We start from the raw sequence: 72089 nt of genomic DNA, 5'->3' as shown, positions 1-72089 counted from the left end.
AGTGGTGAGCTATGAAAAGACACTGTAGTGGCTCTGGTGACTCTTCATATCAGACATACCTCTTGGGAGGTGCATCCACGACCAAAGAAGGGTTATTATGAGTGATTATTGAGTGATTGTAGTGAGGATATGATGTACTATTGATGGAGAGAGAGAGAGAGCCACAAATAGTCAATTCTATCAAAACAGTGTAACTGTATATGAGAGATTGAAAGAGAGAACTATGAAGACATTGAAGATGAATATTATGTGATGTATTTTCCATTCAAAGATGGTGCATTCCTTTGTTTTCTTTGTTCTATTGAAGAATTCTATGAAGATGTTGAAGAATATGGTTAATTCTATCAAATCCGTGGGAGATATCTACTATGATGCTGCGTGAAGAATTGTCGTTTTCTTTGTTTTGATGATCAAAAGAATGAAATAAAAGCTTGTTGATGTTACAAGATAGATTTTCTTGCAAGAGAATTCCCTTTTCCTTGGTGTTACTTTTGGGGCTCCACTTCCATGCACTTATCTTTTCATGATCATGCAATTAAGGTATGAAAGAAACCCATGATAAATACTAGTCACAAGCAATAGTTTTGTACGACACATGCGAAGGTCCTTTCAATGCATGCGACTTAACATGTTGCTTGTTTATGCGAGAATCTTTCCCATGCATGTAGAAGTTTTCCTTGCATGTATCTAATATGACTATGATACTTTATGCATTTCACTATCAATCTCAAGAGAAGACATTAGGATATGCCATTTCCAATTCAATACATGATGGAGCATAATTAATATATTTAGGACATGAAAGTAATACTGAGTCGTTCCATTCGTGCAGCTGACTTCCATGAAATCACCCCGTGTTTGCAAATATTCATGCAAATCATGCGCTAGACTTTTTTATTAAATTCAAGAGAACCTTCTTAAACAATGCAATGAAACAATTTTTATGAGAGTGTCTAATGCAAAAATTCCCTATGAATTTATTCGATACGTATTTCATGAACTTTGTATATACGAGGTTACGTAATCATTTAACATATTGAGTTCATCGACAAGGAGTGTGGGATCATGGACCTGATTCTTGACAATTGAAACCCCGTTAGCAGCCACTTCTCCGCCTTGGGTAGAAACACTTGCAGAGTTGCTAGTTGCATGCCTCTTGGATGCCATCTTTCACGGGAATCTAGTGGCCTTTGTGTGCGGGGATATCTATTAGATGCGCAAGAATTTCCTCCAAAATGTCCAGCAGGTTCCCACCAATCCTCACGACCTTTGCACTTGAATCGATGTGATCACAGATTAAGGAAAAATTAAGCCCGGTCTTGCGGGTGAAACACCTTCTAAAGGAGATGCTTTGGAAGCTTCCAAACTCCTTTCTCTTCTTTTCCTCTTCTCCTTCTCTCTCTCTCCCTCTTCTTCACTCTCTCTCTCTCTCTCTCTCTCTCTCTCCCCCTTCTTCTCTTCTTCTCCTTCTCTCTCTCTCCCTCTTCTTCTTCTCCTTCTCTCTCTTCCTCTTCTTCTTGTTCTTCTTGTTCTTCTTCTTCTTCTTCTTCTTCTTCTTCTTCTCCTTCTCCTCTCTCTCTCTCCCTCTTCTTCTTCTTCTCTTCTTCTCCTTCTCTCTCTCCCTTCTTCTTATTATTATTATTATTATTATTATTATTATTATTATTCTTCTTCTTCTCTTCTTCTCCTTCTCTCTCTCCCTTCTTCTTCTTCTTCTTCTTCTCTTCTTCCCCTTCTCTCTCTCCCTCTTCTTGGGGGGGGGGGTTCTGACGATAGCCACAGGGGGCATTGCTGCTGCCACAGACGAAGGGGGGGCATAACGAGGCAGGTGATGGGGGAGGGGGCTACCTTCCGTCGAGACCCACCAGGGGGGGAGTTGCTGCCTTTTAAGGTGGGGGGAGGTGGTAAGGGGGAGGGGAGACGGCTATTCACAACCGTCACCCTCCACTTGGGGGGGCTGCATGCCCCCCCTTCTCTACCTCTTACTCACATACACTCTCTCTCTCCCCGCCATGCAGTCGGCAGGGGGAGAGAGAGTGAGAGAAAAAAAAATTGTGTAAATGTTAAAAATTTTAAGGGGGGGTTTTAGCACCGGGGGGGAGGGCAGGGGGGGGATATTACAGTATTTAAGTCATATAAGCTCATATATTATCTCTTTTGTGTGATCATTCATTATACCTTGTGAATGGCTGAGATTTGTCTGCTTCTTTTACCATGACAAGGAGTGATTCCATGTAGAGAGTTTTTTGCTTCTTGATGCCTTGCATGAGATTGAAGATGCCGTTCTAAAGAAGAAGAGCTTCATGTCATGAATAAATATTCTTTTTCATATCAACTTTGCCATCCAAACAAACTGACCATATTTCTCTTCCTGTTTGATGTATGAACACCTAGTTTGGTATGTATTTCTTGTAACTCTCCTAGTTGAGCTTTGGATTTGTAATTCTACTTGGATTTGTACTTGGAACTCCCATCTCGCTTAGCACCTCTGTGATGAGTGACTTTCATGAATCCCATGCAACACTATGTGGCCAAGGAAGCACTAGGCTCCCTTGTAGTTGGTTGGTGGAGGTAAATCAACAATCACTTTAGCTTTGGAAAAGTTAGTAGCAATGTAATTTTTTGAGACCACATGTCCTAGGATACATTCATGCTTTATCCAGAACTAGTATATTAAGGGGTTTAGTAAGAGACCATATTGCCTACACCGTTCAAAGACTATGTTGAGTTTGCCTTAGGTGCTCCTCCCAACACTAGAATAAACACATAGATCATCAATGAATAGTTCCAGCAACTTTCTAAGCATATCCTTGAAAATAGCACACATAAGATCTTGAAAGGTAGGAGATGCATTAGTTAGCCCCAAATGGCTTGTAAATACACCCCATTCTCTTGCAAATGCCATTTTGTGCTTGTCATCTGGGTGCACTTGCACTTGGTTATAGTTGGAGAAGCCATCTAGAAAACTATCAGCTTCCTTCCTTGCCTGCCACTCTCTCAAGCATGTGCTTAGTGTGTGATATTGGACAATTGTCTCTCTTTGTTGCTACATTGATCTTTTTGTAATTCTCACACACTCCAACCTTTCCATTCTTCTTCAGGACAATTACTATGGGTGATACCTAGTCCATGTGCTCAATCTCATAAATGAATCCCGCATTCAACAACTTGTCTATTTCCTCCTTCATTACATGAGCATGCTTTGGATTCATTGTGTGCGGTCTTTGTTTGACTAGTGTGACATTGGAGGTCATAGGAATATTATGAGTCATAATACTTAGGTCAATTCCTTTAAGCTCTTCCAAGGACCAAGCGAATATATCTACATACTCTTGTGAGAGATTAATGAGATTGTGCTCCTCTTGCTCAGTTAAGTCATCGGCTATCTACACATGTCAAGGCTTGCCCCCTTCCCTTGCCAAGTTGACTTCTTTAACATTAGTGGGTTCTTCAATGGGTTTATCAGCCTGTCTTGCTTGTTTGGCACCAACCAACACCACAATGAAGTCACCCTTTTTATACTTAGTGAAGCATTTGGATATGTCATGTGGTTTTCTTCTTTCTTCTTTGATCCCACAACTCAATGCATTGTGCCTCAAGTTGCTACCAACACAACTACTTTATCTAACCTAAAGGTTAGATCTACAATGGTCACTTTTTTGTCATCCGATCACATAGACCTTATCTAACATACAAGTGAGGACCCACCCAATGTTTGTGCTCACATATGGCTTCTCCTCATAGTGGGGGTCTTACAACTTTGACTACCATGGAATATTGGTGGCACCTTATGAAGGTGGAACATTGAGTATATCTAACATAAAATTGATTCCCACTACTTATTGAATCTATGAATCCTTCTATGGCTCATCATAATCAACTTGAATTAGTATTTTGAGCCTAAATCCATTAATTGAAAGTTTAACTATATCTTCTTGCATCATATCTAGAATGAAAGTATCTTCAACTACTGATAGATAATCAGTCATAGTTCTATAGTACAACCATTTTAATGCAATATGCCAAGGCTGAGAATGCATCATATACAATGACATCCATAATATATAATAGAAAATGAAGATATAGAACCACGACAAAATAAGTAGATTCCTACTCCAACTATAAAGAATAACTGCATTGACTCGAAAATATATCAATGATGCTCTAGTATTTTTATCATAGTAAATATATTGCAATATACCACATAATTTGGATCTTGAATAAGAGATTGCATCCTAAAAGAAATATATAAGATAATCCACAATAACTTATATCAACTGATTTTCAAGCTCTTAGAACCAATGATAATCATGTGGCTATCGTATTTGCTGGTTTTAAGGTTATTGTAGCACTTTTAGCTATTTTTTATTGATGTAGTACTTTTTACTACTATAGAAATTGGAGAAATTCAATTTGTTGCTATAGGAATATAAGTTGCTGCTATAGGAATTTTGGTTGCTACTGTAGGAAGTTTACTGCTGTAGAAATTCAAGATACTACTGTAAGAATTTTGGGAACTACTGCAAGAATTCAAAGTCTTGTTGTGTAGGAATTGCTGAAATTTATGTTATTGCAAATCTTCTTGTAGAAATTTAGGTTCTTGTATTCCATTCTATAATCCTCTTTACATTTTTTAGCAAACCTAAATACTCCTAATTTATTAAAATCTCTTAAAAACTTGAAAAAACACTTTGCAAGTAAAAGAATGGAACACCTCTTGATACAAAAAATTGTAATATACTCTTACTACAAGCATTTGCCTTGTATAGAATCATCACTTTTATGCTAAAAAACCAATCAACGTAAATAACACCAACCATTCCTAGTGTAACATGAATTGCATAAATATCCACTATAGGTACTTGCATACTTCAAGATACTCCAACTTTGATGATAGACTGATTAGAGTCCTCAAGAACTTTAGAAATATCAGTCTAAATTAAAACACCAACAACCTGATCATTCAATACATAGAAATCCTCAAGAATAACATCTTGACTTGAAGCATGAGAAAATACCAATTGAGTATGCCAATCATAAATTTCATTATCCTTCCACAAAACAAACTCCTCAAGAGCATTAATGATGTCAAAACAATAAGAAACTTGGAAATCCATTGCATTCTTCTCTTGCCAAACCTATTATTCTAATAATGCTTTATCTTCTTGAAGTTGATTGATACATAGACATAGAGTGTACCTCATGCAGAACTTCAAAAAAACTATACAAACTTACTACATTCTACAATTCTTCATATTCAACCAACTCTTGCAAAGGAAATCTAATGCCAATCTTGCAATCCTGCTCTTCTTGCAAAGAAATTATAGTGCTAAGCTTGAAATCTTATAATTCTTATAGTGGAACACTGGCTTGTTCTTCAAATGAAGCAATGCAATGACCTAAAATATTAACTTGCATACTAGAAACATCGGTATCTTGAATAAATACATCCAAAGATGGTGCATTTTTTGCACTACAGCTAATTTCACTTCAAGTTCTTGCAAAATTTCTTCATGGAAATCCAACTTAGTAGGTGCATTATCTTCCTTAACATCAATAAGAGAACCAATAAAATCGCCTACAATGACATCCTCATTGTGAAAACCATAATCCTCAAACTTATCACCCATAACAACGTCATCTTCTTAAACACATAATTGATCTTCTTGATCACCAATCTTATCATATTCATTGTTCATAACTTTTGGCTTATTTTCTTCTTGTTTAAAGCTAATTAGAGATTGATTATGACAGTTTGCAAAATGCCAAAATATGAAAAATGCATTGAGATTATTGATGCAAAGTGTGGGATGATTCACTCTCCCATTGACAAGCTACTCTGTTGGGTTTGGGGCACTTGAGGATCCTTAGCTTCTTTGGCTCTTGTTCTGTCTTGCTCCTTTTGCCTCAATCTTTGGCAAGTCTACGGTAAAGAGTACCAATCATCCTCATCATCACTTGAACTTTTTGAATTTGAACTTGAATCCAAAACATATTCATATCTTTTCTTGAGCTTTTCAATTGTTGTAAGCAATCTTCCAATATGCTTAGCACTTGAACAAGACCTGACTTTCTTGCCTTCATGATCATCAAGCCACTCATAAGCATCATGAAGACAAAAGAACCCAAATTTTCCCTGTGCTTTATCCATCTTTGAACTTGAACCCTTCTTTGCTTATGCAAACTTCTTACAAATACCATCAAACTCATTACATAAATCAAGCATGCAAAAATACTTGTGGGGTTTCCCTTCTTGGTGATAAGACCCATGTATACAAGAATAATTCTTTGAGATTTCAAGGGGGAGGGGGGAATAATTTGAAATGTTACATCCTCTTTCCCTTAGAGAAATTGAGATATTCTCATCTTAAAAGTAACTGGGGATCTTATTTGCATAGGGCTTTCTCATCAATCCAACTGGCATCCTCTTCAGTGTAATCCTTCCATTGGATGAGATACTCTCTAATGGTCCTACTTCTTAGGGTTGTTTCTTTTTGTAACATGCCTGACCTAGGAGCCCTTAGTGGCATGATTTGGTGGTTCATTAAGAGAGTTTTCCTAAGCAATATCACCTAATACTCCTTTAGAGCCCCGAGAGGAACACCAAGAAAATAGAAAAACCACTATTAGAAAATGTATCTTGTCACACCAACAAGCATGTTCTTTATGCTCTAGGAACCACATGAAGAAAAAAGAATACTATAAACAAAGAAACTTTGTATGCAGTATATATAATAAATCTCCCATAGATTTATCACACAACAAAAATTCAACATATTCTTCATATTTTTCATAGAAACCATCAAAGAACTAAAGGAATACAAATAAATGATCAACTTTGAATGGAATCCATCGCATAGTGTCCATATATCATCATCTTTATAGTCTTCATAGTCTTTCTCCTAATTTTTCACATATAGATACAATGTTTCTTAATAGAGATTAGCTATCTCTCATACACTATCTCTCTCTCATATGCTCTCTCTTAATAGTATATGAGAATAAAAAAGAATCACATTCAAGAAATCTACCTTCGTCATGGATATACCTCCCAAGAGGTGTGTTTGATATGAAGAGATACTAAAGACACTATAGTGACCTCTCAAGGCTCACTATTGTCACTATCACTTTAGTCTTCACTTCAATTTTTCAATAGCTACTTTCTTTGCTTCTTAGAACTCTTTCGAGCTAATAATATTCCATTTTTAAAATTAGAAGATTCTCTTAGCTAAACATCCCTCAAATAGAATACTCACAGGAGTATACAGAAGATAATAGAAGATCCATAGAAGGTTAACAAGAATACTTACAAAAAACCATTCAGCTCAAAAACTAAAACCAATCCAAACCATCCAACTCACTTCCAATCATTCTTCAAACCACTCATTCACAATCATAACTTCTCAAACAAAAAGAAAAGAGATTAAAACAGAAGCAAAATAGACCCATCAGAACCAAACAGACACACTACAAAACCAAATAGCACATCATAACTCAATCAAGAATCAACATAAGCCTCTCAAACCTACTCAACCCATTCCAACACACTCCAAAACACTTCCAAACCATCCAAAATTCAGTGATAAATCACAAAATTAAACAAAAATCACCCAAAATCCAACAAAAAATAGCTAAAAATATAGTCATTTCAATACTCAACATATCCCCACACTTAGCTAAGGGAGTATCCTTTTGCTTTTCTTTTTATCTTTGAAGTGAGGCTGCTTAAAGCTTCATTTTGATCATCTAAAACTTGTTCTAAACATTGTTGCTTATTTGGAGAACGTGGTTCATTCGTCACACTAGCACACCTCTTGATGCAAATTTGAAGATTATCACTAAGAGTTCACTGCTCCTCTTGTCACTTTTTAATAATATAATTGTCCTTAATGAAGTTAAAAGACCCATCTATGAGCTCATCACCTTCAATTTGTTCACAAATTTGAGCAAAGGTAGGCAAAAAAATCATTCAATAAAATAATAAAGGATATAATAGCTTTTATTTCTCATTTGCACAAAATCCATAGCTCTATCTTCAATCATCATCTAGCTTTGATCATCTTCAACTCCAACTTCATGTCCTCATGATAAGGATAACTCACATACATGTACACAATTCACACAGACAAAACATCCACAAAACATTCAACTCACATTCACTAAACAATGTAATCTGAAGAATGGCATAACCCCAAAAAATTTGGAGAGCAAAAAGAAGGTTTTTCATAAAAAATGAAGATACATTAAAAAGCTAATCCACTTGCATGTGAGGATGAAGATTCAATCTCTCCAATGATCTGCTCTCATCCACAAAATAGATGGGAACATTCTAAAGGAATTGAAGACAACACATCCTTGATATCAGGACAACAAACCTAGTAGGAAAAGCTTGAGCAAAATAGTACAACATATCCATCTGAGCACCTAATACATCCTCATCAAGATTGATAAGAAGAAGAGGGATAGACTTCCTTGTATTTAGGTGTGACTAATAATGCATAAAAATCCTTTGAATGAGTGGATATCAAAGCAAAATAAAGATAGGAATGTGAACGTGCAAATGAAGTCTCCCATGATCTTAAAATAACATGCCAATTTAAAACAGGTCCAATTGAAGAATCCTATAAAGTGCATTGTTGACGATAGAGTATATCATTGTCAAATCCACTAGCATCCATGATTGATGGTGGAGGAAGGTTTATAGCACCAGAAGGCTAAGGTAAGGGAATCACAATCAAACAATAGAGAGGAATATAGGACAAATCATATAAAGTGGAAATATTGAGCGATAAGGATGTTGGAAAAGAAGGGAAAGAAAACAAGAAAATCTAAAGAGATTCGATAGAAAAAGTAGATGGAACAGGCTAAGCAACATGAGGATCAAGAGGAATAGGTGTAACAATAGGTTCGGTGATAAATGGGCAAGGGGAAAATATAGGGATCTGAGGAGATAATTCATGGTGAAAAGTAAGCATAGGAATGGAATTGGGATTAGTGATATAGGAGATATAAACATGAAGGCATTGAGCAATCTTGTGATAAGAAAGGAGATTGACGAGATCAGTTGAATAAACAAAAGATCGATAGGTAAAGGCTTGAAAGAAAACACATGTAAATAAACAATGTGACCTTTACACTATGAAGTCTTTTGGACATTATTCTACAAACAATCTGAAAGGCTAAGCTCCACCAAATGAATATACATGGCTCCTTGTAGAATAACATTTCCCACATAAAGATCGGCATCCTCCTCATAAGGAATCTATAAGTTTCTTGTGATATACATGAATGACAATGATTGTGCCTCATAGCAAACTAGATCATCAACAGCACAATCAAACACCGATTTCAGTAAATCAACAAACCAAAGGCTATGCCACTCCTCTTCTAGTGCTTCCAAGTTAACAGTGCGAAGAGACATATACAAGGCAAACTTCAGAGAGAGAGAGAGAGAGAGAGGGGGGGGGGACATGTAGAGAGAATTATAGAGAGAGAAAATGTCAATTTAAAAAGAGAAAAAAATAGAGGAGAAAGAGAGAAGGAGAAGAGAGGAGAGAGAAAGAGAGAAGAAAAGCGCAAAGAGAAGAAAATGAGAGAGAGAGAGAGAGAGAGAGAAAAGAAAAAATTTAAAAAGAGAATGAAGAGAGAGAGAGAGAGAGAAGAAGAAGAAGAAGAAAAAGAAGAAAAAAAGAGGAAAAAAGAGGAGAGGGAGAGAGAAGAAAAAGAGAGGAGAGAGGGGGGAGAATAAAAGGAGAGAGAGAGAAGAAAAGTGAGGAGAGAAAAAAAGGAGAGAGAGAAAGAGAGAGAGAGAGAGAGAGAGAGAGAGAACCAGGAGAGGAGAAAAATAAACTAAAATAGAAGGCAGAGAAAGAGAGAGAGAGAGAGAGAGAATTAGACAAAGGGAATTTGGGGAGAGAGAGAGAGAGAGGAGAAAGAGGAGAGAGAAAGATGAGAAATGGATTGTTGAGCAAAGTTGTCATGCGCAACTTCGCTTGTTGCTTTGAGGCAGCAAAGCTATTGCAAATTGGCCTAGCGTTTCATGCATGCGAAGCGTACATGGAACGCTAGTGACTATTCATTAAGTAATTAAATGAAAAAAAGTAAATAGTTCTAATTACAAAAAGAAGTTTGATTCCATAGATCACTACATTTTTTTCCTATATAGAGTTGGTATGCTACGTATGATTTTTGTTGGGGTAAAGACCAATGTGGCTGACCGCACATCTTTCTCACTAACCCAAAATATATGTATACACTCAATTTTTATTCTTTGAGTGATAAGATAATAAGGTGTTGCTCACAAGAGACCTATTAGAGGCACCACAAACATAGTTACTTCTTCTTCTTCTTCTTCTCCTTCTTCTTCTCCTTCTCCTTCTCCTTGTAATATTTCTGCCACAAAATCTTGAAAACTCGTAATCCTGGCAAAAAGCAAACTAAAATAATCTCCCGCATCGGTAAATGTTGGGGTTAAGTGCTTACCCCGCATGCTTCAATAAACACCTCATCGCATCGAGCGTAGGAGGCCGAGGCTAAAAAACCCGTAGGCCGCACGAGAAAGCCCTTCACGAGAATAGGCAAATGGATCATGGATAAAATGGTGGCAATTTTTTTAAATAATAACCCCCTCCCCTCAACCGATGCATGGCGGGGAGAGGGAGTGTGGGAAGGGTTGGAGCTAAGTGGAGTAGAGAGGAGTTGGGGAGAGGATCATGCCTCCCTCCACGTGTGTGGATCCCCCCCTTAAAAGCCTATATAACCTCCCCCTTAAGAAAGGAGGGGGGAGTCAGATGAGCTGCCGCCCTGCGCTGTGCTGCCACCATCCATCTCCATGCCGCCTACTGCCGCCATGTTGGCCCGTTGCCGCCTCATCACCATCGCCATCGTAATCATCATCCTCACCTCCTTCGTCGTTAATCTCCTCCTTCCCAATCATTTCCACCCCCCCTTCCATGTCATCTCTGATGCTCAGAGGCTTGGAAGCTTCCATAAAAGTTCCCATAGCCCCTATTCACCTGTGCCTTCCCGAGTGCCTTCAAAACCGCGACTGTAAGGCTATGTCCTGCAAAAAGGAGAAGATATCGGACAGAAAGGGATTCATAATGTGTAAAGGACCCAAGAGGAAGTTGTTGAATCGGGATTTGACTCATCAATGGCTCCCAAGAAAATGGTGAGAGGCGCACATGCGGGAGCTTCTACTCCGAGTTCGTGTTTGGATAACACCCCGAACCTCAATGCCCAAGTTCTTAGAAATTGATTTCGCATGAAAAGAATGCATTTAAGCATGTCTTTAATACACATAGTTGATTTAAATACATTTGGAAATTTTAAACGCAATTATCCATTCGTTTACAAAGTTAGTGCATGTCGTGCCTTTGAAAAATGCTTGCACTTCCAAGTTGCTATCCCAAACGCATATTGCATAGGTTATAAGGTGGATTTATCTTAATGCATCCTTGATTTCCTCGCGAAAAAGAAACAGCGCATAATGCATTTAGATAGTAATCTCCTAGTTGTGATTCATACGAGATAATCATTGACGTCCATTAGATGTTGTCCAAGTAGTTGCATGCATGAAAGGGATTTATGTACCTTGCAAGTTGCATGCGATGTTAATTACATCCTAGGCTGGGTTAAGTGATGTAGGATGGATTAAGTCAATAATAGTCTTATGACATTCGTCATGCATGGACTTCTTTTTATCGAATGTTGTATTTATGGAAGAATGCATTTCATATTAAAGCTTGAATTCAATGCGTTAAGCGAAGGGTTATGAGCATAGTTCTTGTTGAAATTCAACGTAAGTTTTTATATGAGTTAACCCTAAATTGTCAATCATTATAGTTTAGGCAAGGAAAAGAAATGGTCCTTGTGCATCTTATAGTTGCATAAAAGGAAAAGTTTATGAATGGACTACTTGCATGGAATGTTGTATCTTGAATTTATTTACATCTCTTAGGAAAAGTATTTGCATCTCTTCTAAGGAAATATCACCTCTTGTTGCAAGACAATTAGATCGATTAGGTAATTTTCTTGCAATGATGTAACTCAAATGATGATTACCTCAATGTGCTAGGTAGAGTTAAGTTGCGATAAAATTCTGCTTAGTATCGCACTCGAAAACCCGACTTGATAATTTTGACCTCAAAGGTCCTACCCACATTCATGGAATGTTAGGGTTAGTTAGATGCCCATACAATAACGATCTAGGGTTTTTACCCTAGGGTAAATTGGCCTAATAATAGACTCTCGATTGAGTTTAGAAACCCTAGGGCCAAACGTTGTCGGCCTAGTAAGGTTAGGGTTGGGTTGGGTCAAGAGGACATCCCAAACCCTACATCTTAACCAAATGTATTCTCGACCAAGCTATACCGTTTGATGAGGGAACTAATCCCGCAGGTCAGATGCAACTCCTATGCAACAAGTTGCAACGTCGCATGGTTTGTGACTAAAACACAAAATAGCATTGCCACTCCTTAGAACAAGAGTTGGCAGGTTCTAAGTACAAGACTAATTTGCAAGAGGATGAGTAGTCATCCTGCTACATCACCCTTCTTTGGACTGACTTGCCAAGTTAGGGAAGTTATGTATTTCCTAGCAAGGAATTGACCAATCAAGATAGGACAGCGAGGTTGTCCAGAATTTATTGACCTTAAGGGAAACTAAGGTGTTTGTTAATTTGGGTTAACAGGGTAAAAACCCTAACCCAAGGAAAGAGGGTAAACTAGCAACACAGCTTACGAAACCCTTGGGATCTTGCCAAGTTGCAATGGATCCCGGATCGAATGCTAGATGCATTCGGAGAAAAGGAATTATACCTTAGCAGTTGGCCCAACAAACGACCACTGGATTGATTGTGTTTGTATAGTTAGAAGCAATGTTTGTACTTCTTTGCTCAAGGAATCTAATGCTGAAAAATAACTAATGCTTTAGGTTGAAGGCCTAGAGGGAGAGACAGTATCAGTTACCCCCGACTGTCTGCATGACCCTAACCAAGGGGGTTGTTAGCCGCACCGAGTACGTGGACCAAACCTGTCGCAAGAGGTCTCTCCATGGGTGCTACTTGGAGCAGGAGGATGCTTAGGTGCCAGGGGGGGACTCTGGCCGTAAATCCCTTGCCTCTAGGTCCTACACAAGAGGCCGACGTGACTCGAGATTGGATCTCAAGGCCCCCATACTAGTCTACGGGCGGAAACTTGGAATAGTGATCCCTGAGGATTGCTGGAATAGCCTTCAGGTGGATTATGGAATTGCCTTCGGGCGGATTTATGGATTAGCCTTTGGGCCACCTTCGGGCCGGATTATATGATTTATTCCAAAGACTGATAAATAAGATCGTGTTGAAAAGGAACATGTTTGACATTGTTTTTCTATATCAGTGCTTAAGTTACGTGAAGGAACCGGTGATTAATTGGCTAACTAAGGAAGCTATTTTTGCATGACAAACTAAATGTGATAGGTAATTAGATAACTAAACCAACCCTGAGGAAAGTGCGGTGGATGTGACCATGGGTCCGTCCTACGGAAGGGTGGTCCCGGTTGGCCAGGAATTTTTCTCAAACGAAATTGATAGCAAGGAACGATGACCTAGAATCTAGGATACTAGAGTCCCGATGTATGCTGTTTTAAGGAAACAGAATGGGACTATGCCTTACGGGCAGAGAGGTCGAGCTTTGCATCGCTCTCGTTTCCCATTCTCCTTGAACCAAGTGCAGTATAAATCCGCTTCGACCCCGATGTTTTTGCGTAAAGTAGTTCATCTGGGGTTCGACACCAGTTACCTCTGAGGAACTTGACCATTAGGAAACCCTGATTCCGGTCGATCCTAAGTGGGAACGGCCGGAAAGCTTCCACTTCGTGGCAGACTCGGGAAGACCTAGATCACAAACCCTGTGTCATTCCGTGGGAGTGCCAGGCGGCGCTTTCTGGATTCTCTTCCCGATGGGATGCTAAGGCGTGTCCTACAAGTGAACAGGTGTACACGTAACACTCCCTCCCTCCCTCCCTCTCTCTCTCTCTCTCTCTCTCTCTCTCTCTCTCTCTTATTAGTGTGGTAAAACAACTTTAGAACAACCATCTTTTGTTTGTACTCCTTGTCTGCATCATGGCAGGATAAGGTTGCTAATAGGAAAGAAGGTATAGGAAAGGTAAAGGTTGAAGATATCAATGTAGTGAATATGCATAATGATGATATTGAAGCATTATTTGTATCTACTCTTCTTATACATATGTGAGTTATAGCAAATAAACAACAAGATTAAGATTAGATACTTGATTTTGGTGCATCTTTTTATGTGACTCCTCATCAGGAATAGTTCCATTCATATGATAGAATCATGCATGGACTAGTCGACCTTGGTAATGACTATGTATGTGATATAGTTGGTGTAGGTGATATGTAGTTTACTTTTCAATAAGAGTCAATCATGGAAAGTCCATAAGGGATCATTTACTGTTGGTAAAGGAGCCAAATGTGACACTTTGTATCCACTTCATGTATCTTCCATTAAGAAACATGTAATTGTAGTAACCAAGCAACCAAATGTGTCTTTATGGCACATTAATTGGGACGTCTGTCCAAAAAAGAAATGGAAATGCTATCCCATTTGGGTTACTTGCCTTCTCTTGAAATTTTTTATTTTTTTGTTCGTGGGCATTATATACGCAGAAAGCATACATATTTAGCCCATAAGAAAAACTTAAATAGGAAAAGAAGTGAGTCACTTGACTTAGTGAATGGCATTATATGTAGACCTATGCATATGAAGTCTATAGGGAGGCATCCTATTTTATCACATTCGTTAACGATGAAAATAGAAAATTATGGGTTTTCACTATGGTTAGAAAAGATAGGCTTTGTCTCGCTTTCACAAGTTTATATCTCTTGTAGAAAATTAGTCTCGCAAGAGACTTAAGTGTCTTAGAAGTGATAATGGTGGAAGAATATAGTTCAAGAACTTTTATGAAACACATGGGATAAAAAGAGAACTCATTGCACCTAATAATCTTGCCTAAAATGGTGTTGCATAGCTAGCATATAAATAGAAAATGAAAGGCATGATCAGGCAAGAATCCCTCTTGTGATCATTTAAGAGTATTTGGTTGTAACTTATGTGCATATAACCAAAGGAAACATGCAACAAGTTAGAGCCAAAATCTACTAAATCCATCTATTTTGGCTATGGATGGAGTGATGATATGGGTTATTTCCTTTTGGGATCCAAATGGCCGAAAGTTTTTTCATAATAACAATGTGATCTTCAATTAGAAGAAGATGCATAAGCATCCTATCAAGAAAGTGTATCTTTAATGAGAAGAAGATGCATAAATAGTCTCTTAAGGAAGAAGCATAAGTAGCCTCTTAAGAAAGTGAAAACAAGAAATGTTACTTTCCAAGATACAATGCCACCTATTATTTTGTCACATAAGGAAAGTACTAGTGCACCAATGGTACAGACAGAGGGCACAAGTGATGCTTCAACTAGTGAGCAGGAAGCGATGAGATTTATTAAGCAATAGGTTGAGAGCCTTATGGTGCCCTAGGAAGAAAGATTGGATATTGAAATTCCCACTCCAATTCATCCTATAGTGCTATAGAGATATACTCATATCTCTCATCTACTTGAGATATTTCTACCTAGGGTTGTGACTATGTGATGTTCACCGATTGTGGGGAGTAATCTTGTTATAAAGAGGCCATGATTCGTGATGATAAGTTTAAGTCAGAGCTGGATATGCAGTATAAAATGGAGTCAATTATAAAGAATCAAAGTTGGAAGCTAGTTCCTTTGCCAAATGTAAAAATTCTTTGCCATCCAAGTAGATATATAAGTTGAATGTTACAAGTGATGCTAAACCAAAGTGCAAGGCAAGGTTACTAGCAAAAGATTTTAAGTTAAAAAAAGGTATGGACTCTAATGAGATCTCTTCACTTGTGATGAAATTGACTTATCTTTGCAACTGCACTTGCCTTGATAGCTTGGATGATATAGACCTTGTACGATTGGATGTCAAGACAGCATTTCTACTCAATAATCTTCATGATGAGATCTACATGTAGAGACTAGAGGGATTTGTGGAACACGGCAAAGAAAAGCTTGTCTACAAGCTAAAGAAGGGTCTTTAAGGCTAAAAATAACATCTTGATAGTGTGGATCCTTTATATGGATGACATATTAATAGCTGGGAAAAACAAGCATGAGATTAATGCCCTAAAGAAAAGGTTAATGAAAACCTTTGGAATGAAGGAATTGGGACATGAAAATCACATTCTTGGCATGCGTATGATCACTGATAAAATAAAGAGATTGCTTTATCTATACCAAAAGGAATTATGTCAACAAAATATTACAATGTTTCAATATGGGCCAAGGGAGGGGGGAAGGCAATTAGTGCTCCATTATCTCCATATGTGAAACTTAGCATTGATGATTGTCCCAAACCTAATGAGGAGAAGGCTGAAATGGCTAAGATTCCATATCCATCATGTGTGGGTAGTCTCATATATACTATAATTTCCACTCACTTAGACCTTGCTTTTGGTGTGGGAGTAGTGAGTAGGTGCACCTCAAATCCTAGCAAATAAACATTGGAAAGTTGTGGAAATGCGTCTTGAGGAACTTGAGTGGTATAAGAGATATGTGCATATGCTTTAACTGATAAGGCAATAAGATGTTTCTCACAAAAGTGCTATTGGAGGCACCATAAACATAGCCAATTTTTCTTAGATAATCTTTAAAAGATGTCAAAAATTGAAAACTTGTCTAATACACAATGAACTTGGCTTTCTCATGCTAGCACAAACTTTGTGGACGTGGAGGGAAGCTCACAATGTTGCAAGAGAAAAATGTTATTATCTTGGAAAATGAAAAAGACACTCAAGTAGAGGCAATGTAGTTTAGTAGATAGATCGTTGGACATTTTATGGCAAGAAGATTGGAGCTCTCTAGTGAACATTTGAAAAATGGAAAAAGTTGATAACTATTTGAGTGCTCTTCTAATTCTTAGCAAAAACAAAAAAAAAAAAGTTCACTTCAATCTTGGGAAGATTTTTGTTTGAAACAAATTGGACTACATTTAGAAGTTCTAATGAATATGGGATTTGACAATAGAGCAACCCATGGTATGTTATTGTTTTAAATTTTGTTATTGAAGTATACCTTCATATAGATGGCAAGGCACAATGATTGGATTCTTTGTCACTCTATCTTGCAATGGTTGTCTCTCTTGACTTATTTCTTATTCATTATCTTTTAGAGTAAGCATAGTGCTGATGGTAAAGGAGATATGACTAGTCTTCAAATTATAGATTATATTTTATTCAAGTCAAGCTTTTGCAAGCAACACCTTTTGGGTCCTTTGTTTCTACTTTAAAAAAGACAGTTGTTTCCATTCACTTTCTCCAAAATTTTCCTTTGTTTTATGTATGAATGTGAGCTAAAACTGATCATTCGTTGATATTTCCAATGATAATCTCTCAACATGGGTGACAAAGAGGCAATCACTTCAAGACCAGAAATTATTATGCTTGGTTAATGTGGGAGGTCTAACTAGGTGGACTTGGGCTATTGAATTAAACCAAGACATGAAGATTTGCAAACACTCACACAAACCATGTTTGGGGGAGGGTCTATTTGTAAGCATGCAAAAGTAAAATTTAAGTTTCACTCTAGTTGCAATAAGTTTGGTGTCATAAGATAGCTCACTAACTTCTTAACTAGGAAAGTAAAAAGACGATAATGTTTAAGACATGAATCATGATTTGTTAGGTTTTCGGTCAAAATATTGGTCTAACAAAGTTACGCAAATGTCTCGTCTTTTAAGAGATTGGCCTAATAAATTATGCAAATGTCTCACTTTTTAAGGAATTGATCTAATGATGTCGTGCATATGTTCATCTTTTAAGAGTCGTGTATATTGGATCATTTGAAAAATATAATTATGTGCGAGTTTGTTCTGACATCACTACCATAAATTGTGCAAGTCTAATGCCATTTTTAGGTTTAAGAATGAAGATTGTCTTTGATAGGTCAAATCATCTCCTTTATCTAAAAAGCTAATCATATTGCTCATAGAAAGATTAATGCTTTGATCATGGCATCTATCATCAAGTTGATATGGCAATTAGATGTAATAAGGGTAGATTGTATTGCTTAACATTATTGCATTCACACTCATTCTTAGTCTTATACTACTTTAAAAGCCCATCAAAATAATTTTTCTACTGATCATTCTATCTCTATATACATATTTTGGAGTAACAACATTTGCAAGTTTTCTTTTGCAAGATTTTCCAAGATTTCAATATACTGACCCTAAATTTTTAGAAGTAAAACCTCTCCAATTTGTTCTCTAGATTCAAATTTTTACTTGACCATTGTTCCCATTAACAAAATTTAATACAAAAATCTTCCAGTTGTGGATTTATACATTTATTCCAAGGCTTTGACTAGCTTTTCATAGATATGCAACTAAAATTACTCATCTTTATCAATATTATAGCCTCCACTCCAAAAGTTGATGTGCAAATTTCTACTTTTTCTAACTCGCTTGATACACCACCTAAATTCTTGATGGACATTGTATTTGACTTGACCTTAGTTTGGTGTAACACATTGCAATCAAATATTTCACCAAACAAGTTTTGCATGTCTCAAAGTATTTATTAGTGAGGCCATCCCAACTAGGGCTTTTATACATGGGAAAATGCAATAAGACATTCATGACCTCATCCTCATGAATATCACTCTCTAATGCAACATGTATGTCATATGAAACATGTTTAGTGACCAAAGCATAAAACATTGAATAGGCTTTGCCGATCTACTCAAAGGGGGTTGAAGCTTATCCAAGAAGCTCTAAAGAAAAGTTATGGCACATTGTCAAAGGGGTTTTTGTCAAAAGGTCGAATCCACCGGGGATCAAAGATAAAAGGAAATAGAGATAGGAGATGGAAGAGAAGAAAAAGAATACACAAGTGGTAAACACGACAAAGACAAAGCACAATGAATCGAATCAATATGTATTGATAGAACCTGGAATCCCTTGTATGGCACTACTCAAAAGCACTTTCCCATCATTAGTTCTCTTGGAGCTCCTCCATACACCAAAAACGTGCATCAAAATAATAGCTCATTCTCTGCTGCTCAAAATCCAAATTTGATGGCTCTGTTGGCTTCAAAAGGGGGGTAAAACCCCATGGCACTTGACCTAGGTCACCTGGTCACGGATCTCCAAATCGCTCCTTCTTCTTCTTCCAGTTCAAAGTGCAGTTTTCAACCTGTCAACAACGATCGCGACCTGTGCAATTTCGTCTCTCTTTCTTTTCTATGAAAAATCCAATAACTAGCTGAAAAGCAACTTGCTTTTTGCATGCCATCCTAATCTAGAAGCTTTTCTAACTTTTTTGAATTTTTACAATAAATAATATAAAAAACATGCTAAAATTGTCAAAAAATCTAGTATTTTTAAACCATTCATGCCAGTCACACTAGTACTAATGACTCTGATCACATTGACTCTCTTGATCAATAAGAAAGTCGAATGATGATGCATTCCAGAGTTTTGTGTCCACATAGTGGCATGACATCCATCCCCTCTTAACCTGCACATCCTTCGGTATGTGCCACCGATGCACCACCCGTGTCAAACACCCATAGCATCAACTTCTTGTTCATCATGCATATAAGAAAGCATCCCCTTGGATCATAGATCAAAATACTCAGTATTTGTACAACTCTTGAGCCATACCTAGTATCCCCTCTAGGGTCATAAGGCCTTGGGTGCTCATCATATACTGAAGGCTGTTGAATCTCCATATACATGCTATCAATGCACCCATCAACAAATACATAGTAGCATGCTTGCTCTTTCAAAGTCGAGCTCATATAAATCTGCTTATATTGGCAATTGTGTACCACATCAAACATAAATTGAGCCTCACTTGCATCCAACACATTCTCACCATCACAAAAAATAGTAAAGCAATCTATATCTTGAAGCATCTTAGAATTGCCTATCAAGGCTTCTGACAAAGCATCCAAAACATTTTCCAACTATGGAGCATTATATCTAACATCCTCTAAAGGCATATCCTCAAGCTCATGAACTATCTCAGAAACGATAACTTTATCATCCTGTAAATCATGTGCATCCAACACTTCATCAATCTCCCTTTGAGTCCCTGCATCAAGTAAAACATAATCTTCACAAACCTCTTCAGATGCATTAAGAAAATCTATAGGTGCAATGGCTGAATTTTCCATTACGTGATCTTCCAAGGCATCCATGGTTGTCTCAATATCAAGCTGCAACTTATATCCCACATGCTTGCCCTCTTGCTTGCTATCATGTTTCTGCTCCTGCAAAACTTCTTCCATAATATGCTCGGGGGGTGGCTGATTTATAGCTTTAGGCAAATCCACACTTCTTGTCACTTCCTTAGATATCCATTTATTATCTTAATCTCTATTCTATTTCTCTTCCACAAGTACATCTGTGTTTTGCCCTTTTGCTGAACATGCATCTACTAGTGATTCCCAATCAATTATGTCACGAATTTCTTGCTCTACATTAGATATTTCACTATCAGCAACTTTTCTCTTTTCAGTTGCATGCAAAGCATGTGTACATATTTCAGCCTTTGGATCACTTGGCCATGCATTCTATCCAATTGTAGACCCAAAGTAGAAGCATATACATCCGCATAAGCATTTTGGATAGCCAAGTTTTCCAACAACTTTTGCATACCTCCCTTTCCAAAATTCAAAGCAAGAGGCTATCCCGTTTCTTGTCCATGGATCTTGTCATCTTTCCAAAAGATGAGTTGTCGTGCCAAGGCCTCCTGATAGGCAGCACAATCCTTTCTCTCATGCTACAAACTATCACACCACATACATCTTTTTCCTGGCTACTGCCCGCCGTCCCATTTCCTCTTGTCCTTTCTTATCCAATTTTGTAACCTTCAATTGAAGATCTCGTATGCATTTGACCAAATCATCTAAGATATCTTCCCTAATAGAGGAAACAATAGCAAGTACAGCCATAGGGTTAGCCACAGAAGCCAGTGGCTTACTGGATACTTCAACTGTTTTGCGCGTAACAGTGGGCAAGCTAGAGACATACAATCTTTCTCTTCTTCTATGATTTTTCACAAGTGCAGTAACAGCTTCCTTGACATGTCTCCACTCTATTTTCATACATGTCTTTGTAGTCTGATCCTCTAGCAAATCATCAAGCTTCTCTTGAAGCTTAGGATATGCTGCTTGTCGAAACAATTCAATTTTCTAACTTGCAAGAGCTTGCTGTTCTGCAAGATCCAATTGCTCAAATCGACTTTCAAATTCTCTTAACAATTCTATAGCCACAAGATCCTTATTGGGTTGTAAAACCCACTCCTAAAAAGTCTTGCACGTAATCAAACTGGTATCTTCAATGTAAAATTCTTCCCTGAGTGTCTTCTTGAAAGCTACCCAATAAGCATCCTGCATGTATAATTCAATAATCCACACTTTCAGTTCATGTACAATGATCCGAACAAAATACCGGTCCATGAAAGTTAAGCCACCTCAAAGAATTCCATCTTTTGAGCATAGGTATGTACATATATAGATACATTCCTACCATTGAATAACTTCATCTCACGCTCAACTGCTTCGAGAGCATTCATCACAACACTTTCTGTTTGAGCAGAAGCCTACATCACCTGTTGTTGTTGTACCTGCATAAGCATATTCATATTTTTCACCAATTGTTGCAAAACATCACTGGAGATTGTGTTCGAAGGTTCTCCCATCTTCTCTTTCCTTCTTCTGATGACCTTTCACGTCGGGTTCACCAATGTTGAAGGGGTTTTTGTCGAAAGGTCGAATCCACCGGGGATCAGAGATAAAAGGAAGTGGAGATAGGAGAGAAAAAAGAAGAAAAAGAATAGACAAGAGGTGAATACGACAAAGACAAAGCACAATGAATCGAATCAATATGTATTGATAGAACCTGGATTCCCTTGTCTGGCACTACTCAGAAGCACTCTCCAAGCATTACATCTCTTAGAACTCCTTCATAAAACAAAAACGTGCATCAATATACCAACTTTCTCTCTGTTGCTCAAAACCCAAATCTGATAGCTCCGTTGGCTTCGAAAGGGGGGTAAAAATGTAGGACACCTGCTCACAGATCTCCCAGATCACTCCTAGTTCAAAGTGCAATTTTCAGCCTGTCAACAGCGATCGCGACACGCGTGATTTTGTCTCTCTTTCTTTTCTATGAAAAATCTAATAACTGGCTAAAAAAACAACTTGCTTTTTTCATGCCATCCTAATCTAGAAGCTTTTTTAACTTTTTCAAATTTTTACAATAAATAATATAAAAAATATGCTAAAATTGTCCAAAAATCTAGTATTTTTTAATCATTCATGCCACTCACACTAGTACTAATGACTCTGATCACATTGACTCTCTTGATCAATAAGAAAGTCAGATGATGATGGATTCCAGAGTTTTTCACACCGTGTCCGCGTAGTGATACAACGACGTGTGAATGATGGACTACGGATCTCTAACCATGTGACTACCCAAATGTTGGGAGTCTTAACCATATTCTCATAGGCAACCTTGGAAAAATTTGAGGCGGGTAGGATGCATCCTACAAATTGTGAGTCAAAGATTTCAGTTTATCCCAATGATAAGATCTTAGTTGAAATTGTTAAATAAGATTAACCAATATCGCAAACAATGGAAACAAAAATGTATCATCGAAGGACTCCAAAAGCAATGAACGAACCAAGGCCAATAATTCCTCTGTTGTCTGCCAACACTGTTTGCAAAGGGAAACATGAATGCCATATTGCCAAGCAACCCTCTGTACATTGCCAATCAATTGCTCAAAGGAGTGAGTGCCCCTGATGAGAAATTAGACAATAATCAATCAAGCAATCGCCCCATATAACCATAAAAACAGTGATGCTTCAAATAATATGAATTGAAACACAAAGAAATCTTCCCTAGAAAATATGCAAAAGAAGCTAGATTGTGGAAGCATCTCAAATTACCAAAAAAAGTTGTCCAACAAGATGTATTGTTGCAAGAATTGTATATCCAAGATCTCTGGCATGAAGGCATTATCTTGTATAATGTAGACATAGTCCAATCTAGACCATGTAGTTGTATGTTGTGCCGAATGAAAAGTGAATCCCAGATTTGATAGGCATAGCTAGAACCAATGATCTTGTTTAAGAACATTCAAAGCAAGCTCGTACCAAACACAACCCTCAAGACCATCTGTCACCAAACGCTCAAAGGTAGATTGTGATACATCATTACACATTAAAACTCCCATTAGCAAATCTAATCATCAAGCAAGCTATCACTTTGCTCCACAAATCACATCTAGACAAGGGATCTCTCCAAGAGCAGAGGCTCCCCAACCACATGATCACAATTTCAACCATCAAAAAATGACCATGCATATCATTCTTGACGATGACCAACTAAAACTCTCATGACCTTCCATGAGTAAACAAGAGCAATGTCATGCAAAGCCCCCAACATAAAACAAGCAAAATCCATGTCAATCCACAATCTTATCCACATCACCATGACTTACGCTCAACAACACATAAAATGTCCCACTAATTATCATGTAGAATACACCGCATGTCATACTACTCACTACGCAAGCAAACGCCACATTCCAATTGGCAATTTTTATATTTATCCAAAGAAAGATTATCAAGCCTAAGGCTAGTTTTGCCTCAATTTAACTTTATGCTAACAACTCAAGTATCTCCTCGTCAAGAAAATTAGCTAGCACTGCAAATGAGTTCATCCTTCGACTTACCGATTTTAAGGTACAGAGGTCATCCCCCTTCTTTGGAATGGACCTTGGAAAACAACGATCCCATAGCATAATCACCTTACCCCATGTGTCAAAGTCAAGTCTAGCCGACAGATCTTTAGAACAATCCACAAAAGTTTTCATTGCAAAATGTGTCGAAGGGGCAAAAAAGGCAATCGTTAGTTGGACACACCATGGGAGGCTTATATTTATGTTGCACATGGGTATGTAAAGAGACTTAGACATGGCCAAGCATAGTAGTAATTCTTTTTGCTTCTTTTAAAATATACATCCACCCAACCTTAATTCAGAAACTACATAGACACTCAACCATAAAAAATACTCCAACTACCCATAAGAGAAACAACGGCCAACAAAAGTGCCCCATTTAAAACATATATGCAATGATGACATACCAAGACAATTTAATCGCGGCCAGTTAGTCCTCTTGCAACAAAGATCCCATAACATACACATGCAATTACGATTTGTGGACCTCGAATAGGAAGCCACCAAGATTGTACAAATAGTTGTCATAGCTTCCTTTAACAAAGGCCAATACACATCAAGGCAAGCTTCCACCCACACGGAGCACTTGTTTAAGGAAGCGCTAGAAGTTAACCAACATTCTCGAATACATAGCGTAAACAAAGCGGCAATCAAAAAACAAAGGCACCTTGGCCAAGAGATTATCACAGAGCCTGGCAAACTTTAACATTACTTCATAAAAGCCCCGCGTTCCCACAAAAATCTCCTCCACACAGTCACCCAAAAATATTGATTTCAACTCCTATCGAATCCAAGAAAGCACCAAGATCCTATTCATAAAAAAATGGATAACCCCTCTTTCATAGAATATTGAAAAAGAACACAACACTACCTTCGTATCCACAATAGCATCCAAAACATCATCCTAATCCCCATCAGAGCAGGTTTCATGGTCGTGCTCGACATAATCTCCCAACAACATATTAGCAAACTCCAACAAGTGCTCCCAATCTAAGTATTGTGATTCCTCAATGGCAGACATGACCTATACGAAGGAGCGCACCTAGTGATCATCTGGCAAGGGTTCCTAAAGGTCTTCCAACAAAGCATCAGAAGCATGTTTGCTGGGTTTAACTGGTGACTGCACATCAGGACCGAGCTGAACCTCAAACACAAGATCACCATCTTGGTACATGGAACCATTTCTTCCCCCCTCCTCAGCATCCGAAGCATCAGAGGCATGTTTGCTACGTTTATTCGGTGGCTGCACATCAGGACCGGACTGAACCTCAGAACGGGGGACCACCATCTCAGTACATGGAACCATTTCTCCCCCTCAGCAGCACCCGAATCAGCCCCAAAGCCTCCACCACCTGATCAATGAAAGCAGTGTTTAACTCAGACATGACTGCTGTGGCACATATTCACAGCGCTAAATGCCTTTCTCTGTCTCTGCCTTAAGGCACAAAAGACAAAGGTTGTGTTCACTCTGGGGCTGATTGTCCCAATCTGTCCCATCTTGAGAGAAGAACTTCTGGTCGTGTCCTTCTCTTGCACTGTCACTGTGTTTTTCTCTCTCTCTCGTTGCACAGTAAAAGGAGCAGAGTGCAGGCAGCAACCTGTACAGGCCCAGGCGACTGCACACCTGGCATTTGTTTGCTTGAGGCAGCTTCAAAGCAGGATGGCAAACTAGCAAGGTAACCCTGCAGGGCAGCATTGCTGTATGTGTGTCTTTCACTACCTGTGGTGTTTTCAGGATGGGCAGCACTGCTGCAAGACAGGCAGTGTCAGCGCAAAAGCAGTCAGAGAAGCTGGGCGAAAGCTTGTGGGCAGCCTCTCTCTCTCTCTCTATCTCTGGTCCCTGCCCCCCCCAAAAAAAAGAAATAATGTGCAGGACCATTGAGGGCACACGAGCTTGAGACAAAGGACGTCCATGGGCTTTGACTCTCTCTCTCTCTGCCCCACCCAAAAAAAAAAGGAAATAATGTGGAGGACCATAGAGGGCACACAAGCTCGAGACAGATGTCCATGGGTTCTGACATCTTTGCAAATGTTTTCTGCCCACATTGCAAGGACTGTATGCACATAACAAAATTTTGAAAAAAAGCACTAGCTTACAGTAAACTTCAGATTACCTACATAATCAACACAAAAGGTGCAAGCTATTTAGGCCTTGGTTGTGAGAACAAGCAAGATCATAGAGTTCCAAGTGAAAGAGGTTATAACTTATGACGGGATTGTAATGTAATTTGTGTAAAGGTGTCTACAACCTTGCAATTATTGCAAGTTTTACCAAGGGCACTGTGCTTTTCAGGGCATCAAAACTAACTTGCCATATTATAAAGAACACAAAACTGCATTTTTGAGAGCTCTCAACTCACAGAACATTTTAGAATGAGCAGACTTCTATGTTAAGATGTTGTATTGAGGTATCCATACAAGGGAATTCCATTTCTTTGTCCATGACTTCAGAACCTGGAGGAGGGGTTATATCAACTATATGGAAAAAAGAATTTCAAGGGGGAGATATTACAAATATTACCTTGACCAAAGATGTTGACATGGCCTTGATAGAAGAGATTTGGGATGACCCATTGCCCTACTAGGAAGATGACTTATTAAAGGGAAGCTGCATCAGAGAACCACCTTGCTGTGTGCTTTTCTTGAGTTTGTTAACCATGGGTTGAAACAGCACCTGCTCAGGAGCAGGCTCCTTGCCATTATACAGGCATAGAGCTGCTGTCTGCAGTGTTTGATTCAAGAATGAGAAAAAATTACACTTCCAAGCAAATCATGAAAACTTGTAATCCCGAAGCTCTGCTACATTCAGCCTGATTGAAGGGCCCATTGTGGCACATACGAAGGCGGTCTTCCAATACACACCCTTGGCTCCAGTAGGCCGATTGGAATCCACAGAATTCTGCCACCATTGGCCTTGATAAGGTAAGTTCAAGCTGCAGTGTGAGGAAAGGCACAAAACTGAAGAATACAGCGAACATACCGCAACTGCTACAAGGTTTGAGAGTAAATCATCAACAGTAAATGTTGTTTTGCCAAAAGGTACATGAACAATCCCCGTCTTGTCAGCTCTGTATTCAACCTTGCCTGCCTTGAACTCAGAAATCGCCTGTTCATTGATCACAAGTTTCACCCATTAATCAAAGTCAGAAATACTAGCCACAAGCAAAAGCAGATGAGTAAATTTAAGGCAAAATCCTAGTAAGGCATAAATTTAACTTTTGCTACACAGTTTGTGGTCACAGAAAAAAAAAACATTGACTCAGGAGGGGCATCATTCAACACATGCCCAAGTTTTGGACCAATAAACAAAACACAAACCAAGATAGACCTTCTGAACACTCTAACACTAACAACCCACCCTTGTATTTACAGTGGTACCTAAAACAGTAAGAGAGCATTAAAACACTTAAATATGGCACATCCTTTAATACTCCAGCAGAGGCAATAGAAAGAATACAGATCATATTTTTGAAAATCATTACTTGAATACTCAGACAGCTTGCAATAATCAAATATGTACGTACGAGTGAAAGATCAGATGTCACTGTGCCAGCTTTTGGATTGGGCATCAGACCACGGGGGCCTAACAATCTTCCCAGTTTTGCGACCTATAAAGTAACATAGAAAATTTGACAACCTAATACCAATTACAGAAAATAGAATATAAGCACACATTAATGCCCTAAACTGCCTCCTTCGCATGCAAATAATCTAGATTCAGACACGATATGTCAATCACCAACATAAAATCATATAACAATACAATTGCAACCACATCCACAAATGTCTCAAATAACTGGTCATCAAAAGAGCAATGAAGAGCAGCAATGAAAAGACCTTTGGCATCATATCAGGAGTAGCAATGAGCTTGTCAAAGTCCATAAAACCCCCAAAAATTTGCTCAATCAAGTCATCAGCTCCTACAATATCTGCACCTGCATTTTTTGCCTCTATCTGCTTCTCACCTGTCCAACATACATAAAACATCATGACCAGCTTGACAAGAAACACCTACACTCTTTCTCAAACCTTAGCCAGCTTCCTGCAGTTAGCAGGCGGCGCCATCACAAAGGGCATTTAAGGAGTTAAAAAGATCTCCTGAACAATGTTTCTACTGTACACTGATGAGTGTGTTTGTGACATTGTGCTGATCCCTTCCTCAATAGCACAAGGCTGTGTTAGAGATTTGGTCACCTCCACGACAGGCACAGGCATGTACAGGGAAGATTAGGGCAGTTTGTACAGCATTGCATTGTAAGAAGCAGGTTGGACAGCAGTCTTGGGCAGTCACCAAATTTGGGCAGTGATTGGGCAGGCGGATCAGAGCAAGCAGGACAGACAGATCTGCCACATGCCAGGCTGCATTTTTTACTGCATTTTTCATTATTTATTGTTTTTATTTCAGTCTGTTTGTGCAGCAGTCGGCCAACCTGATCAGATTATTTTATCATTTTTGGCCTATTTAGGCTGGCCTGCCCCTGTCACACACTTCAGTTTTCATACAGATCATACCCTACTGACACAACTAGCCTAGCAAAGACAGCCACCCTGCAAAACACATTCCACTCCATGCCATGGAATCACATTGGACAAAACCATTTCACTTCACTGAGCACAATGAGCTTGTCCACTAGGACCACATCTAAGGAGACGGCACCACAGACAAATCAAAGACAATATCACAAGGCACCGGAGCCTCACCACCAAGTACATCAGTCAAGCAGTTAGGGACCGAATCATAGCTGACATCATGTGCAGATCTTGAGATCATCTACAGCCTATAGTCTCCACCGTAGTTTTTGTAATAGTTCTAGCATATTAGGACTTCCTTTTCATTCTATCCATGGGACGACACTAAACAGGGTTGTACTCTTGCATAGCTCCATCATAGTTATTCTCGACATTGTTTCATAGACCACTTATTTTATTGTTGTCTTCACCTTACTTAAGAGATGGCATTAGACATGGATGTACTACTGATTTTGTCTCATAGGCCACATTGGCCTTACGTATGACATCTTTTTTCTTTCTTTCTTTTTCTCTCTCCTCTCCATGTTTTCTGTCAGACCTAATCATACACTTCCACATTCATTGCACTCTGATATGTCTTCCAAAATTGGTATGGAGTTTCGCAATATCATAGACCATAAGGCCCCGGTACTACCACCTCTTTCACATGATCAAAAGCTAGAAGGGGAGAACTACCACATTTGGCAAGTGATGATGATTTGACAAAGCTTGTGACTAAGGCCATTGACCATTTAAAGGCCAATGATCCTTCCAAGCTTTCTTCAACAATGAAAGCTGAATTTGTGAAGGTATAGGTCCACTAGGACAAACTAAATGCCTACATTAGATCTTTCTTACTCTCTCTTGCACACTAGCTGTGATTGCTCACATTGAGCATCTAACCAATGCTTGGGAGATATGGCTAGAGTTAGATAAGCTCTATAACAAGATAACTATCATGAAGAGGGTATCTTTAGAGGTGTAGATACAGACTTTGAACCCAAACAAGTCCGCTTCCATGCATAAGCATGTGAACAATTTTCAACACTTACAGATGCAAGTGGAGAATGAAGGCCAGAAGGCGATCACCTCCGAGGACATGGAGATTACTTTGTTGTCACAAGTGCCCCCTAGATGTTGTGAATAAATGCTCACCGTGCCTTTTACAGTGTTCGGATGTGAATGCACCCTTACACTCTTGTACTTTATATATTATCTAAACCTAAAAAATGGTACACTCGTCTTTGTACCGAACATCCATTGTGTTGTGCTCACACTCATCTCTATTGTTCTCTACTCTCTGTGCAATATCTCACACTCTCACCCTCACCTCACTCAGTCTCGATTGAACCACTGGAACAAACCGGTATCAGAGAGGATAACTAGTGTGAGCTGACATGCCTGAGGTGACAAGCGACAATCAGGGCATGTGACAGTAAGGGCGAGTTGAGTGGGAGACAGGCTCGTGTAGGTGCCAGGTTGAAAGTGGGCACGATAGGCAGACGGATAGGCAGGTCACAGAGGGACGAACAGACTTGCAAAATCCCTTCAATTTGTGCAACAAATGTTTGCTATATGCACTTGGATACATGTATTGACGCAATCTGGACAGATTACCCTCTAAAAATTTGGGGGTTTTGATCAAACTTGTCAAATTTGTGCTTGGGAATGCCTTTGAAGCAAAAATTACACTAAAATTTTGGGGATTTCACATGTAACTGGTGGCTTGGTCTCTAAATGTGTCACTAATTGCTTGAGGAGTGCAGCAATAGGCACTTTTTAATTCTGAAAATCTATTTGCAAATCTGAAATTTCTGCAATCTGGGGATTTTCATTGCTAGTTGGTACTTTAGTGTACCATGGTCACTTGTGTCACATTTGGGCTTGCCTTTTGTGACTGGTTAGTCAATTTGGGATTGCAAATTATGGCTGGAAACAATGACAATAGTAATCTTTTGCACATTAAGAAGCTTGAGGGCGCATATAATTTTGCAATTTGGCAAAAACAATGCTACAATGTCATGGTGCAAAAGAAACATGTAAAGCCCATCAAAACAAAGGGAATCAAACCAGCCAACATGGAACAAGACGAGTGGGATGACTTGGATGAGCTTGCCCGCTCTACCATTGAGCTCTCAATGTCAGACAACTTGCTCTTTAACATTGAGAAGCAGAATTAAGCATATGCAATGTGGCAGCGGCTTGAAGAATTGAATGCTCAAAAAAGTGCACCTAGCAAGGTTTATTGGCTGAAAAAATTAATGGACTTTCGCATGAAAGAAGGTACAGTCATGTCTGTACATTTGAATGAGTTTTAACTCAATTTTCAGTCAGCTGATTGCTTTGCATTTCCATATTGATGATGAGTTCAAGGCTACTTTCTTGCTATGTACTTTGCATAAAAGTTGGGATACTTTTAGGACAGCTTTGAGTGACTCGAATGCTCAACTGTTATACTCTGATGTGGAGAGTTCTTTGTTGATGGAAGAACTCAATAGGCAAAATAACTCAGCAAACAAGTCTTCTAATGCATTGCACGCTAGAGGCAGATTTCAGTAAAAGGGCAATTCTGAAAATCGAGCACGTAACAAGTCTCATGGCAAAAATGTGGAGTATCATTATTATGGCAAAAAAGGGCACTACAAAATAACTATTTTCAATTGAAGAAAGAGAAAGGAAAAAACAAAAACACTAAAGACAACAAAGCTGAATAAAAAGAACAACCAACGTGCAAAGAAAAGCAATGTGAAAATAGAAAAGGTTAATGTAGTCACTCACGATAATGACAATGATAGTGATGTACTTTTTGCTACTTCTTTGAGTGCGCATGCATTGATTACAGATTTTGAGGATGATATGCACACTTGGCTACTTGATTCAGGTGCATCCTTTCATATCACGCCATATCATGAGTGGTTCTCTGACTACAATGGTGGTGTACATGGTGTTATCCACTTGCGGGATAACTATGCATGTAAAATTGCAAGCATTGGCACTGGAATTTCAGCATGGCTACGTATTTGTTTTGCATAACATGTACCTCAGCTCAAGAAGAACTTGATAAGCACAGGGCAACTAGATGATGAAGGCTATCACACCACCTTTAGGAATAGCAAATGGAAAATCTGTAAGGGCTCTCGCATTGTTGCCAAGGGGTCCAAGAGCGATACCTTGTATCCTTTGCATGTATCTAGTGTGCGTGACCATATAGTCGCCATAATCGAGCAACCAAGTGTTTCTTTGTGGCATAGCCGGCTGAAATACATGAGTCAAGCTGGAATGAAAGTGCTTTCTCGCTTGGATTATTTAACGTCTTTGAGGTATGCTAATTTTGAACAGTGCGATCATTGTATTTCTGATAAACATGCTCAAACGTCACATAAAACTCTCTCTAAAGTCTTCACCCTTAGAGTTGCTACATTGAGATGTATATCAAATGCCAAGATTATCTCTAGGGGGGAAAAAGTACTTCATTACCTTTGTTGATAATGCCACAAGCAAAGTATAGGTTTATCCAATCCGTCGGAAAGACGAGGCCTTGGATAAATTTAAGAAATTCTTAACACTTGCTGAAAATCGGACCAGCAAGACATTAAAATGCCTTCGCTCTGACAATGGTCAAGAATGTGTCTAAAGCCTTTTAGGACTTTAGTGACAACAAAGGGATTAAAAGATAGCTCACTGCCTCTCATAATCCGCCCCAAAATGGTGTTGCAAAGTACATGAACAAGACCATTCAAGACAAGGTCCGTACAATGACCACCTTTGAGATACAGGAGTGTCGGACCATTTCTACTTCCATGGATCCGAATTGGAAGGCTATGGCTCATACAAATTCACTGTTGGTGGATGCTTCCTACTATAATGCTCACTCTCTTCCTTACTCTCTCTACTCGGTACTCACTCTCTCTCTCTCACTGTGCATATCTCAACCTCGAACACTATCTCGATCCTCGTGCCCACGACAACAAACTGGTATCAGAGCTGAAGGTTGCTCGCCTCGAGTTCTATGCAGACAATAGACAGACCACGCAAGTTGCACGCCGTAGTCAGGAGTAGGTCATGATTGATAGGAGAGGCCATGCCAGCAAGCGATAGAGGTCATGTGAGTATGGAGGTAGGCGACATAGGCAAGCGACACAAGCAAAAAAGGCCACGTCAAGACAGGGGGTAGGCGACACAAGCAATCGACATGCAGGTCCAAGTGGTGCAGGTGGCAGCTGACAAGCGAGCAAGCGACGCAGGTCCAAGCGACAACGTAGGCAACCCCATTGACTGGTCAATCCGCACATAGGTAGTCTGGGAACAAGCGATGGGCTACAACGGGCTGGACAGGTCAACCGTGACCAAGCGGGCCACAACGTCACAACTCTACAGCTATTTTTTTGTCATTTTTTTAATTAATTTCTCAAATCTGTTCCTCTCCCTCTGACGAGCGTTCACATGCCCACGCACAATGTGAAATTTTGACCCAAAAAATTGGGCCTTTTCTTAGATTTGGGGATTTGGATATAGAAAAGGACAATCTAACTCAAAATTTGCAAATTTGGTGCACATTTACCAGGGAAATTTTGGGCTTTTCACATTTTAGTGAATTTTTTTCAATGTCACTGAAATTTGTGCACACGAGACCCAAGAAAATTGGGGCTTTTACAGAATTTCATCAATTTATACAAAGGTTGCCTTGTATATGCACTTCGGTATATGTATTGATGCAATTTGGGCGGATTTGCCTTTGAAGATTTGGTGCTATTGACCGCAATCGTCAAATTTGTGCCCGAGAACGCATTTGGAGCAAAAATTGCAGTAGAATGTTGGGGATTTCACATGTAATCGGTGCATTGGCCTATAAATGTGGCTGTAATTGATTGTGAAGTGCAATAGCAAACATTCTCTAATTCTGGAAATCAATTTGCAGATCTGAAATTTCTGCAATTTCTTGATTTTCACTCCTGGTTGAACTGGCAACGTACCGTAGTCATTTGTATGACTTTTGGGCTTGCATTTGCTGACATTTGAGTCAATTTAGTGCTGAAAAACATGGCTGGAAACAGTAACAGTAGCAATCTTTTGCACATCAAAAAGCTTGAGGGTGCACACAATTTTGCAATATGCCAAAAACAGTGCTACAATGTCTTGGTGCAGAAGAAACAGGTGAAGCCCATCAAAGCAAAGGGAATAAGACTAGCAAGTAGGGAACAAGAAGAGTGGGATGATTTGGATAAGCTAGCACGCTCTACTATAGATCTCTCACTATCAGACAACTTGCTCTTTAACATTGAGAAGCCGAATTCTGCATATGAAATGTGGCAAAGACTTGAGGAATTGTATGCTCAAAAAAGTGCAATCAACAAGTTTTATTGGCTGAAAAAGTTGATGGACCTTCGCATGAAGAAAGGTACAACCATGTATGTACATTTGAATGGGTTCGACTCAATTTTCAGTTAACTAATTGCTTTGGGTTTCCACATTGATGATGAGTTCAAGGCTACTTTCTTGCTATGCACTTTGCCTGAAAGTTCGAATACTTTCAAGACAATCTTGAGTAACTCAAATGCTCAGTTGTTATATTCTGATGTGGAGAGTTCTTTGCTGATGGAAGAACTCAACAAGCAAAATAATTCAACAAACAAATCTTCTAATGCAGTGCACACTAGAGGCATATTTCAGCAAAAGGGCAGTTTTGAAAATAGAGCACGCAGCAAGTCTTGTGGGAAAAATGTAGAGTGTCATCATTGTGGCAAGAAAAGCACTACAAACGAGACAGTTTTCAATTGAAGAAAGAGAAAGGCAAAAGCAAAAAAACTAAAGATAACAAGGCTGAAAAAAGGACAGCCAACCTATAAAGATAAGCAATGTGAAGATAGAGGAGGTAAATGTAGTTACTCATGAGAATGATAGGGATGGTGATGTACTCCTTGCTTCTTTTTTGAGTCCATATGCATTGATTGCAAATTCTGATGATGACATGCACACTTGGATAATTGATTCAGGTGTTGTAGAGAAACCCTTTACCCGCAGTTTGCGTTTCTGCATTTTGCATTTAGGGTTGCAGCCCCAAAAAGGGGTGCTACCCTAAACTAACTGTGCCTATTTATAGGCCATTCTCTCTCTCATTCTTTATGGCTGATTCATTCAATCCGTCACCTCTTCTCTCCAACCTCTCCATTGCCCTCACACCCCTTACAGAAGGACATTGTGGTTCATGGTTCGTAGTTGTCTTCATCATTTTCCTTGTGCTACGGCACCCTTGTTCCCTTGTATCACATTCACTCCATGACTCAAAACTTCATCATTCCATTCATTAGAGTTTCTTCCCTCTTCTCTTCTCTTCTCCATGTTTGTTGAGTTCACTCCATGTTCCTCCCCTCAATTCCTACTGTCTCGCTAGTACGTCATCTTTTGACATGGTATTAGAGCTGGATCTGCTCAAACAACAGCAAAGATCCTCCACTCCAGTGAAGGCAACGACTGGTGGCGGCATCCACTTCTCTTCTTCTTCTATTGCATCAAAATCTCGTTTTTGTAGGTTTCAAGTGTTTTCAGCTTGCTGCCCACACCCCTGTCGCGGAGGACATCGCAGTCTCAGTTGTCCCTTGCTGTCATCTACAGTCTGGCACATGTTTCCAGCCTTCCATCTGCAGTTTGCAGCTATTTACAGTAGAGCGACTATTGCTGATCACTCTCCATTCAAAAAACGATCTCATTTTTGCATATTTCAAGTATTTCAACTTGCTGTCCGCACCCCGGATGCAGAGGACATCGTAGTCCAAGTTGGCCATTGCTATCTACAACAGTCTAGCGCCTGTGTCCAACCTATCACACACTGTTTGGAGCTGATTTCAACATACAGACTACTGCTAGCTGATTTTTCCTGCATTTTTAGTGTCTCTCTCTCTCTCTCTCTCTCTCCTGCAGCCTGCGTTTTTAGTCTCTCTCTCCTCACCTACGTTTTTCTACTAATTGCAACCTCTTACTGCTACTGGTAGCATCCTCCTCCCACTAGAAGCTCACTTCCAGCCCTTTTGCTACCCTCCCACCCCTTGCGGCAGACATTGTGGTTCGTGCTTCACACTACCCTCACACCCCTTGAGGCGGACATTGCGGTTCGTGGTTCGTGGCTGACCTCTTCCTTCTTCAGCAAGGCACACTAGTACCCATGGCTTCTTTACCAACAGATGGCCAGACTACTAGGTGCTTCTATTGTGGCATCACTGGACAAACCACTGATGCTTGCCAACTTCAACCTTTGCTCCCCACCCCCGCGGAGTATATAAGTCTTCCACCAGGCACTCCTTGTGCCACCTCTCCTTTCTAGGCCACAGAGATCGTTTTGCATCGGCTATCAGAGTACTATGCTCAAGGCAATAAGACGCATCCGACGTGCACTAAGTCCTTTCGAACAAACCACCGATGCTTGCCGACTTCAACCTTTGCTCCCCACCCCCGCGGAGTATATACGTCTTCCACGAGGCACTCCTTGTGCCACCTCTCATTTCTGGGCCACAGAGATCGTTCTGCATTGGCTATCAGAGCACTATACTCAAGGCAATAAGACGCATCCGACGTGCACTAAGTCCTTTCGAGCACATGGAGGATCGATTGGCACTAAGACCTCCTAGAGATCGTCGCAATGCCAGCAACCGTCTTCTCCCACCTATTTTTGGATGCAATGGCTACCACAGCCCGCGGTTCTGCAATCCGCTCCATTGAGAGACAATGATTGTTTGATACCGTCTTCTTCTCAGTCTGCCCCTTCAAGAGACAGTGGCTACTCGACTCCTTCCTCTTCTTTGGCTTCCCAGTCCACTCCATTGAGAAGCAGTGACTGTTGCCCACTCATTGCTTAGTTCGAGCTCCACCCTTCACCCTTGCCTACTCAGGTTCGAGAGGCCACCTCTGGAAATTCTTCACCACCCCAGACACCTTCTTCGGCACGATTGGTGACACTTCCTTCATCCTTAGACATTTCGAAGTCCAAGATCCATGAGTTTTTGGATTCCCTATCTACCTCCAAGGGGGATTCAGAGGAGACTGATCTTTCTTTGCCCTCTAAGGGGACATCTACATCTACTGCGACTTCAAAGAGAGCTCCTATTCCTCCAGTTTCAAAGGGGATCCCCATCCACCGTTCAATCCTTCACACAACCTGGCAGAGGCATTTTACCTTCTTCTTCTATCCTTGAATGGGATGGCTTCCTTCTAGCGGTCATCTTGCCTATTGATTCCCAGGATCTCCATGATCTACCTAGATCGAGGCTTTGGACGTTCAGCTGCGACTTGGTGACAAGACCTTCGTATTCCTTCTTGCATGGATGCACGCAGCTAGTGGCTTCTCTCCAGAGGTTGAGTTTTGGGTTCTCCGGTTCACTCTGTCTACTATTCTTTAATGCAAGTTACCTTTCATGTGGAAATCTTGGATCTTAGGGATCCTCTACATCTTCTTCCTCCTCTTCTTCTTGCCTTGGTCACTTGGTTAGCATGTAGCCAACTCCCGAGATCGAGTACTAGCATATTCTTATGGTTCTCGGCACCACACAAAGTCCGACATTCCTCCTATGCATTGCATGATTTCATCATCTTTGTACTAGGGCGCTTGGGCAAGAGAACAATTTTCCCACGACAGACACTGTCCAAGTGGCACTTGTTGCATGAGCATTCTTCAGTATGTAGCATTCCATCTCCACCTCACTCCTCTTCTTCCCCTTTTTGGACCTAAGAGGGGGTGTTGAGAAACCCTTCACCCGCAGTTTACGTTTCTGCGTTTTACGTTTAGGGTTTGCAACCCCAAAAAGGGGCGCCACCCTAGACTGATTGTGCCTATTTATAGGCCACTCTCTCTCTCATTCTTTACGACTGATTCATTCAGTCCTTCACCTCTACTCTCCAACCTCTCCACTGCCCTCACACCCCTTCAAGAGGACATTGTGATTCATGGTTCAAGATGTCTTCATCATCTTCCTTGTGCTACGTCACCCTTGTTCCCTTGTATCACATTCACTCTAGATTCAGAACTTCATCATTCCATTCATCAGAGTTTATTCTCTCCTCTCTTCTCTTCTCCATGTTTGCTAAGTTCACTCCATGTTCCTCCCCGCAAACCCTACTGTCTCGCTGGTACATCATCTTTTGACAAGTGTGTCTTTTGATGTTACACCACATCCTGAGTGGTTTTCTGACTACAATGATGGTGCATGTGGTGTTGTCCACTTGGGAGATAACTATGTATGTAAAATTGCAGGTATTGGCAATGTGAAATTGTAATTTCAGCATGGCTCCGTGTTTGTTTTGCATAATGTGAGGCATGTACCTCAGCTCAAGAAGAGCTTGATAAGCACAGGGTAGCTAGATGACAAAGGCTATCACACCACCTTTGGGGATAGCGAATGAAAAATTTGTAAAAACTCTTGCATTGTTGCCAAGGGCTCCAAAAGTAATACTTTGTATCCTTTGCATGTATCTAGCGTGCGTAACCATGTAGTTGCCATAACCGAGCAGCCAAGTGTTTCTTTGTGGCATAGTCGATTGGGACACATGAGTCAAACTGGAATGAAAGTGCTTTCTCGTTTGGGTTATTTGCCATCTTTGAGCATGTTGATTTTGAACAATGTGATCATTGTATTTATGGCAAGCATGCTCAAACGTCACATTAAAAATCTCTCTAAAGTTTTCACCCTTAGAGTTGATACATTCAAATATATGTCAAATCCCAAGGTTATCTCTAGGGGGAAAGAAGTATTTCATTACCTTTGTTGATTATGCCACACGAAAAGTATGGGTTTATCCAATCCGTCGTAAAGATGAGACCTTGGATAAATTTAAAAAATTCCTAGCACTTGTTGAAAATCAGACCAACAAGACATTAAAGTGTCTTCGCTCTAACAATGGTGGGGAATATGTATCCAAAGCCTTTCAAGACTTTTTTAACAGCAAAGGGATTAAAAGGGAGCTCACCATCCCTCACAATCCACCCCAAAATGGTGTCACAAAGCGTATAAACAAGACCATTCAAGATAGGGTCCAATGCTGTCACATGCTGCTTTACCTATGGATTTTGGGCAGAGGCTGCTATGACAATTACACAATTGATTAATCGGTCACTAAACATGTCCCTTTTTTTTTGGTTGGGGGGGGGGGGGGGGGGGAGGGGGGGGGGGCGGGGAAAGAGGGAGGGGAAGGGGGGGTCGAGCAAGCCACCTTTGTATGCTTTGAGAGTGTTTGGCTGCGAGGCATTTGTGCACATTCGCAAAGAAGAAAGCAGCAACAAATCTATAAATGTATTTTCCTAGGATATGGTGATGAGGGTGAAATGGGGTATGACAGTCGTCCCGCAGTATGACCATTCCACTTGATTAATCGGTCACTAAACAAGTCTTTCTTTTTTGTGGGAGAGGAGAGGAGGGAGAGTCCCTAAAGAAGCATGGTCGGGCAAGCCACCTTTGTATGCTCACTTAAGCGTGTTTGGCTGTAAGGCATTGGAACATATTCGCAAGGAAGAACACAACGAACTTAAGTATATTCATGAGAGCTATTTTTTCTGTCCATGATGGAACCTCTCATGAAAAATGACACTTGGGATTTAGTGCATTTGCCTAAAGGGCAGAAAGTGCTACCATGCAAATGGGTTACAAAATGAAAGTCACTTCTGGTTCTTTACCAAGGAACAGGGCACAACTGGTTGCTAAAGAGTACAAGCAAGAACATGGAATTGATTTTGATAAAAAAATTTCTCCTGTAGTCAAAATGACTACTTTGCGAACCATGTTGCATCTGAAGATATGGAACTCATACAGATGGATGTAAAAATAGCTTCTTACATGGTGATGTGCATGAGGAGATCTATATATAGTAGTCCGAGGGTTTTGTTGCAAAGGGGAAAGAGCACAATGTATGTAAACTCAATAAGAGTTTGTATGGGCGAAAACATGCACCATGAGAATGGTATCATAAATTTAATATATTTATGCAATCTCAAGGATTCCATAGATCTCAAGTTGATCACTGTTTATACACCAAGAAAGCAGCAGATGGCAACCTTATTCTCTTGGTTTTGTATGTGGATGACATGCTGATTGCACTCAGGGATGCTCATGATTTGGACTCCTTGAAACAAAGCCTATACAATAGCTTTGATATGAAGGGTCTTGGTGAGGCCAATCATATTCTTGGCATGTGTATACTCAGGGATAGATCGTAGGGTCTCCTCTATTTGTCATAGCATGAGTATGTTACTAAGGTTTTGTAGAGTTTTAATATGAAGGGGGGAAGCCATTGGTGTACCGTTGCCTCCATATGTGAAACTTAGTGCAGATGATAGCCCTACATCTAATGATGGAAAGGCTAGTGCAGATGATAGCCCTACATCTAATGATGGAAAGGCTAAGATGGCCAAGATTCCTTATGCTTCAGTTATTGGTAGCTTGATGCATGCTATGGTTGCCACACGTCCTGACATTGCATTTGCGGTGGAGTGGTTAGCAGATACATGGCACATCCTTATAAAAAGCATTGGGAAGCAGTGAAGGGTATCATGAGATACCTTAAGGGCACAAAGGACTTGTGCATCCGCTCTAGGAAGCAGAAGTCATATGTTGTTAGCTTCACAGATGCAGACGATGCTTGTTATCTTGACACTAGAGGAAGTCTATTTCAAGATATGTATTCACGTTGACTGAAACCAGCCTTCCTCCTTGGAATGGGTGGTGATAACCTGATTTAAGAGTTAATTACAACAATAAATAAATGCACATAAAAAGAAGTACACACTTTACCATAACATTCTTGGACAATAGACACCCTCTTGGCCCCAAAACTGGTGTCCCATGCGGTATTTCTTTAGCTTTCATTCAATTGGAAGGAGTACAACTTGAGATTCTTCAATCTCCTCTTGCTAACCAATTGCTCTTGCTGTCATAAATGACCAGCAAGCCTTTTGGGTCATTTGCCCCTTGATTCACCCAGTACTTCTTCTCCAATTTGACCCTTGGTTGGCCAAATGCTGCCCCAAATCAATTTAGGATAGGCTGGCTCTTGATATCCCTTGATTATCTTCAATTATCAGCCATCCCTTGAGCCTTCAATCTCTGGCACGGATCCCAAGGTGGCTGCTAAACCCTAATTTCTGCTGTAAATTAGGGTTTACTGCAGAAATTACAGATCGGCCCACCAAAAATGGCTGAGATCTCCTCCGAATGGCTAAGAATTGCTGAGAATGGCTGAGCATAGGCTGAAGAAGATGAGAGAATGCTGCAGAGAGAGAAAATTCTGAGATTTGTCGCAAAGAACTGATCAAAATCAGCTGCTGCCCTGCTGTACTAGCCCCAAACGGATGCACCAACAACAATAGGAGCATCAGAGACTGTGATCTTCAAGAGAAAGTGCATCAGCAACAATTGCCAGCTTCCCAAGGTCAAGAATATACAATCTCCATCACCAAAATGGTCTCCAATGGCTGGGAAATGGCCCCAAAAGCTGGCATGCAACAGTCCAACACCTCTTCCCAACAGCTCCAAAATGAAAAAACGAGATTTTCCTCTCCGTTCAGCCCTATTTAGCCTTCCCCCCACGTGCATGGGAAAGTTTTGCCAAGTGGCAACTTTCCTAATCCATTTTCAACAATTTCCAACCATTTAATTAATTTTCAGAATTAATTAATTCTGAAAATTAATTCAGCCCTTAATCCATGCCCAGAAAATTGACCTTGCCCATCCAAAAATTAATTAGCTAGGCCATTTGCAACCCAAAGTGGTCCCATGCATTAATTGACCCTTGGACAAGCATTAATCCATTAATTAATGCCTAGTCCCTAGTGTCACCACTAACACTTAATGGCCAATTAATGGTCCTAGGGGCAAACTGACACAAAAATTCACCTAGAATCTAACAAGTGTAATGTGTTACAACTTTTGCCGTTGACACCCATCCTTTTCACAGGGTCCTTCGGCCTTCAACTGTGAAAAAGTAGCTTGCACCTCACATGTGCATCTTTTAATTGCACATTTGATTAATCCTTTAATCAAATGTCAATTAAACATAAACAAAGCATCATTTTCACGTCCTCATGACAGACCACCCCCTTGAAATCCTTGCAATCGTCCTCGATTGCACTGTAATGTGTCAAAGTAAACAATACTGCACTGGAATTTCCACAAGGCATCATAGTCAACATAACATTGGCCACTACTGGCTAACTATCTCATATGCCCACTACTTGCTGAAAATTTCAAGCCAACATAAACATAGCATAAAGCTCAATAATAGTCCAAAACTATTGCCAGAAACTCATCAGATGCATCCCAAACTCTTGTTTCTCAACAGTGTTGACTACACAACCATAGTAAAGCATAAATCGAGCCGAAACCATGGCTGAATTGTCAATGGCATTCAATACACATGCTGCTGTCCATAGAACCAGCTGAATACCACTGAAACTAATGATCATACATTGAAAACTAGTGCTCAGTAATCAGTCTCTTATGATCATAACTTGATGCAAATGTACAGTTTCAGAGCTGCAATGAAAACCATACCCATCGGCATACATACCACAGTGACTAGTATTGTTGAACGGCTCCTACCATCGCGCTGCTGTTCCATCTCCCCCGACATCTCCAGTGCACCCCTCGCTGACCCGTGGCGTCGCCGCCAACTCCCCGCCCCACCCCCCCGGCCTTCTGTGCCGCCTGTCCCCGGTCTCCCCCCAGCGCGACCCCCCTCCGTCTTCCCCCAGCGCGACTCCTCCCCCCCAACACGACCCCCCCGTCAATCCCCGCCCGACACCACGCCGTCTGCCCCTCCCCCCTTCACGCCTCACCTCCCCTGCTACAAACACGATACTGCTGCCCCCATCTAGAAACCTATCCCCCCAACCCGCCTGAACCCGCGATGTGTCCTCCTACCTGAGGATCTGGTTCCCCGCCCCTCCGCACTCCCCCCCCCCCCCGCCTCGCTATGAGCTGGATTACAACAGTGTTCAACACCTCCCCCACCGTGTAAACAAGCTTTTCCCACCCCCCCTCCTCCTCGCCATCATTTCTCCTCCCCTCCAGTTGCTCCCTTCCTCTGCAGCAACATACCCCCCCTCCTCCGACAACATAGCAACATGTGTGGTAGGTCCTCAGTTGGGACACACAATGGAAACCTCTGGTCAAACGTTGGCGCATTCTACGAGTGCCTGCTAGTCAAACACCTTGCGCATCATCCTCTCTAAGGAACAGCTCTTGGCCGTCTGGGCCACAAAGTTGGAGCTGAAAGAAACAGCGATCTTTGGTCTGGTCGTTGGACATTCCCCATCGAGAGCCCAGCTGCGGGACTGGCTCCACTCCACGCTGTGCATTGGCACAACGCAGATCTTGGAGGCAGTGCTAATGGGCCGAGGGATCTTCATGGCTTGACTCACCTCTGCAGACGCATCCCGTGAGTTGGTGGAGAGCTCGCCCTATGCCTCCACAAAGGGGGTCATCTACATGGTTCCTTGGTATAGCGGCTTCACAGTGGAGTCATTTGCGCTCCACAACACTTTTCTCAGACACCTAGTCACCCTACTTTTTCTTGGACTGACAGTAGAATACCGCCAATTAGTGGAGGACTTTGAACGGCTTTTTGGCACAGTTCTCCATGCTTCCTTCGCGGATGCAGTGACAGCCGCGCAGGAGTCCCAAAGGTATGAGTGGCCGTGAAAGACACAAAAAACATATCAAAGTTCTTGGAGATTGAGGCTGGAGGTCACTCCTTTAGGCAGCAAGTCATTGTGACTGGGCAACCAAGGCAGTGCTTGCCCTGCCATGACTTTGGACATCACACAACAAACTGTACATGTTTCGGGGCCAAGGCGGCTCCGGCGACGGGTCCACAGGTGGACGTTGACGGCTTCACACAGGTCCAAAGACGACAGAGGGAGACAGCAAGGGGGGCTGCAACCAGCGCCTCGGTCACAGCCTTGACAGCAGGGCGCAAGAGGGCAAGCGACGCCCCCTCGGCAGAGCACTCCGCAACCCCCCTGCTTGTCCCACCCAGCAGAACCACAGTCCCCCACAGCCACCACTCGCGCCACAAACTACCCCACCTGAGATCCCACAGCCCCCACACCCACCCTCCACCACCTCCCAGGCTCCCCCCCACTGACCTTGGTCCACAGCCCTCTCCTTCGGCCACTAGTCCCCCCCCACACCCGCCACATACTTCCGACCATCCCACCATCCCTCGACCCTCTTTCCCCCCACCATCTCCCCTGCCAAGCACCCCCTGATGCGCACCCATTGTAGGTGATCCCCCCCAAACCCACTCCTGCTCATCCCACAGGAGGTGATAAGCCACACACGCTTACATCCTCCTCGCACTAGCAGTCTTTCCCCTCCCACACAGCCACCAGCTCATCTGCCCCTGCCGCCCATCACACCTTCCCAAGACACACACAGCTGTTGCCACAGGAGTTTTTCCGCAATGGCCCGTGGTCCTACCTGAGAGTTGCGGAGCGCGGAGTGTTCCCACTACCTCTAGAGTTGGGGATCTTCGTGGTTCGCAAGTCAAGGAGGGACAAGGTCCATCTACTAGCACCACCGGATGGACCAAACTACTCTTTATTCTTTCAGTCCTCTCACTCAGGGGATTGGACGACGACATAGATAGAGGACGAGTTGAAGAGTCAAGTGGCAGATCACATCTCCTAGTGGATGGGAGAAGGACAAGCACTGTTTGCACAGCAATGGCCTGGTAGCATGATGGACATTAACTGGTGGGCTGGTGCCGAGGTCCCACACTCAAGCATTATCTTTCGAGCCCCTCCACAATGGAGGGCTCCGAGGGATGTGATCGAGTGGCCCCTAGCACAGGCGGCCCATTTCTACCAGTGTACAGAGTCACGACTCTCAGCATGGCTGATAGATACTTTGATTATACCACCTGGAGCATCTATCACCCCTATGGTCCGGCCGAGGGCCACCATGGGGGACTGGAGTTTGCCGTCCAAACCTACGGCAAAGTGTACCTGCATGCCCCATAGTTTCTCGTCCTCATCAAAAGCTTCCACACCGAACAGATGTCTATTTGGTCAGTCGCAAGTTTCCCCATGAGCTTACACCTTGCATCCTGGAATGCGAATAGTCTCCACTACAATGGGGCACGTGGATCCAGGAAGTTGATTGTTTGACAAGAGCTATAGCCTGCCCTTGCCGGACGGATCGACATTTGACTTTTACAGGAGCACAAGCTCACTCCCTCCCAAGCCCAGCGGGTAGGGAAGGTACTCCCGGGCAGCTTGCACACTTACTGGGAGCACGCCATAGGTGCCCACGGCAAGAGTAGAGGCATATGCACCTCTATTGGCCCGAGTCTCACCGCCTGTGTACAAGACCACGGGACAATAGTGGCAGGGAGGGTTCTATGGATCAAACTGGATATTGAGGACTCGTGCCTAGGAGTCCTCAACGTCTATGCCCCTATGGAGATTAGGGCACGCAACAGGTTCTGGGTGGAGATCGCGGATGGACTCCCAGATGTGGACTCCTAAATCGTTGGAGGAGACTTCAACAACCTGGGGGCTTTGGAGAACCAACACGGCAGAGGCAGAAACTATCAGGGCATAACCGGGGAGGAGCAGGAGGCATGGGAGGTATTTCTATTGGCAGTAGATGCACATGATGCCTGGAAAGACCCTGCTTTCCACAGGAGGGAGAGGTCGCTCGTCTTCTCTTGGGGATACATGCGGCTAGGTGGAGTCCTGCTAGAGCGGTTGGATAGGTTTTATGTGGGAGAGTGGAGAGGCTCTCCTGGGGGCCAGATTGGACAGTTGGCAGGCACCACGTTGTCTAATCACTGCCCGGTTCTCCTGACACTAGATCCCCCAGCATCTGCCCTAGACACTCGATCCTGTAGAATCCCTGAATCGACCTATAGGAGGAAGGAGGTGACGAGGCAGATAGAGCACTCTGGACTAGGGAGTGGGACAGGAGGGACTGGATCATAGAGGAGGTTGCAGAGGTCCTAGCCGAGTCGAGCAGAATCTACCAAGAGACAGCCATACAGGCCAGGCAGCAAAGCTAGGAGGAGGAGAGAGTACTCCGACGGGACCTTGCAGCCACGCAGAGATTACTACAGGAGGCACCAGGGGACCCCACCCTCCACGCACAGGAGGTGCGAATGCGAGCAGCCATTGCTGGCCTAGAGGACAAGCCCTCTAAGTTCTCTTTCCGCACCTCAGTAGCTTTTTAGGCACCGAAGGGGGACACGATAAGCAGGGAGTTTTTCCAAGTGCACCAACCTCGCACCTCAGGAGTGCAAATGCGCAGCCTTCGAGATCAGTATGGGAGGACCCGTTCAAGCCCAAACAAGGTGATGGAGATTGCCATTGATTACTACAGACGCCTTTTCCAGCAGGAGAGAGCCTTAGCTAGAGGACAGCGATATAGGCAGCAGGTCTGGGATCACATCCTGTCCCTTGTCACAGAGGAGATGGGACGCCCCCTCCTAGCCCCCTTCACACAGAAGGAACTAGAGGAGGCTTTCCATACACAGGACGGGCAGAAATGCCCAGGAGAGGATGGCCTCTCTAAGGCCTTCTTTACTACCTACTAGGAAGTGGTGAAGGACCCCCTACTGATGGCCTTCCAAGAGATCTTCACTTTAGGACAGATGCCAGGGAGCCTTTTGGCAAGCCTTATCAGTCTTCTCCCCAAAGGGGGAGACCGATTGGAGCTTTCCCAGTGGAGACCGATCACCTTATTGTCAGTGGCCTATAAGACACTGGCAAAGATGATTGGTAGGCGACTATGCCCCGTGTTGCCAGACATCATCCATGACACACAGACAGGCTTTGTCCAAGATAGGAGTATCCTAGACAATGTATTCACCTTCTTTGAGGTGACAGAGTGGGCTCAGCACAGTGGGCAAAGACTGGCCGTACTACTCTTGGATTTCGAGAAAGCTTATGATAAGGTGGACTGGGATTTCCTAGAGGGCACCATGGTGAGGTTGGGTTTCCCCCAGGCTTGGATTCGCAGGGTCTCCGCACTTTACAGATCAGCCGCCAGCAGGGTTCTCATAGGTGGTAGGCGAGGGGAGGAGTTTCGGCTGGAGAGATCGGTCTAACAGGGCTGCTCCTTGGCCCCATACCTGTTCCTACTCTTTGCAGAGGCGATGTCTCACTTCCTCAGGTCCCGTGTGAGCGGATTACGCGGCCTCCGACTTCCCGTGAGAGAGGAGATTGAGTTGCTAGACTCAAAGTATGCAGATGATACAGCACTCTACATAGAGGACAATTAGTTGATGTTGGAGAGAGTGAGGCTGGCTCTTGAGGTGTTCTGTTCTGTAGCGGGAGCAAAAATCAACTGGCGAAAGTCGATTGGTTTCCTCACAGACCCGGACTCTAGCACAGAGTGGAGCGTCCACCTAGGATTTAGATGGGTGAGCAAAGGGCAGACCGTCCAGTACCTAGGGTTCCAGGTGGGACTCGACATCACTCCCGCCCAGCAGTTTCTTCCAGTCCTCGATTCTATTCGGAGAAAGCTGACTTACTGGAGCACGGCTCACCTCTCACTAGCCGGCCGAGCCCTGGTGGTTAACTAGGTTAGCGACGGCCTGGTACATCGCCTCATGTTGGTGCTTCTCCTCATCCTGCATAGTGCAGCTTCGCCGCCTAGTGCGGAACTTCCTTTGGTCCAGGTCAGATGGCTCCAGGGATTCCCGGGCCAAGGTGGCGTGGGCGACCATACGGCATCGGTCAGAGGGAGGGCTTGGGATCATAGACCCAGAGTTTTAGAGTATGGCTCTCTTGGGCAAGCTAGTTGTCCGCGGCCTCACACCGAGAGGACAAACCTGGAAGGTCCTATTGCAAGAGGGTCTTCAAGATTGTAGACCAAGGCTTGGTGGTGAGTGGAGGTCGTCCCTGAGATGGATCTTCATGTCAGCCCAAATCACCCCTCCCAGATCACCTTTCCTATGCAGCTTACTCCGCCTGTGGCAGGGCCTCCGTAAGGCCCTAATCCAGAGCCCCCCAGGCTGCCAGGAGGAGATAGACCGTCACTCGTGATCTGGAACCCCCAGGTCAAAGATCAGGAAGGGGCACAGATTGGCAAGCACCCCCACATCCAGTGGGCTGGTTGGGAGGCCGGCCCGGCTCGTACCATCAGGACATGGCAGCGGGTGTATAGGATGGCGAATGAGGAGGTCTCCAGCGAGTTTTAGGCTACCAGAGAGGAGTGGAGTTGAGGCAAAGGGAGATAGATGCAGCAATACCTCCGGAGTGGCTTGCTCCCCCAATACGAGTGCCGATAGAGCCTAGGGAAGTATGGGCAGCCAGGTTTTCACCAGTAAGCATCCCCTACAGGTAGCAGGTAGAGTGGGTGGTGCCCCACAAGTGACTTTCTTCACCGTTCAAGAGGGGGCACATCTGGCCCTTGACAGAGGGCAGCAGGATGAGGGGATAACTGCCCTTTCATGGAGGAGGATTCAGGTGGTGGGCTTTCAAGGGAAGACATGGCAATTGGACCCCTATGTTTTCTGGAAGGAGCTTAGGGAATTGCGCCTTTGGATCTGGGAGGGCAGACCACTTGATGAGCTGGAGTGGGATCCAGGAGAGTGGCTATAGCCAACCACTGCAGTCGCCATGAAGCCACCAAGGTTCCTAGAATACACTGCCAGGATTGGCAAACGCGTACTGATGTAGGAGGATATGGATTGGGCGCCGTCACGTAGCGGGCACTGGGCGGAGCACAGCATCATGGAGCCATTCCGACGAAACTTCTGGCGCCGCCTATGGGATAGCTGGAGGCCAAGGAGGGTATTGTATTTCTTATGGCTGGTGGCACATGGAGGCTTAGCGGTGGGAAGTTGGCTTGCCTAGATGGAGGAGGGAGATTGTAAGCGTTGCACACAACAACCTCTGGAAACCCCAAAGCACTCCCTTTGGTCATGTGAGGAGCCGCAGCTCGTGTGGAGAGGAGCATGCCACATCCTCCGCCGTACAGCACCCAGCCTTGGATGTATCTCATGGGGAGCTTTCTACTGGCAGGAAGTCAGCCAGGGCCGTCACCTTCTATATGAGGTCGGGATGCAGGACACGATATTCATCATTGAGGCAGGGTCATGCGCAATGGTTGGTTTGGAGGCTCTACCCATCCGCTAGGTACTGGAGCCCACAACAGACCGCTTTGAGGTATGGAAGATCATAGGAAGTCTTACTAGACGGCATATTTGGAAGGTGCCGTGTCAGGAGACTTTCAACAGAGAGAGACTTTCAACACAGACGACCCTAGCTGAGCTTTGGACCTCCATCATCCACTCCCTCCGCGGCCGTTGGGATCAAGTGTAGGGCGAGTCCAGAGCTTGTCAGAAGCTTTGTGGTCACTTCATGCATACCTAGGGCGGCCAGGACCTGTTTTTTGTGATGCAGGCAAGCAGTCCCAGATGGCGATATACCGTGGCTTCTTGCCTCCATTTCCCCCAGACCGCCTTGAGAGGCTTGTATTCATGATGTATTTATGTTTCTGCATCAATTACAGCTAGTCTGTTGAGCATGAGCACTTGGTTGTAATCAGTTTCTTTGAGTAATATAATCAGCCACATTTTATTTGCAAAAAAAAAAAACCACTGTGACTAGTACACTAAATAGTGACCTCATGGCAGACATGCTGTCAGCACAGTACCTTGGATGCATGCTGAATATATCCGAGATCCACTATACACGAAAGCAATCCATTCCCGGAGGAGTGGAAGTACTACCTCCCCCTTGAGTATCAAGTGGTACTCTGGGCCCTTGCCTTGCTGAACCTGAAAGAGCCCGATCCAAAATCGGCTCTAACTGAAAGGCATCAAGGTAAAGCTGCAACAACTGAGGATGGTCTGCCAAGTCATCCTCTTCCATGCATTTAACATCCATTGGTGAACAGTTGTGAAACTTCACTCAATAGCTTATGGAAGTTTTACCTTTGATATTTTCTCTTGATGTGCCAAAATCTGTTCAGATACCAATATCTTATTCAGCTCCTCTACATTGGACTGAATTTCAGTAGATACATCCTTAGGCGCATCACCATAAAAAGGCCTCAACAAGCTCACATGAAAGGCATAGTATATCCGCTAGTGTAGAGGCAATTTCCATGATAGCCAGCATTAAACGGAGCATTTGCATGACCAGCACTTATTCCTTGAGCCCCAAAAGCACGACAGGGTACCGATTCTTGCCCATATGCGTGATTTTGCACACCAAGCATCATACCGATGCCGCAAAACATCGGATTATGCATTCCATGAGCCATACCCGAGTATATTGGGTTATGCAAGCCATGCATTGGTTGCTGAAAATTATGGGGAGGTGTGCCATACATTCCCACATTCGGTCGCTCACCCACCATAGCATGAAAAATTGTGCTACCACCAAAGTAAGTTGGCTGCCCCAAATTCTCATGCAAACCTTGCTGTCCAAAAACCATAGGATTAGCATTTACATCATGAACTTGCATTTGCATTTCTTGCCCAACTGGCACCAACTGCTTTTGATCATGAGCATCTTTAGGAGCATCTTGAGAAGGCTTTGCCTTGTTCTTCGGTGCATCTTGCTATCCCGAAGTTCTAGAAGAGGATTTTCTCTTCTTGCCCTTGTTGTCCTTCGTAGGAGTGTTCAAAAACAGAGTAAACTGAGGATCTTTTGCCAATTCAGCAAAGATATTGGCTGCTGCTCTCATTCGATTCTTGAATGCATCATCAAATTCCATTTCTCCTTGTTAATCATCATCCTCTTTTTGCATTGAGGGTCCAATATCTTGGCCTTCAGCCACATTTTTCAGCATGTTGTCCATGATTCGTGCCTTGTCCAAGAACAGACATTGCATTTCCTTCTTCCCCATGTGAATGTGCATCATGAGAGGCATCATTATTGTTTAATTGCATCCCACTGTATGAAGACATCTTGATGTAATTTCTCAGCTAAGCACAAAGATCAACACTAGCACAAAGCTTTGGTTTGCAATCAGGTGCCTCGGGCCCACCAAATCAAGAGATTTGATGTATCCCGGCAACGGAACCATGAAACCAGCCTTCCTTCTTGGAATGGGTGGTGATAACCTGATTTAAGAGTTAATTACAACAATAAATAAATGCACATAAAATGAAGTACACACTTTACCATAACATTCTTGGACAGTAGACACCCTCTTGGCCCCAAAACTGGCGACCCATGCCGTATTTCTTTAGCTTTCATTCAATTGGAAGGAGTACAACTTGAGATTCTTCAATCTCCTCCTGCTAACCAATTGCTCTTGCTGTCATAAATGACCAGCAAGCCTTTTGGGTCATTTGCCCTTTGATTCAACTAGGACTTCTCCTCCAATTTGACCCTTGGCTGGCCAAATGCTACCCCAAATCAATTTGGGATGGGCTGGCCCTTGAAATCCCTTGATAATCTTCAATTATCAGCCGCTGATTTCAGTCCCTTGAGCCTTCAATCTCTGGCATGAATCCCAAGGTGGCTGCTAAACCCTAATTTCTGCTGTAAATTAGGGTTTACTGCAGAAATTATAGATCAACCCACCAAAAATGGCTGAGATCTCCTCCGAATGGCTAAGAATTGCTGAGAATGGCTGAGCATAAGCTGAAGGAGATGAGAGAATGTTGTAGAGAGAGAAAATTTTGAGATTTGTCGCAAAGAACTGATCAAAATCAGCTCTGCTGCCCTGATGTACCAGCCCCAAACCAATGCACCAACAACAATAGGAGCATCAGAGACTGTGATCTTCAAGAGAAAGTGCATCAGCAACAATTGCCGGCTTCCCAAGGTCAAGAATATACAATCTCCATCACCAAAATGGTCTCCAATGGCTGGGAAATGGCCCCAAAAGCTGGCAGCAACAGTCCAACACCTCTTCCCAACAGCTCCAAAATGAAAAAACGAGATTTCCCTCTCCCTTCAGCCCTATTTAGCCTTCCCCCCATGTGCATGGGAAAGTTTTGCCAAGTGGCAGCTTTCTTAATCCATTTTCAACAATTTCCAACCATTTAATTAATTTTCAGAATTAATTAATTCTGAAAATTAATTCAACCCTTAATCCATGCCTAAAAAATTGACCTTGCCCATCCAAAAATTCATTGGCTAGGCCATTTGCAACCCAAAGTGGTCCCATGCATTAATTGACCCTTGGACAAGCATTAATCCATTAATTAATGCCTAGTCCCTAGTGTCACCACTAACACTTAATGGCCAATTAATGGTCCTAGGGGCAAACTGACACAAAAATTCACCTAGAATCTAACAAGTGTAATGTGTTACAACTTTTGCCGTTGACACCCATCCTTTTCACAGGGTCCTTCGGCCTTCAACTGTGAAAAAGTAGCTTGCACCTCACATGTGCATCTTTTAATTGCGCATTTGATTAATCCTTTAATCAAATGTCAATTAAACATAAGCAAAACATCAAATTTTCACGTCCTCGTGACATTCACAGGGGGAGCAATCTCTTGGATATCCAGACTACAGAAGTGTGTTGCATTGTCTACTACAGAGGCAAAGTATGTGGCTGCTCCACTGAGGTATACAAGGAGGCTTTATGGCTTTCACCTCTGGTGAGAGAGCTTGGGATTACAGAGGTTCCTATTCTCCACTGTGATAGTTAGAGTCCTATTATGCTAGCATGGAATCCTATCTTTCATGCAAAGACAAAGCACATACAGGTGAAGTATCATTTTATCAAGGATATACTTGATAGCAAGAGCATTGAGCTTGTCAAGGTACATACAGATGATAATCCTACAGACCTTCTCACAAAGGGTCTTCCAACAAAGCGGTTTGCTCATTGCTGCCAGATGATGGGTTTTGGATAGTATATGTGTATTTCAGCTTTATATATACATAGAGTTAGCTGCTTCTTTCCTCCCCAAACTTGCATGCATGCCTTGCTGTCCAAAATCCATTGGATTGGCTGAAACCAGCGTTTCTCCTCGCATAGGGTGGCAATAATATGATTTAATAGAAATTGCAACAAGTAATTAATTCACATAAATTAAAATGCACACTTTACATCTTTATTATTGGACAATGGACAACCTATTGGCCTCAAAACTCGCCCCTCTTTTGGTATTTCTTTATATTTTATTGCAAATGGACAGAGTATAATTGAGATTCACTACTCTTCTCCACAGATCCAAGTGCTACTTGCTATCATAAATAACCAACAAGTCTTCAAACCAATTTGCCTCTTGGTGTGCTAGGGAATTCACCTTCACTCTATTGCTTACGAGAGGCAAATTTAGCCCCAAATTGAAATTGGTTGATTGATCTCTTGAATCTCCTTGAAATTATTCAATTTCAACTGCTAGAATTTGAGTCTTAGGCCTTCAATTTCCAAAGCACATCCCAAAAAAATTGTCAAAATCCTAATATCTACTATAAATTAGAGTTTACAATAGAGATTAATCAAAATCTCCACCTCTAATAACTCAAATAGCTAGACTTTGATGATATAACTTGAGAGATAGTTAGAGAATGGGAGAAAGAGAGAATGTTGAAGAGACAAAAAATTCAAACTTCCATCATGGAAAAATGAAATAAGTCAATTGTTGCCCTATCTAGATAGTGCATGAAAGCTATCTCCACTGATGAAACACCCTAAATATAATGATGCTTGGCTGAAACAGTCCTCAAACTACTATCACCTACTACTATAGGACTTCAAACAGCCATTTCCAACTTCTAGGCAAATCTCCAATGCTGTAGAACAGTTCAACAACCTCTCCTCCCTCTCCAACAGACTCCTTCTCTCTCACAATGGATGGAATAGACTTCCATCAACCCCCAAGAACGTTTTCCCACTTGCATAGGCAAGTTTTGCCAAGTAGCAGTCTTCTTATACCATTTTCCAACATTATCCATCTTATTAATTTAATTTACAGAATATGAATTCTAAAAATTAATTCAATAATTATTTTAGTTCTCAAAAAACTAATTTCGCTAGCCACTTAGAAAATTTGTCTCCCAAGTGTTCTCATTGAGCAGTTATTGACCCCTAGACTTACATTAACAATTAATTAATGCCTACTCTTTGATGTCACCACTAACATTAGTGACTAATAAATTGGTCTAGGCCTAAATCTAACACAAGGTACTATCTACTACCCCTCATGCATAAATTATTATAACTTTTTCCTTTAGCATCAATTGATATCTCAAGGCCTTAGGTCCCACATTATGAAATAATTAACATGCACTTCATATGTACAAGTCACATTTGCACATTTGATTAACTTTTAATCAAACGATAAGCAAAGCAATAAAATTTCACATCCTCATGGCATTGGTACTACCAAGATGGCCTTACATTTGCATGTCTTTGTCCATTAGTACTAATTGCTTTTGCTCATTAGTAACATTGGGAGTATCTTAAGGTGGCTTAGGCATTTCCTTCGGTACATCCTACTATCTTGAAGCTCTAGAAGATGACCTCCTCTTCTTGCCCTTGCTGTTCTTCCTAGAAAAATTCAAAAATCAAGGAACTAAGAATCCTTTGCCAATTCAGCAAAGATATTAGTTATTGTCATCATGAGAATGTGAAATTTTAATGTTTTGCTTAGCACTCCATGAAAAGTTAATCAAATGTGCAAATGTGACTTGCACATGTAAAGTACAAGTTAATTATTTTACAATGTGGGACCAGGGATCCTAAGGTATAAGTTAGTGACAAAGGCAAAAGCTATAATAAGTTATGTCTAGCAAGTACTAGGAGATACCCAATGTCAGAACTTAGCCAAGAACATTTAATTAGCCATTCTGTCAATGGCCACACTAGGGAATTGACATTAATTAATTAGTTAATGCAGATTCCAAACTAATGAGTCAACTGGATCACTTGGTTGCTAAATTGGCCTAGCCCACTTCATTGTTAGTCAATTACATTATTTTTCTAAGCCATAAATCATTATTAAATTAACTTTCAAAATTATTATTCTAAAAATTAATTTACTAAAGCTCGATAATACTAAAAATTACTTTAAAATGCTGGCACTTCGCAAAACTTCCCCATGCAAGTGAAAAAACGTTTTTGAGACTAGAAGAGAGAAGAGAGGCCATTCTAGCCTTGTGCAAGTTGAGAGAAAGAGAGAGAAGGCTGTCATTACTGCTGCAACAGTTAACATGCCATTTTCAACAAGCAAGAGACTCTCTAGGAGCTGACGACATGCCCAAAAGAGAGTATAGCAATAGATGACAGCTGTTTGAGGATTGTTTTAGCCAACCGACATCAAAACCGGGGTGTTCCATCAATGGAGACAACTTTTATGGCTATCTAGGTAGCACAACAACCGATTTCTTCGATTTTCTTGCGATGGAAGTCTGAATTTTCTCTCCCCTCAACATTCTTTCTCATCCTAAAGTCTATTCTCATCTTTTCTTAGCAATTTTCTGTAAAATCAAAATCAGCCATTGGAGATGGAAATTTTGACTAATCTCTACTATAAACCTAATTTATAATTGGGGCAATTTCAGAAGATTCAAGTGGTCATTCAGCCAACAAACATTTGGGACTGAATTTGTCATAGAAAGAGTACAGTTGAAGGCCAATCCCCAAGCAAACCAAGGGCAAAGTGGTTTGAAGGCTTACTAGTCGTTTATGACAACAAGAGGCAATTAGAGAGTGAAGGAGATCCATCGAATCTCAATGTATTCCATCTAGATTGCAATTCAAGATAAAGAAATACTACAAGAGGCACCAATTTTGGGGACAACAAACTATCCATTGTCCAATTTTAAGTAATAACATATGCATTTTCAGTTTATGTGAATTTTATGCTTGTTGTAAATTGTAATTGTTGATTAATCAAGTCACTATCATCCTCTCCAAGAAGCAAGGCTAGATTCAGGTATCTCCATTCAATTCTTAAACTAGTCATCAAATTCTTCACTTTCTTGCTGATCAGCAACATCATTTTGCATGGAAGATGCTCTATTTTTGTTTACACTAACATTTTCTCCTTGTTATCCATGCTGTTTGCCTTATCCAAGATCAAGCATTGCATTTTCTTCTTGGATTTTATTTTTGGCTTGCCAAAATCAACAAATGGCAATGATGACATATGGACTATCGTTGACAAGTTCAAAAAAGCAGGCTTGTTTCATTCTAGTCAAGAAAACTCTTAAGCCTCAACATATGGCTAGAATATTTATTCAACAAATCTTCAAGCATCGTGGGCTACCGCAATCCATTGTGGGTGATAGCATCAATGAACCACTAGTCTCTTTTGGTGAGCCCTCTTGAAAAAAGTGGACACAAAGATTACTTTTTCTTCTTCTTATCATCCTCGAACAAATGGTGAAAGTGAGATAGTCAATCTCACAATATTGGATATGTTGAAGTGCTATTGACATGAGGCCAACCAACAATGACAAAAGAATTTCCCTTTAGTAGAATATGCCTATAACACGACCAATGATGCTCCACATCATTAATCCAAACATGACCTATTGCACACAAATACCACAATCACACGAGAACAACAAACTACTTCAAACCACGTGCTTGAACTTGGGTGTCGTTCCTTATACTACTTCCAATTATTGACTTGGATAGACCATTATGCATTTAGATTTCTCTACATTCAGTCTAATCTTTCAGGCTGTAAGGTAAAGTGGGTTGAACTTGAGCAAGGTTAAGCTTTAAAATATGCCACTAAAAGGGGTGCAATTATAAAGTTGCCAATGTTATTAAGGTTCTATCTCAACCAACTTCTATTTTTTCTCTCAAGGGGTATTGCCAAACATGTCCACAATCAAGTAGTCTAAAGAGGGAACCATAGCACAAGCATTGGCAATTTGGATACCCACAAGCTGGCTACAAAGAAAAAGATGGCGGAATAAGTATTCTATCACAAGTACTTTATAATTCGCACACAGTTCACTGTGTGCCTCCTGATGAGGATATCTGCAAGCAATTTCTGTGTGTCATGAGTGCCATAACCATACCAAGTTTTCAACATACATTGGATTTTGTCCTTTAGGCCAACTGGTAACATTATTGCTTGCACATGAAAATCTTGATTGAAGATTATATGTGGAATATCCCAAAGTGTTAACTTAACAAACCAAAAGGGCAAAAATAAACAGGGCATTTACATCCATTACAAATTTTCCAATCAAGAATCAACTTGCATATTCATGGATTAAGTTGAAATGCCCATGAAACAAAGGCCATGATGCAATCAAGGTTGTGGTAGACTGATTGACAAAAATGGCCCGTATAATACCTACTTGCAAGACCATGAAAAGCCACAAGCTGGCAATCTGTTTGTTGAATATTTGTACCTTTTGGTTGAACATTTGTTCAATTACACAGATTTTCCAATGAAATTGTGAAGGATGAAGATCCTCAATCACTGGACATCTTTGACAAACAATCTTCCAAAAATGAAGCACGGATTGATTATGTCTTCCTCAGAATATCCAAAGACATATATTACTGAAAGCTCTTGATATCCAAAGCAAGCCCCTTTTCTAAAATAATAAGATGCGAAGTTGCAGCATTCAAGCTTTGAGCAGCAGATATATTCTCTAACTTGTACCAAATGTGTTTGACATCGTCTCCAGCAACTCTTTGCCTTTATACAGCAAACACAGTTGAGGAAGCAGTTCTTAAGCACTAACATCAATAGAAGGGTGAATATGTCAAAAACCATGTGAAGAATATGCCATAATCCAAATGTTTTGATCAAAATTGCTCTATAGAACAACCAGAACATATGATTTTGAACGTTTTCCTTCAGTTTTGCCCGAACCTTGCCTTGCCAAGCTCTTGCATGTACATGCAGGGCTGATAATTAACTTTTATGGCTTTCCTTGTGATTTTAGTAGTTAAGTAGCTTGTGGCTTTCCCTTTTCCTTGCATATTGCCAAATATCTAATGGCTTCTACATGGCATAAAGTAATGCAAATATGTTCACAAAACACCATTCCGAACAGAAATGACTGGACAATGCTTTCTCCCATTGAAAAAGGGTGAGAATCATGCAAAAACCAGAGACTTGCAAAGCCAAAGCAACTTAAAGTAGCACAAAGAAGTAACTAGGATATAAAAGAGCATAGCATAAGCTCAAAGATCACACATTCTGTACAGAAAGATAGGATTCTAAAACAAAGGAATAATCAAATGATGACTGCATACTCCAAGGTAAAAAGTACAAATAGTAATTTGATCTTCTTATGATGAGAATAAAGAAAGCTAACCTTGTGCCAGTACAGCTATTCGAACCACCTGACCAGTTCCCTTCGGAAGAGAAACCTGCAAGACCAGATTATGCCAGAACTTAACAAATTTCATGTTACTATTGACTTAATACCAACTTTTAAGACCTAAAAGGTGAAGAAGTTTTGAATAAAGTTATGTTCTAAACAGCTTGAACACCTTGCTGAAGGTAAGAAGCAAACAAATAATGAATGTCAAAAGACAAACAACAATCACACATCAGTGGAATGATGATTGTTTACTTGAGCCTACTAAGGCTCTTACACCTGCAAGAAAACTTAAACAATACTTGACCTTTTTTCTCATTTCAAATGATCAAAGGCCATAACTTCAGACAAAATTGCTATTGTGAAAAGTACAGTACTCCCCATAGGAAAATCATCTAATATTCAAAATCTTGATCCACAAGATACAATCCACAAAATATCATAGATTTCCAAGGAAACTTACCAAAGAGCAAGTCTTCCACAACAGTGAAGCAAGCGCAATTACATTATTTTGGCATCATCACAATGTTCAACATACAAGTCAGCTTTTCAGCATGCAAATAGCAGAATGAAAGAGACACCAATTCCCTAAGAGAAGGACTCCTTACTTGATCTGATATGAACTCACCGTGGCCCTTAGCTGCTGGTCTGCATACTTGGGATCAATATTAAGACGAAAATGGGCTTCTGCAGTTTCTACAAAATTGGTGTTTGCTGTTTCTTTGAGTAACTTGATGGCTGAATCAGGAGAATACTCTTGCATATTTACCCGAACCTTCAGTATTTCCAGAAATCTTTTGGAGCGCATCTGATAGACACAAGAAAGTATGTACAATGTAAGTAAAAGATTACATCTCAGACATGCTCTTTGCTTAGCCAATCACATATACAAAACCAACACAGAGCACCTGATTTAGATATTGTCACCAATACTTCCATACACATAAAAGAGGCACTGCAAGCACTTGCTTTAGTTTAATTGACAAGCCTGCAGATACTACTGAAATCGCTTACTGGGTTGTATGTGCACATTGGTGTGAAGCATATTAACATGATAATGTAAGGCCTGGATCCCTCTACATAACTGTATATCATTCCATGATACCCCTTGGGATGAAATGTATAGAGGGCTCAATGTCCTGAATATATACTGTTGATGAATATGCATCCCTCACAAGGTACCACCAATGATCCATGGTGCTCAAAGTTCTAAGGTCCCCATTATAAGCTTCATTGTGGAAGCCTCTAGGGGGACATAGCCATCATTGTATCATTTTGTTTACAAAATAAGCAATCTTGTTCTTGTCTATTTTGCTGTGTACTCTTTATTCTCTGCTCAGATTTGTTTGCTGCCCTGTGAAATTTTAACATATACATGAGCATGAATTGGCAACGGAAGCTGTAATGCTGTCTGTGTTCTTTGCACAGGATTTAGCCCAACTCCTGGTTGCAACAATGAGTAGCCAATAGCAAACAGATTCACTTGCCAGATGATTGTTTGCATTCTAAGATTGCTGTTGATGTAAGGAAGAACATCTGACTGTCCTTAAACTTCTGGTTTGCTTTCCAAACAAAAAGAGGTCCTCAACACTGCTCCCGGATGGGAACCTCAGAAGATGTGCAAATATCCAAGATAAGAAAGAAAACGTGATAGTTTTAACTTTTGTATGACTTCATTATTAAGTATTCAGGTGGCCTACAAAGCTTACTTCTTGTCATCTAAATGCATCTGTATTTTGTTTTGGGCAGCAGTATTGCAACTGTGGTGCATGGGCACATGAAGTTTACACACGGGGTCATCAAACTTTTAGGCAGACAAGTCAGTGTGCAGCCAGACTAGTCTGAGTCTGCAAGTAGCATTATCTTAGACAAGATGCAAAAAGTCAACCAAAAGCATCTACAGGTTTGGCAGTCAGTATTTCTCAATCAAAGGGTCTTACATACTGCATGTCCACACTGAGTGTTGCTTGGACAGATGCAAAGAGAGGGCCCTGGCTGTCCTGAAACATCAGATTTGCATCCCACAGGGAAAGTGCTCCTCAATATCTCCATTGGACTGGGAAAATCCCCACGACAAGAAAGAAAACATTGAAATAGCATTTTCTGTTGCAAATCCACAGTACATTCAGGAGCCTACAAAGCTTACCTATTGTCAATCAAGGGTATCTAGTTGCTTTGGGAGGTAGTCTCCTTGGGATTCCTTTCCAAGTGTACTCCGCTCCCCCACCTTATCCCCCCTATTCACCCCACTCCCATTACACACCTTCTCCATCTCCTAGCACTACCACTCTTGTTGCAACAGCCAAGAATGCCTTCACAGATAAGACACATTTTAACGGGTCGAGTTTTACCACTTGATCGAACTTTATGCAACAAGTACTTGAATCTCAGGAACTTTGGAACCTCATCATTGGTACTGAGCCTATGCCGCACCCTTGATTAGCTCACCCTAATCATATCCATCAATAGAAAGCCCGTAATGCCGCAGCCAATGTTTAGTTAATGCAAGGGTTGCTTCTTGAGTTCCACTCTCAATTACAGCATTTTCTCCTCGCATCCGAGTGTTGGAGTCATCTCATTGACCACTACGCGGGTCAAGATCACACTCAATATATCAATCTTGATTTTGAGCTTTAGGATTTTTCCATTAAGGAAGGGGATGATCTAAAAGTCAAGTTGGTTGAGTATCGACGGTTACTTGCCGAGTTTGACACTATTGGCTCCCTAAAGTCGGACGACAATCTGATTACGTTCTTCTTGAACAAGTTGCTCGACAAATACTTCCACTTTATCTAGCACATTATCTCACTACCTCGATTGCCGACCCTCTACCAGTTTGAGTGCCAGTTCTTGCGTTATGCGAGGCTGCATGATCAAGTCCACAAGAAGTCCTCCACACCCATCCATTCAAAAGGGGTGAGAGTTGGTTGCCTCTTCTTCGGGAGGGAAAATCAACAATGGCAAGAACTAGCAAGACGCGAAGGAAAGCCAAAACAAGGGTGAAACCACTTCCTCCAACAGAAAGAAAGACAACCCCTTTGGCAACAAATTCCTAAAAAAATAGGTTTTGCACACATTGCCAGAGGTCGAGCCATGTGGACGAGAAGTGTTATATCAAGACCCAAGGTCTTCCTCCTAGAAAACCACCACAAACTACTACAACTGTCTGGCTGGCCAGTCTAATGGGGCTATGCCTCCCGCTACTGCATCAACTGATCTATGACTACCTCCACTCCGATTGGCGAGTCCAATGGGGCTATGCCTCCCACTACTACATCGTCTGCTCCATCTACCCCAACAGCTACTCAATATGTGGTACACAAACAATCTCGACAACCTATCTCCTTCACTACTCCTAAAGGATTAGTTGATTGGTCTGCTAGTGACTCACCTATTGCACTTTACGCATCCATTCCTAAGGCATCCACCGCACCTTCCACAACACCTTCCCCACCTTGCCGTACATGATGGTGACCACACACTTAGCCTTTCTCTTTTTAGACTTTTGCTAGATACTTACATACTCATTGCATTGCACTTATCTTTGCTTTCCTTTATTTTTAGTTTTGTTTTTTTGAAGCATCTCACTACTCATCTCCATACTTGCAAATTTTGATTTCTTTTGCAAGGTTTTGTATTTCACTGTAAGACTAACATACAAGCTTCCACCAGTCCTTAAGCTAGAGACGAGATGCACACCGCTCCTTTCATGGTTCCATCTACTTGGAGTTTTGCTCTTCCACTAGCATGAAGGCTTCCCCTCCCATGGCAGATCGTGTAGCATCTCTCTTTATGCTATTATAGCAGTGGCTTCTATCCTTGCTCTTCCAACCGGGATGCTTCATCATTTTCATCCACACTGTTCTTGCCACTACACGAAGACCAACATCCTCAAGCTCCTCTTTCTTCTTCGGCATCAACATCCAAGTTGAGAGGGGGTTTTACCCTTCTTGGTATTCTACAAGTTTCATCACTTTTTTTCGACATCGGCCTTTCCTCCTTGTTGTACCTTCCCCTATGCATTGCATAATTTCGTTATCCTTGTATTAGAGTGCTTGGACAAAAGAACAATTTCCCCACAAGGGATGATATCAAAGTGGCACCTACTATATCCACATTCTTCAGCATGTAGCATACTATACATCTCATTGTGCAGAGCACCACTAGACGGATCCTAAGCTATTTTCATCGGCGGATTACACCACTATCCTTCTTCCCATAATACTTCATCACCTTTCCCCCGTCATCGACATCCTCGAGTGGTTGGGTAAGCTTATATTGTTTTGTGATGTGTTGGGTGTACCCTCCCTACTCCCGTCTTCTAGGTCACTATTACTTAATTGGCTGCTACCCCTAAAATTAACTTTTCACCAAAATTAAAAAAGGAAAGTTGAATGTAGTTCCATCCGTCTTTGTAGGGCTGGGTAGGCCATAGGACAGTCAACAAGCACCCTTTGATCTACCCTGTTCTCTCTGGGGTGACTACTTAGACCCCAAAACCCTAATTTTTTGGGACACCATTCAACATCTATAAATAGACAAGCTGTCCATCATTCAACCTCAATCCCTTTGAGCAGGTTTCTCATTCTTTCAATGCAAATTTCATCCATCAGCCTTCATCCACGCGGTGTTCCAATGTTCGTGATTGTTGCCACTCCTCTATCAGCCCTTGCAATGTCTGGCACCTTCCTCCTTGGTTGTCACCCATTGTCTCGCGTCCTTCTTCCTGCTACATTTGGACTCTTCCACCATCGCCAACACATAGTCGATCTCCTCCAGCTTGTGTTTGGACACTCCTCCACCAAGCCACAATTGGCAATGATCTCCCACACCTTCCAACAACCTCCTGTTGCTTGCATCTGGCCTTCACCCTACCTGGCAGCATCTGGCGACCTTTCTACTTCTCCAAGTGGCCCTCCTACTATTAAGTTTGCAGCTTTCTGCTACCACCCTCATCATCAGGTATCATCCTCTGTAATCGTCTCAATTCACAGACACTCTGGTAATCAACATTTAGTGTTTCTTGCACTCCAACTAGCGGTCACATCACTTGGGATCCATCTCCAGTGGACATCACTCTGACACTACATTGTTCTACCCTTGGGCATTCTATACACTCTTACATTCATTTACAACATTCATTCACTTCAAACTTTCTTCTCTCTCTGTTTGTCTCGATGTTTGAGTTTTGAGTTTTTGCATTTTGCGTTTTGCGTTTAGGGTTTGAGCTTTGCTTGCCTCTATCTGAGTCTTTGTGTTTCAACCTTGGTCATACATGTTGTGTTTCCTCAAACAAACCCTAGCATATCTTCACAACTTTCTCTCTTCTCTTGGCCAATTCACAGCTTTCCTCAAGAGATCTCAGCCAAATTCAGTCTTGGGAGGGTGTGACTGAAAAATCTTAGCTACTAAACCCTAATTTACAGCTAAAATAGGAGTTTGACATCACCCTAAGAAGAGTGCTCAAAATTCACAGCCTGATGCTTGAAATTCAATAACTGAAATTAGGAAATTTCAAGAGGCCAACCAGGCAACCTTAAGTTTGGGTAAAATTTGTATTCCAAGATGAAAATTGAAGGCCAATCCCCAAGCAAACCAAAGGGAAAATTGGTTTGAAGGTGTGCCGATTATTATGGACAGCAAGATGTATTGAAAAATGAAGGAGATCAGGTTGTATCTCAGTGTACTTCAATCTTTACCAATACAAGATAAAGAAAAACCACAAGGGGCACTAGTTTTGGGGCCAGCATGCTATCTATTGTCCAGGACTAAGTGGTAATTTTGTATTTTCAGTTATAGTGAATTTTATGATTGTTGTAATTAGTGCTTAATCAATTTATTACCCCCTATCCAAGAAGGAATGCTAGTTTCATGGTTCCATTGCCGGGATACCATCAATTCCCTTGATTTGGTGGGCATGTGCCACCAGATTGGAAGTTAGAAGCATTGCTCTAGTGCTGAAATCGTAATCAACTAAGCATTACAGCAAGAGTGTCTTCATATTGTGAGATGGGATTGAGAAGTGATGATGCCTATTAGTCTGAAAATTCACAAAATGTAGAGGAAATGCAATGCCTAATCTTAGACAAGGCACGTAGCATGGGCAGCAAGCAATCAAAATGCGGGTCCTTCAAGGCCTCTTGAAGCTGATGGCATGCAAGAGGGAGAGGAATTTGATGACCAGTTTAAAGATCAGCTGAGAACAGCAACTCAAGTGTTTGTGTAGTTGGGAAATGACCCTTGGTTTATGTGCTTTTTGAACTCCCTGAAGAAGGGCAGTAAAAACAAGAAGAGGAAATTGCCTTTAAGAGCTTCGAGCCACCGAGATGTACTGAAGAAAGAGCCAATGCGATAGAATGATGTTCCAAATGTGGGTAATGAGCAAAAGAAAATGATGTGAATGGGTTTTTGGATAGCAAGGTATGCATGCCAATGTGGGTCACCCAAGATACTTTCGTGGTGGTTCGCCAAGCAATGGCATGCTTCAACCATGGAGATGCAAGGATTAAATGTATTTGGTACGCAACCACCGATGCATAGTATGCAAGGCCCAATGTATCCGAGTATGAAAAGTTAAATGCGAAACCCTATGTATAGTAATGTTGGCAAGATGCCTTGGGCACAAGGTGGTCTATTTGGCAATGAATACATGCAGCCAACTATGTTTGGGACTCATGGTATTAATGCTAGTCATGCAAATGCTCCATATAGTGTTGATCACATTTCCACGTGCTTTTTGGTAAAGTTTTAATATTGTTTCACCTATGATAGATGCAAATGGATGGAGGGTGTCCAAAGTATTGTTTGATGCTCAAGGGAAAGGTTGCACCCCCACTTCCGTAGTGATGGATGGCTTAGTTATGTAGTGGATCTTGGATGTACTTGGTTTACGTATAGGATACTAAATGGTGACAATATTGCTACCATTGGGATCACTATTCAATATACTAGTCATTATGGTAATGATCTAGGTTTAACATTCCTTCCTTTCGCTCCCTCCCCCCCATGTGAACTTGCACTTGGGAGAGGGGGGACTTTAAAAGATTTAAACACTTTACATTTTCAAAAACATTAAAAAAAAGAAGCCAATGTTATCACAACTGCGATCACCATCTCCCAAATCAACATAGACTACAACTCGCCACTAACTCCTCGCGATCATTACACATTGGAACCATCACCGCGTTCACATCAAAGTCCTATCGTAAACACACAATTCTTCCTGGAGTCCATCTTCGTGAACGAGAGATCGAATAGATGGCTGGTAGAACAAGAAAGTACCAATAGCCTTTACTACATCTATATAAGCCTTAGCTAAGGCTTTTGCCAAAACAATTGCAAGCGATTATAACTAGCACCAACGTGCCCACACGCAAAGCAACACAAAGGTAGTCAAGGCCTAGTACGTCGACGCAAATCACCATATGGCAATCTGAAATTAGCCATGTCAGCAATATTTATCAGCAAAACATGGTGCCCGTCATTATAGTGTAGCAAGAGAAGCAAATACACATTCCATCAAACGCAATAGGGCAGGTGACATCAAAGCCAGTTCATTAAAATGCAATGGTTACAAGGTCAAACGGATGCGAACTAGTCAAAACAAGGTGAGAAAGTATGAGATTATAAGCATAGCTCCTTCAATAAACCATAACGTATGATACCATGTTAGAATAGCAAAACACACAACAAAATAATGAAAGACACAAGATCAATGAAAGAGACAAAGCACAAGACGTAACCAGAAATAGGAATCCACTATGACAAGACTACAATGGTTTAAACTGACTCACACACTCCAGAAGCTCCCTCTCTCCAAACCAAGAACCTACAAGTACATGAATGGATGGATTGTGGCCACACTCCCACCTTTCATGGACAAAAATAAAGGAGTTGTCCAACCACAAAATAGGGTGGCAAATTACCAAATAAAAAATGAAAAGAGTACCTATATATTAGACCCAAGGCACTCGTGAACCTATGATATGACCACTTCTAACAGTTGCAACTTTCCAACCACTAGTGATCAGCCTAGCCATTGGAGTCTACCAAAGAGCTACCCTTACCTAATCAAGAGTCCCTACATGCAAGTGACGCCGGACGGCAAGTTTGGGGTCCACAAGGCAAGTGATTGCATGGGGGGCTTCTATTGATGATGGGCTGCAATCAATCAACCATTCACAATAGGACAACATTGAATTTCAATCAATTTGGCGGTGAAACTCTGAAAATCCTCTCTCCAGCTCTCTCTTTATTCTCTTAGCCAATTCACGGCTTTTCTAAAGAGATCTCAGCCAAATTCAGTCCTGTGAGGGTGCAATTGAAGAATTTCTACTAATAAACACTAATTAACAACAAAAATTGGAGTTTGACGACCACCTTGAAAAGAGTACTCAAAATTCGAGGCCTAGGACTTGAAATTCAGCAGCTAAAATTTGGAAATTTCAAAGAATTTCAAGAGGCTAGCCAGCCAACCTTGAGTTGGGGGTAGAATTTCATCTTCCAAGGCGCAAATTGAAGGGCAATCCCCAAGCAAACCAAGGAGCAAATTGGTTTGAAGGCTTGCTAGTTGCTACCGACAACACAATGTATTGAAGATTGAAGGAGATCAAGTTGCATCTCAATGTACTTCAAACTTTAATAATACAAGATGAAGAAATATCGCAAGAGGCACCAATTTCGGGGCCAACACGGTATCCATTGTCCGATTTTAAGTAGCAAATTTTGTATTTTTAGTTCATGTGAAATTTATGCTTGTTGTAATTAGTGCTTAATCAGATTATTACCACCCTATCCAAGAAGGAATGCTGGTTTCATGGCCCAACATCTCTTTTGTGGTAGCTTTGTTGTATTCTTTCATGAAGACTCCCCGTCACGCTCACTAACAAGTTGCTCTATGCATTTTGCAATATCTTTCGAGGACTCAATCCTAGGGGCATTACATCACAAGGCGGCAAGGGGGCCACTCTTACAAATTGGTGTGGTCCTATTTGGGTTGGCATCAACTCTCCACATTCTACTACCAACTATCCTCTCTCTCTTCACTTCAGTGCAATTTCTTGAGGCAGCAAGAAGCAGCCTACCATTGCTCTTTCATCAATGGGGGCCAAGTATTGACTATTGTATTATTTTGCTTAGGAGGCAATATGGCTCTGCCACATGCTTGTGGAGTTTGGATTCCCTCAAGTTGGACCGACTTTACTCAACAATCAGAGTGACATCTACCTTGCCAAGAACTCAGTGCTTCGTGCTTGGACAAAGCACATTAGGGTTCAATATCACTATGTTCAAGAGCATATATTAAATTCCAAGTTGGAGATAGTCTATTACCCTACTAAAAACCATGCAGACAATGTATTCACAAATACAAGAAGGTAAACACTGCTACTAAGAGGGACAACTATCCATTGCCGTACACCGAGCACATGCTTGAGAGATCGCAGTCTTTCATGCTTCATCACGTGCATCCCCTTGGCCTTCAGCCATTCCTAGGATCTTAGAGGGGGTATTAGCATTCCATGTTTTTGTGTTGTCCATCTCTTGGCTGTGAGCTCTGTCAGAGTCTCCCAAAGAGCTGTTTGTACATTCGCATTTCAGTTTCCAGCCTGATCATTAGCCTTCAGCCCTGTTCACACCTCTCCATGACTGTGTTTTGCAGTTTATGCCATGTGACAGGCAGGTGGCAGCTTTATGTGCAAGTCGGACAGCATTTTCACATCTCCCAGCTGATCGCCAGCCAATTTGCAGCATTTTGCCTCCACTTACAGCTGGTCAGCCAGTTTTGCAATCTTCAGCTATATATAATGCCAGCGCCCTCCCCCAGACCAGCAGCATACAGGGGCTTTTTGTCGCAGCCTTGTATTCACCTTTCCTTTTCTGATCAGTGCAATTCCATTCCATATCTCTGCATTCACTCTGTCTCTCTCTTGCCTTCTCTCCCGTGTTCACAACCTTCCTCCATTGTACACTCTCACACTATGTTGACATAAGCTGTCACCCATCAATAAAGGGTTCACTTATATTCAGACAAAACCAACAATGACAGCCACAGATACTTGAGAATGCTTCTTGCTAATTCCCCTACCAGATGCTGAAACAATGTCTGATGGAGGACATCACCAAGTAATCCAATCTGATTGGGCCAAACCGCCACTCACAAATGCTTCATTTTCCAACACCCTGCAAGATGATGAATGATGTTTGATGGAAGACATTGTCACAGCCTGCACTTTGCCAAACCCGACATAGATGTTTAAGCTGGATATCCTGTCCGATGAATACTTCGCAAAAGGTATCCAGTATGGGTGAAAAACAAATTACCACTGTAGAATAAAACAGGCCCATTTTTAAAATTTTTGATGTAAGGAACCATGCAGCATTTATTGAAGCAACTTCCACATGAATTATGCATTGTACACCGATAAGGTGACAGTTACATGATACTTAAAAATTGTAGCACCAACTATTATTCCCAAATAAAAGCAGCTTCAACATGAATCAGACATGGTACAGTGATAATTGGTGCTTATGTGTGATCCTCATAAATGAAAATGCTGAGACAGGGAGGAGGCCTATTCATAGCAACCTTAAGCATCAATTATCTATAGGCATTAACGATGAGATCCAGCAATTTGCACGTTACAGCTATAAGCATCAGTACATACACATAACAACTGTAAGCAGCAATTGTCCCTAAGAATTACATACACATAACAACTGTAAGCAACAATTATCCCAAAGCATTTACAATGTGAATCAGGCAATTTGCACATAACAATCATAAGCATCAGTAATGCTTACATGAATTCAAGCACTGCAAATTGACAAAGAAAGTAAAACATCCTCAGATAACATAAGCATCAGGTTACGACTAAGCATTTGCAACATGAATTCGAGCATTGCATATTGAGAAACAGTGCAAAACATCCTTGGAAATTATAAGCATCAGTTACGATTAAGCATTTGCAACGTGAATTTGGGCATTGCATATTGACAAATAGCGCAAAACATCCTAAGAAATCATAAGCATCAGGTATGATTAAGCATTTGCAAAGTGAATTCAAGCATTTCAGATTGATAAATAGTGCAAAATATCCTAAGAAAATCATAAGCACCAGGTATGATTAAGCATTTGTAACGTGAATTTGAGCATTGATAACCAGTGCAAAACATTCTTAGAAGCACGAAAAAATGGAGAGACAATTAGGAATTTGCTCTTTGAGATAAAAAGAACAGAGGGATACCCCATCTCTCTTTAGATGAAGGGCAGCTTTGCCCTTCTTGAGCTTCAAAGGGGATGAGACTTGAGGCTCTCCTTCTTCTGTAGCCTCTTCGTCTTCCACCGTCGGGAAGAGCTGCACGACTGCCCGGGTGCAGGCAGGGTCCCTGTAATCACAGCATGGAGAAGGGGAGACGGGCCGGATAGCATGAAGGAAAAGCTTGGAGCAGGAAGACGAGTAGAGATTCGGCACGATAGCAACACAAGACGAGGACGGTGACGAAGAAGAGGCGACCACATTAAGGGCTGATGAGAGGTCTATGAAGCTGCGGGGGGTGGCAACAGTGGAATTCATGGCAACACAGAGAAGAACAAGAACACGCAGGAAAAATTTACAAGAGAAACAAGGTGCGATGCGGATAATGTGAGTACAACTCGTTAGTTTACTCAATCTGGATAAAGCTTGTTTATCCCATTGAAAAGAAGTCTTACATAAACTCCCACTATAATTTTCACATCTATACTATTAGTTAAAGAGAGGTGGGGGCGGGGGGGGTGTCCCGCAAAAATCGCGCTCTAGGCGCGGAGCGCCTAGTTGTGAATTATGATAGTATCATAAGCTTCTAGGAGGGAAGGACTCATATCTTAGACTCTCGAGAAGATTGCTTGAGCTTCTCTGAGGGAGGGACTCATGTTTTAGACTCTTAGAGAGTTTGCTTTAGTGATGATGTGAAAGACATCTCCACTAGACATAATTGGGGGCACTACGGGCCAACAATGCCCTACCGCCAACCACAACTTGCTAGGTATCAATGTCTCCTGAGCAAAAGCTCATGGTGTTGAACACCATAGGGAAATGTGTGAAAAGAGTCCTTTCTCCCATGTAGGAAAATATCAAAAACTTCTTGTGAGTTACACATCACATTTTACTTGATCCAGGTAAAGTTTACTAGCATTTTCACTTGGCATTTTACTTAATCCAAATAAAGCTTATTGGCCCACATGATGCTTGACAATTTCTTTTTGTTCTTGTACCATTTCATTATCACCCAAGATCCACTTATATGACAACCACCACTGACCTATGGATCTTTCCATGCACACATAGGCACCACAATCAAATAGCACATATCATAGAATCACCCAGAAGTGCAAAATGCCCATGTATGTGCCAATGAATATAGTCACTCAAAAAGGACAATCATCCCTATGAACTCTCCCCGAAAGGGAGAACCATATAAGTTAGCACACCTTGAGCCCCACCATAAAAGGAGAATCATTTAAGGCACTTATCCCCATGATAATGCACACAAGGGAGGATCATTTAAGGCACTCATCCCATTGTGTAGGTGTCTCCTTCAACAATCTCTTTGCTATAACATCAGATTATAGAAGAGTTGTTTATACTCATAGTTGAGTTTCTAGCAAACCAAGGTCCAACACTCATAATAGTTGTAGGCAAGTGAGTAGTTGAGGTTCATTGTGGTAGCTATGCAAACTAGGTAGCTGTATGAAGTCTATACATGTTTTCAATGATTTGCATCTATTATCCATCTATGGTGCAAGACAAAGAAAGAAAGGCAAGAGAGATGTTGCTACATGTAAAAGAGAGTAAAAGAAGAGATGACAAAGGATATGAAATTTGAAAGGAGAATAGGCATCAAGCATAGGATAAGAAGCCTAATTTTTGCCAATTTATTTTGGTTATTTACTTTTATTACTATTGAATCCCACAATTGTAGTGAAGAACTATTGTAAATACAATCACCAAGCTCTCTCCTATGCCAATCATAATGTTTCATAGACAACTGCTACAAAGGCCCAAGTTGAGAGTTGGGCAATGTACTCAAATGAAATTGGTCAAAAGTATAAAGAAAGAGGTTTAAAGTCTTGATCACTTTGATGTTTAAAGTTAAAAAAGAGATCATGGAAGTTTAGTCTTATTTGTCCTATCTTGTAGCTTTCATTCTCATTGTTTCTTTCTCTCTTCATCTTGCATCATAGCTTGAGCTCGAAAGAGGGCAAGGGAGTGAGCTTGTGAGGCTTCTTGAGCTTGAGGGTATGAGGCTTCTCCCCTCTTGCTAGTATGAGTGTTCTCTTTTCTTCTGTTGCTTGCTTATGCATTTAAGAGAGAATGGATCAACGAAGACAAATAGAGAGTAGTTGCAAGAAGTGCACCCCATATGAGAGCTACCAAACTATCCTTCCACAACCATTCATATTACAATGGTAAGAGTTGAAGATTTGGTGAACACTTGTGTAGCTTGGTTCTTGTTGTTATAATTTACATTCTTGGGATAGGAGTGGAACAATAGAAGAGGGAATGAAGAGTAGCAACCTAGGTGAGAGATAGATACCCACAATTATGTGAAATCACTTGAAATAATAAATAGTTCAGCAATTCCCCTTCATTGAGCTCAAGTGCCCTAACATTTGATTTCATTGTCAAGACTCCGTGATGGAGCTCTACACACCCATCATAAGCTTGATATGATTATCATTATGGAAGAATAGGGTGAAATGTTACTATGAGTGCTGGGCTAAGCTCACTTCCCAACAAGATGAGCATGGCACTCCAAAACCCATTATGGCTAGTTTTAAGAAGTTGTCGATTAGGGTAAAATTCTAATTTAAGTAGAAGAAATAAAAAAGACAAGGTTTGGATTTTAACATTTATGCATTCTGCATTACATCCCCTTCATTTTGAGCATAAGCTTGCATAAGATAAGCACTTAATTAAAGAGATAATCACATTTGATGTTATAGTTTATTGTGGTTGCAATATTAATTGCTCATGGTATTGCAATATTACTAATACTTCAACATCATAGCATTAATATTATGATGTTGTAATATTATTTTAGGGTTTTGGGACTCAAGTTTCATTAGCCCTACCACTCCTTTAGTCAACTTGGTGTATCATAAGAGACCACCACATTGAGAAGTGCCTAGGCCCTCAAACCCTTGGGTGCCCATTATGTTGTTGCCTAATAATATTGAAGATAAATGCTAGAAACACATTATTAATTGGTATGCCCTCAAAGTGTCTTTTTTATTATGATAATAGAATAATGAATTCATAAGAGCAATACCAAGAGTTAAGTTGAGAACCTTATCTTGATTAGCTACGCTAGATCATAATCCTTTATGTTATCACCAAAACCCTCCTTTGCAAGAGAACTATGTTGCAATAATGTTGTAGGTAACTTAGGACAAGTACTTGATATAGAAAATCCGAGAATGGACCCTATTGTAAGATTCTTATTAGAGAGAAAATTTTTGAAAGTAGCCAATGATACTATTAGGGCACTACATGAGGT

At 41.4% G+C, this 72089-nt stretch overlaps 1 protein-coding gene across 1 annotated transcript; it reads right to left on the bottom strand.

Annotated features, from left to right (window-relative positions):
• Positions 1–26225: 26225 nt before the first annotated feature.
• LOC148030163 (uncharacterized) lies at positions 26226–69221 on the bottom strand. The gene is made up of 7 exons (XM_087686433.1): positions 68795–69221; positions 58180–58359; positions 57546–57600; positions 27680–27807; positions 27367–27450; positions 26823–26948; positions 26226–26741 (listed from the first exon to the last, which is right to left on the bottom strand). The coding sequence occupies exons 1-7, from the start codon at positions 69122–69124 to the stop codon at positions 26613–26615; spliced, it is 1032 nt and encodes a 343-aa protein (XP_087542559.1). The 5' UTR covers positions 69125–69221; the 3' UTR covers positions 26226–26612.
• Positions 69222–72089: the final 2868 nt, after the last annotated feature.

The sequence above is a fragment of the Lygodium microphyllum genome, chromosome 10 (genome assembly GCF_053477565.2).
Source record: "Lygodium microphyllum isolate KBCC chromosome 10, Lygodium_microphyllum_v1.1.10, whole genome shotgun sequence".
NCBI lineage: Eukaryota > Viridiplantae > Streptophyta > Polypodiopsida > Schizaeales > Lygodiaceae > Lygodium > Lygodium microphyllum.
This window is presented reverse-complemented; position numbering and strand designations above follow the sequence as displayed.

Coding starts and splice junctions, on each gene's coding strand:
- LOC148030163 (XM_087686433.1), bottom strand. CDS start 69,124: ATGAATTCCACTGTTGCCACCCCCCGCAGCTTCATAGACCTCTCATCA. Junction 58,360..68,794: donor TTCATCTAAAGAGAGATGGG/GTATCCCTCTGT, acceptor TGTGTCTATCAG/ATGCGCTCCAAAAGATTTCT. Junction 26,949..27,366: donor TGACATCTGATCTTTCACTC/GTACGTACATAT, acceptor ATCAATGAACAG/GCGATTTCTGAGTTCAAGGC.